The 72,089-nt window shown below is 35.6% G+C and overlaps 3 protein-coding genes and 2 long non-coding RNA genes across 7 annotated transcripts; 4 read left to right on the forward strand and 1 right to left on the reverse strand.

Moving 5' to 3' along the window:
- The first annotated feature begins 27,873 nt into the window (after window positions 1–27,873).
- LOC145092394 (MATE efflux family protein) lies at window positions 27,874–31,691 on the forward strand. Its single transcript, XM_079030337.1, has 13 exons — window positions 27,874–28,569; window positions 28,859–28,953; window positions 29,095–29,203; window positions 29,331–29,386; window positions 29,503–29,558; window positions 29,665–29,803; window positions 29,897–30,103; window positions 30,168–30,278; window positions 30,369–30,497; window positions 30,621–30,698; window positions 30,815–30,886; window positions 30,966–31,028; window positions 31,107–31,691. The coding sequence occupies exons 1-13, from the start codon at window positions 28,002–28,004 to the stop codon at window positions 31,206–31,208; spliced, it is 1,785 nt and encodes a 594-aa protein (XP_078886463.1). The 5' UTR covers window positions 27,874–28,001; the 3' UTR covers window positions 31,209–31,691.
- A 7,706-nt stretch (window positions 31,692–39,397) lies between these two features.
- Window positions 39,398–41,557, forward strand: LOC145092395 (small ribosomal subunit protein uS3z-like). The gene is made up of 6 exons (XM_079030338.1): window positions 39,398–39,535; window positions 40,170–40,238; window positions 40,338–40,485; window positions 40,590–40,761; window positions 40,854–41,040; window positions 41,152–41,557. The coding sequence occupies exons 2-6, from the start codon at window positions 40,209–40,211 to the stop codon at window positions 41,356–41,358; spliced, it is 744 nt and encodes a 247-aa protein (XP_078886464.1). The 5' UTR covers window positions 39,398–39,535; window positions 40,170–40,208; the 3' UTR covers window positions 41,359–41,557.
- A 1,234-nt stretch (window positions 41,558–42,791) lies between these two features.
- Window positions 42,792–44,166, forward strand: LOC145092396 (uncharacterized). The gene is made up of 3 exons (XR_013702507.1): window positions 42,792–43,076; window positions 43,346–43,634; window positions 43,731–44,166. It is a non-coding gene; the product is annotated as an uncharacterized LOC145092396 (long non-coding RNA).
- A 731-nt stretch (window positions 44,167–44,897) lies between these two features.
- On the reverse strand, window positions 44,898–47,057 carry LOC145092397 (small ribosomal subunit protein uS3z-like). The gene is made up of 6 exons (XM_079030339.1): window positions 46,920–47,057; window positions 46,217–46,285; window positions 45,970–46,117; window positions 45,694–45,865; window positions 45,415–45,601; window positions 44,898–45,303 (listed from the first exon to the last, which is right to left on the reverse strand). The coding sequence occupies exons 2-6, from the start codon at window positions 46,244–46,246 to the stop codon at window positions 45,097–45,099; spliced, it is 744 nt and encodes a 247-aa protein (XP_078886465.1). The 5' UTR covers window positions 46,247–46,285; window positions 46,920–47,057; the 3' UTR covers window positions 44,898–45,096.
- A 6,922-nt stretch (window positions 47,058–53,979) lies between these two features.
- On the forward strand, window positions 53,980–56,401 carry LOC145092398 (uncharacterized). Of its 3 annotated transcripts, none has more exons than XR_013702509.1 (4): window positions 53,999–54,220; window positions 54,366–55,051; window positions 55,523–55,726; window positions 56,045–56,401. It is a non-coding gene; the product is annotated as an uncharacterized LOC145092398 (long non-coding RNA). The 3 variants fall into 3 exon arrangements; XR_013702510.1 differs by having other exon boundaries at window positions 54,000–54,474; window positions 54,541–55,051; XR_013702508.1 differs by having other exon boundaries at window positions 53,980–55,051.
- The last annotated feature ends 15,688 nt before the right edge of the window (window positions 56,402–72,089 follow it).

Raw genomic sequence — 72,089 nt, forward strand, 5'->3', positions numbered from 1 at the left:
TCTAATTGACCCCCGACAGTCAACCAAGTCAACTCTGGTCCAAGTCAAAGTCCTGGTCAAATTCAACCTTCCAGGTCAACCCTACTCGTCGAGTCCACTTACTGAATCGCCGGGTTCTATGCTCAAAGTTCTTCCAATCGCGACTTGACTCGCCGAGTCAGCCCCTGACTCGCCGGGTCTACTGATTCCCAAATCCTGTCCTGTCCCACTCACTTAGTCCTGGCTCGACTCGCTGACTCGAGTCTTAACTTGAAGGGTTTGGGACCACGCGACCTGACTCGTTGAGTCTAAGACCGTAAACTGAACACCGTAAGCATGAAGCTTAGTGAGTTGTTACGTGAACTGTTCCTGAAGTCATACTTGCAACTATAGTTATTAGACTTATCCAAGTGGGAGACTGTTGGATATAGTGTCTAAGTCCATAGCTATATTTTGTATGTACTTGACCCGACCCGGCATGGTCCATTTGGGTTGCACTTCACCCGAACAATTTATGGATAATCTTTTGAGAATAGTACAAGTTATGACTTATTAATATATTATAAGTTCTAATATATTAATATAAGATCATATTATTTAATTAGTATTAATCGATAATTAATCTAGGATTAATTTAGAGATCAAGGATATTACTAATTAAATATGGGCTTCTATATTTATATGGTGTGGGCTAATGCTTATTTGGAATGGGCTAGGCTTGCATGGAAAGTCCATGGATACTCCATGGAGCTTTAACCCATAGATCTCATGGAAATGAAGAGACATGGGTATTAGGGTTTACATGGATGTAACCCTAATCCACCACACTATATAAAGGAGGCTTTGGTTCTTGAAATCAAGCTAGTGGACACTAGTTGAAGTGAGTAAAGCAAGAGGGCCGATTTCAAGATAGTAGTGACTATTCTCTCAAAGTTCCAAGTTTGTGGTGATTTGTGATTTCCATTTGAGGCATCCACACTATTGTAGCTAGGCTCTAAAAACTCCAAGCAATCAACTACAACTACAAGGTAAGTATTTCTACTAGCTTTATTTGATTCATGTTCCCCATGCCATGCTAGTTAGGATATGAACCTTGGAAAAATAATTATTTGCATGTATCTTAGACAAACATAGATCCAAGGTGTATTAGGGTTGCATGTACACTTAGGAAGTGTTAGAATGCTCAAAACCCATCGCATATAACATATGATGGTGATACGTTTTATTAGTGATAGTAAATTGATAAATTTGGATGAACCTAACAACTACAAGGAAGCCATGGCGGGTCCCGAGTCCGCAAAATGGAATGAGGCTATGGACAACGAGATTCAATCCATGTATGACAATCAAGTTTGGAACTTGGTTGACAATGTACCGGGTCGCAAGACAGTTGGGTGCAAGTGGATCTTCAAGAAGAAGACCAGCATGGATGGTAAAGTACACGCATATAAGGCACGATTGGTTGCGAAGGGGCGTAAGGGCTATACTCAAACTCCTGGAGTTGACTATGACGAGAACTTCTCACCAGTAGCGAAGATCAAATCTATAAGGGTTATGCTAGCCATAACTGCATTTCATGATAATGAAATATGGCAGATGGATGTCAAAACTGCTTTCCTTAATGGGAAGGTGGCTGAAGATGTTTACATGTAACGCCCGTAGATCCGGGCTAGTCAATTTAGAGACGTTAAGTGTAAAAATGACTTTTTGATAGAAGATTATTTAGAATGAATAATCTTAACTAAGTTGTAGTATATATTACAATGATTCCGTACGTATAAAGAACGTTGAAATTCGAGTTATAACGAAGAAGTTATGACCTGTCGAAGTTTCGCGACAAAACCGGCATGACGCTGAATGACGTAAAAAGTGAATTTACGTTAGAGTGATATTTAGCCTTAGCTATCTAAACGAAAGTCATAGAGTTCGTTAAATCACGAGCGTGCATAAAAAGAATGTCCAAATCTGACTTCGTATGAGGAAGTTATGATTTTTCTAAGTTTCGACTTAGCGGTATGCAGCCCGAATACTCGATTTGAGATCGAGCGGTTTTTAGCCAAAACAATCTAAACGAGAATCGAAGATCTTGTTGATAGTAGTGCAACGGTAAAAAGACAGACGAAAACGGACGTCGGATGAAGAAGTTATGAATTTATAACGGAGTTTTCCTGTCCCGACCTACTAAAATAATATAATAAAAAATAAAGTCAAAATTTGCCGACAGAGACTAAACGAAAGTTGCAGAACATAGTCTCACCTACGCGGGGATCTAAAGAACGTCGAAAACGGAGCTCGTATGAGGAAGATATGAATTTTTGAAGTTTATTAAATAATTAAAGTATTTAATTTAAATATAAATTCGGATATTATCCAAAGGGGGGAGTCAGCGGCCTAATCCAAATTACGCCCAGCGAAACTCTATTTACGCCCAGCGTAATTCGAAAAATCAGCCCCTATATAAAGGGTGCGAGGGCAGTCGAGTTCCTTGCTCAATCCTCTCTCCTCTCTCTCCCGTTTTACCTCGTTTTTCATGCAAGAAATATCATGAAGCCCCGGTATCATTCCCGAGACCCGAAGCAAGTCCCGAAGCCCCGAAGATCCCGATGAGTAAATTTCCCGAGCCGAAGCTCTGCCCACAAGGAGCCCGGTTTTTGTGAAGATCTTCTAGATCTACCAAAGAATACTACTTCTACAAGCCGTAGTGTTGTCCGATCATCTTCTGATCAAGTGAGTGTATAGTCACTTTAGCGGTATGCAACCCGAATACTCGATTTGAGATCGAGCGGTTTTTAGCCGAAACAATCTAACGAGAATCGAAGATCTTGTTGATTGTAGTGCAACGGTAAAAAGACAGACGAAAACGGACGTTGGATGAAGAAGTTATGAATTTATAACGGAGTTTTCCTGTCCCAACCTACTAAAATAATATAATAAAAAATAAATTCAAGATTAGCCGACGGAGTCTAAACGAAAGTTGTAGAGCGTAGTCTCACCTACGCGGGGATATAAAGAACGTCGAAAACGGAGCTCGTATGAGGAATATATGAATTTTTGAAGTTTATTAAATAATTAAAGTATTTAATTTAAATATAAATTCAGATATTATCCAAAGGGGGGGAGTCAACGGCCTTATCCAAATTACGCCCAGCGTAATTCGAAGAATCAGCCCCTATATAAAGGGTGCGAGGGCAGCCGAGTTCCTTGCTCAATTCTCTCTCCTCTCTCTCATTTTACCTCGTTTTTCGTGCAAGAAATATCCCGAAGCCCCGGTATCATTCCCGAGACCCGAAGCAAGTCCCGAAGCCCCGAAGATCCCGAGGAGTAAAATTCTCGAGTCGAAGCTCTGCCCGCAAGGAGCCCGTTTTTGTGAAGATCTTCCAAATCTACCGAAGAATACTACTTCTACAAGTCGTAGTGTCGTCCGATCATCTTCTGATCAAGTGAGTGTATAGTCACTTTCTTCTTACACATAGATATGAAGTATTTTATAAAATACGTGCTATGTGTATATATATATTGTTGTTTATATGTGTGAGTGTGTGGTTACTTTCTTCTAACACATAAATATGAAGTATTTGCTTTGAAATGCGTGTTATGTGTTTATATACTATTGTTTATTTGAGATAAGTATGGAATGGATGTTTTATATGGTTTTTAAATGAGTTAAACCGCATATGTATTTATTATATACTAATATGTTGGGTAGACCATGGGTAGATGAGATAGTTGGTATGTGATAAAATGATGAGGTAAATGACGAGGTATGTAAGATGATTAAAGAACAATATTGGTAGATGCACCAAATAGAGAATGTCATAATACTAGCAGATGCGCTTAAGAATAATATTGGTAGATGCACCAAATAGAGAATGTCATAATACTAGCAGATGCACTTAAGAATAATATTGGTAGATGCACCAAATAGAGAATGTCATAATACTAGCAGATTCGCTTATTGGATAATCCTGGCAGATGCGCTTATAGGATAATGTCGGCAGATGCGCCCAAAAGAGAATGTCATAAACCTGACAGTCGCGCCTCATGGTGTATGACGTAATCTTAGCAGAGGCGCTTAAAGGATGATGTTGGTAGATGCGCCTTATGTAGCAATAGATTTTGTGCCAATTCCTTAGGTCAATCCTTAGGAATGAATGAATGGCGGGTAGTTGAATTCTTAGGGTAAAATCCTAAGAAATAAAGAAGATAATGGGGATGGGTAATTGGGTTGATTGTTTGATGGTTGAATATAATAATTATATTATTGTGGGTTGAAAACCCTATATGCTCACCAGGCTCCCAAGCCTGACCCACTTAGTTTTCTTTGCATTACAAGTAATGGCACAAGAGTATAAGTTGGTGGACTTGACGAGAGATTTTGGATTGTAGATCAGTAGTTATAAATGACTGTCGTAAGGTCTATTTTGTTCTGTTTATGCTTTTGGTCTGTATTGAACATGACATCCCGAGATTTTGTTATATAATGAAAATATATTTCTTTAAAGAAATGCTTTGATAATTTTTATCATATTTTGTTTTGGGAACAAATTCCGCAACTGTTTTCTTTAAAAGATTGCTCTAATTTTAAAAACAAAGCATAAACAAATCGGTATTTTCAGGCCGTGAAATTAGGGATGTCACATTACATGAGTCAGCCTGTGAGAATCCCTTTCTCTATTCTTTACAATATTACTCCAAACATGTTACATGCATATTCTTAATATAATTTACAAAAGTCTGGATACAAACCAACTATTAAGATTTTTACAAAGTTTTATATACTACATAACTTCCCAGGAATTTATACACTAAGTACAAAAGTGATAATATTAACTATTCTACATCTTCCAACACTATATGACTATATTGGATGCTTATCACCTGTAATAGTTTAAACACTGAGAGGGATAAGCTGGTGACGCTTAGTGAGTTTAATAACATATATAATATAACGATATGCCATATATATCACAATATGACAGAAGCAAAGAGGGACAAAGAGCAACAAAGGCATATGTGTATCATATGTCAGGCTTTCCATATCAACAAATGATCTGATTCAAAGATTTACAATCAATGAGATACAATAATTTCAACATGATATACATCAATAAAACTTCAGCCCAAGTGGCACAGAAAATACAATTTCGGATTATCATTTTGCTAGAATATGTAGGCTTTCAGCCCTACATACCCCTATGCCAATACCAAAAGTGATACGAGTCATGCTCTACATGGTCAAAGGCACAAATCCAATACCAGAAGTGATACAATACATGCTCTACATGACCAAATGCATAAATCCGATTTCAAAATAATACGAGACATGCTCTACATGGCCAAAGGCTCAAAGCCAATACCAAAAGTGATATGAGACATGCTCTACACGATCAACGGCATAAAACCAGAATAACACAGGAAAGCACATTGAACATATAACACAAAACATATAATTGCTCCTATATTGAACTCACCGTGAAATAACCGAATGATAAAATGATAATTTGGGCAGCACTTCGTTTCTAAAAATGATTTTCTTTGACGAAACCAGGAGTTTTTGTTGAGAATCGGGATTTGTGCAGGCAGAGTTTCGACTGAAAATATTATTTTCTCGGGGTCTTCAGTGCTCTGGGGCTTGCTTCGGGTTTTGGGGTAGTTCCCTAGGCTTCAGGGGTGTTAGGGTAGCTTGAGAGAGAGTAGAGGGTAAAAAGATGTAAAATTTTCTAAACAAAATCGGGCAGTCTCGCACCCTATTTATAGTATCCGAAGCACCTAATTACGTTGGGCGTAATTTTATGGTACGCGAGGCGTACTTCTTTGAGAACCTCTACGCTGGGCGTACATCGAGTACGTTGGGCGTACGAAGGGATCATATCGAAAGTGTCAAGGGTACGAACATGTGTGCGCCATGCGAAGGAGTAGGCGACGTGGCCAATCTCGGACCGTGTACACCAAAGTACGTTGGGCGTACTTCCAGTCTCGAAGTTTATCCCTGAAACTTCAAAAATTCATATCTTTCGCATACGAGCTCCGTTTTTGACGTTATTTATATCCACGCGTAGGTGAAATTATGCTCTACGACTTTCATTTGGACTCTGTCGGCTAATTTTGACTTTATTTTTAATATTATATTTTTAACAGGCCAGGACGGGAAAAGTCCGTTAAAAATTCATAACTTATTCATCCGACTTCCATTTTCGTCTGTCTTTTTACCGTTGAACTACTATTGACGAGATCTTCAATTCTCGTTTAGGTTGTGTCGGCTAAAAATTGCTCGATCGATAATTCAAATTTCGAGTTGTACACTATTATGCCGAATCTTAGAAAAATCATAATTTCCTCATACGAATCCAGTTTTGAACGTTCTTTTTATGAAAGTTCTCGGTTTAACGAATACTATGACTTTCATTTAGATCATTAAGGATAAAAAGTAGTTTATCATAAACTCACTTTTTACGTCATATGGCGTCGTGCCGGTTTGGTCGCGAAACTTCAATAAGTCATAACTTCTTCGTTATAACTCGGATTTCAGTGAGGTTTTCGCCTAAATGTTTCTAACGAGATAATTTACAACTTTCAATAACATTAGTTTTACTTATTTCCAACTTAAATGTTATATGTTCATTAATTTCGATAATTGACTTTTTGATCAGAATCTCATAAGACTTCCCATCATTTTTCGAATCATTCTAAAGATAGTTTTACTTCAAATCTCATAAAATTATCTTGTTAGAACTCAATGCTCAAGACCATATAATATTTAATAATATTCATTTTTAAACTAACAAAACACGATAACTGAACGTGTATGTTACACAACCAGAGGGTTTCGTCAATGCAAAGTACCCTAATAGAGTGTGCAAGCTTGAGAAATCCATTTATGGATTGAAACAAGCATCTCGCAGATGGAATCTTTGTTTCAATGAGAAAGTCAAAGAGTTTGGATTTTCGAGAAGCGAGGATGAGTCTTATGTGTATTTCAAGGCTAGTGGGAGTATAGTTAGCTTTTTGGTGTTGTATGTAGATGACATACTTCTCATAGGAAACGACATTCCACCCTTGCGGGATGTTATGTCTTGGCTTGGAAAGTGTTTCGTGATGAAGGACCTCGGGGAAGCTGCTTACATTTTGGGGATAAGGATATTGAGAAATAGGAGTAAAAGACTAATAGGACTTAGTCAAAGTACCTACTTGGACAAGGTGTTGAAACGTTTCAACATGGAGAACTCCAAGAAAGGAGAATTACTGATCCAGAGCAATACTAAATTGAGTAAGAATCAAAGCCCGAGTACCGATGTCGAGATAGCAGAGATGAGCCGAGTACCATATGCTTCTGTAGTTGGCTCGATCATGTATGCTACGACATGTACTCACCCTGATGTGGCCTTTGCTTTGAGCATGGTCAGCAGATATCAAGGGAATCCTGGTAGAGCTCATTAACTGCGGTAAAGAACATTCTCAAGTACCTCCGAAGGACAAAGGACTGGGTCCTTACCCTCGGTGGGAGTAACGACTTGAGAGCGACAAGGTATAGTGACGCCGGCTTTCAGACCGACAGAGATAATTTCCACTCTCAGTCGGGCTAGGTATTTACCCTAAATGGAGGAGCAGTAACTTGGAAAAGTTCCAAACAAGAGACTGTATCTGATTCAACGTGCGAATCAGAGTACATAGCAGCAAGTGAAGCATCGAAGGAGGCGATATGGCTAAAGAACTTCATCGGAGACCTTGGATTTGTACCAACTGTAAAGGAGCCTATGGATATTTTCTGTGATAGCGAGAGTACGATCGCCTTAACCAAGGAACCAAGGGGCCATGGCAGATCCAGACACATCGACATAAAATATCACTTCATAAGACATCGGATGGAAGAATGACTCCTCGTAGTAAAGAGGGTATCGTCAGAAGAGAACCCAACAGATCCCCTTACAAAGGGACTGAGTAGGGTTAAACACTTGCAACATGCAAGGAGTATTGGGCTGAAGGAAGATATTAATTTTAGTGATTACATAGTTGTTTAGAAACTTGTAATGGATAAAATGTAATTGACATTTGATGATAGAATAAAAGGAGTTTAATTTATGAGTAACGTTACCATCTTGTGTCAATTGTTTACTATTGTTTCAATTTGCATGTTTTGACTTCCAGAATAATAAGATTATTCAAACCATCCACAGTCGAGTATACTTTGGAAGTAGACTATGAGGTTAGACTGTCATGAATTGTCTTATAGATTGTCTAAGGTGTTTAAACATAGCAAAAGTTTAGTATAACGTTCATGAGTGCTCCTGAAATAAGATTTGAGTATTGAATTAAACCTACGCTCACATGGATTACTTCATGGAATTCTATCACGAGTGATTGTGAGACGATAATATCATATAATCTTCAAACCAAGATATATGAGTTGTTGATTACGAGTTGGTTGTATATTAATAGTGTGTAAATGCATCAGTAATTTGATGTTATAAAACGTGTTGTTGTGTATAATTTAACAAGTAATTAGTACAAGCATATAAGTCGAAGTTTATCTATTCCTTTTATCCTAAGAGGAATAAAAGTGATATCTTGGTCCCCTCAATGATTTTGTTTTGACTTATGTGTCGGGCCCGATCAGGACTCAAGTGATTTGTTCAATTAAGTTCTATGTCAAACAAATCAGAAATCAGGAAGCAAACTGTTGGGCAATGAGTATGAATTCATTTCATGTCTTTGTTCATACGATATCTTGAAGAACAGAGGATTATATGATCCCTTACCTAAAGGACGTGTTATTGATCAAAGTTGACAATGACTTTTGAGAGCTATGATTGCTAGTCAGTTTTTGTAGTCGTACTTGCAGTTATAGTTATTAGGCTTATTCAAGTGGGAGACTGTTGGATTAGGTGTCTAAGACCAAAACTATAATTGGTATCTACTTAACCCGATAGTAGCATGGTCCATTTGGGTTGCATTCACCAGAGCAATTTGATAGGAAGGATATTTGAGAAAGAGGTTATTTGTGATTTATTAATATATTATAAGAATAATATATTAATTGAGAAATCATATTATTTAATTGGTATTTATCAAGAATTAATTTGGAGTTAATTTAGTGATCAAAAGAGACTGATTAAATTAACAGGGGCTGATTATGTAAATCAGTGATACATATAGTTTGGGCTAATGATCCATGATTGATTAGTGATGGACTAAGCTTATGTGAGAGTCCATGAAGTGTTAGTCTACATGAGTTATTGGATCAAAAGCCTAAGTGAATGGATTAGGGTTTACAAGTGACCATTGGAATTCTACACTATATATGTAACCCCTAAAGACCTAAAATCAACACACAAGTATTATAAGAAGAGTACAACCGATTTTGGTACCTCCTAAGCTCTCTCTCATAATCCTCCATTTCTTCTTGGTGTTTTGTGATTTATTTGAGGCATCGCATTTGAGGTGCTAAGCTCTTGTAAGACTAAGTTCTTCAAGATACAACAAAGAGGTAATCATCTTACTTGTTTTTATGTTTTAATCATCAAAGTTGTATGCTAGTTAGGATTCATGCTTTAGAAAAAGAATATTACATGTATAACTAGAGAAAACTTAAATCCAAAGCATTGGGGTTGTATGTGCACCATAAGGATGTTATAGTGCTCAAACCTATCACTTGGGGCCCAACTTGCCCCGCTTCCTAAACCGAATGACACATTTCCAAGGTAACACCTTCAGGAGAACCATATACCTGACCTGGAACTCCAGGTCCAATTGGCGTCTGTCGGCGTAGCTCTTCTACCGACTCTGAGCAGTCTGAAGCATGCTCCGGACCTGTTGGATCCTCTGTGTCATCTTGAGTACCACTTCGGTAGTTCCCATGACCCTCTGTCCAACCTCACCACAACATATTAGGGTTATACGGTTCCTCCCATATAACATCTCGAAGGGAGGACGGTGGATACTCGTGTGGTAGCTATTATTGTAGGGAAACTCTGCCAAGGGAAGGTAGGTATCCCAGATACCACCAAAGTCTAGGACGCACGCCTGCAACATATCCTCCAGATTCTGGATGGTCCGCTCGCTCTGACCATCCGTCTGCGGGTGAAAAGTCGTGCTAAAGTGCAAACGAGTACCCAAATCGTCGTGAAAATTCTTCCAGAATATGGAAGTGAACCGTACATCTCTGTCTGAAATCATGGAAACTGGCACCCCGTGTCGAGTTACTACCTCTCTGATGTACATGTTGGCCAGCTTCTCGGCCGAAATACTCTCCTGGATTGGAATGAAGTGGGAACTCCTGGTAAACTGATCCACAGTGACCCAAATCGAATCCACTCCACGTGCGGTCTTGGGAAGCTTCATGATGAAATCCATAGTAATATCCTATCACTTCCACACAGGTATATCCAATGGTTGTGTCTTGCTGTGAGGCCTGTGGTGCTCTGACTTGACCTTCCTGCAGGTCAGGCATCTCTCGACGTACCAGGCTACATCCTGCTTCATGCAGGGCCACCAGTAATCAAGGCGAAGATCTCTGTACATATTCGTCGCCCCGAGATGGATGGAAAATTTGGACTTGTGGGCCTCATCCATCATAATCTGTCGTATTCCGCCCTAGTATGGAACCCAGACCCTCCCATGCAGGGTCAGCAGCCCACGGATGTCATAGTGAAACGAGGCCATCTGGCCTATGATCCGCTCACACTTTCGGTGCTCCTCCTTCATGATATCAACATGCGCCTCTCGGATCTGCTCCAAAAATGGAGTCACTACCTTCATCCTCAAGCAAATGTCTCTGATCGGGGTTGCCTTGCGGCAAAGTGCATCAACCACAACCTTGGCATTCTCGGGTGGTAAAGGATCTCAAAGTCATAATCCCTCACCACATCTAACCACCGACGTTGCCTCATGTTCAGATTCGACTGATCCATTAAGTACCTCAAGCTCTTGTGGTTCGTGTATATGGTACAGCGAACCCCATAGAGGTAATGCCACCAAATCTTGAGGGAGAAGATGACCGCTCTAACTCCATATCATGTGTCGGGTAGTTCTCCTCGTGAGGCTTCAGCTGGCTTGAGGCATAAGCGATGGCGTGCGCCTTCTGCATCAATACCGCGCCCAAACCTGAGAAAGTCAAAGAGTTTGGCTTTTCAAGAAGTGAGGATGAGTCCTATGTATATGTCAGAGCTAGTGGGAGTATAATTAGATTTTTGGTATTGTATGTGGATGACATACTACTCATAGGAAATGACATCCCAACCCTGCAGGAAGTGAAATCCTAGCTTGGGAAATGTTTCTCTATGAGGGAACTTGGAGAAGTTGTCTATATCCGAGGGATAAGGATATTGAGAAACAAGGGTAAGAGACTAATTGGATTTAGTCAAAGTATTTACTTGTATAAAGTGTTGAAGAGGTTCAACATGCATAATTCCAAGAAATGTGACTTACCGATCCAACATAATGTCAGACTGAGCAAGGCTCAGTGTCCGAGTACAGAGGCCGAGATAGTTGAGATGATTCGATTGCCATATACTTCCGTTGTTGGCTCGATCATGTATGTTATGACTTGTACTCGCCCTGATGTGGCCTTTGCTTTGAGCATGGTCAACAGATATCAAGGGAATCCTGGCAAGGCACATTGGACTGCGGTGAAAAACATTCTCAAGTACATGCGGAGGACTAAGGACTAGGCACTCTGTGGCAACCCAAAATTTCCATTCTGTACAAACCATATCAAGTCAATAGAAGTTAGAACAGTTACAGTGAATTTTCAGACTTTTGGGTATAAGTTTGAGTATTTCAGGATTTACACTTAAGGAGAGATCAGGAGAGTGGATGCACTAGGGTTTTGTGCAACTCTGTTATTCCAAAACTCTATGATATTAGAGTTCATTTCGTGAATAAAATATTTTCTGCCAAAAATCCCAGGACTATATATAGGATTCTGAACCATGTTTATTCATTAGTTACATTTCCAACTAGAGAAAAGCCAAATTCTCTCTCAAGGATCTTCGGGTTTTCATCCCAAATCGTGAATACTTCTATCTAGTTGTATTATATAGCTTAGATTGTGCCTAATAACATCAAAATCATAACAAAACAGCAAGATTTGAGAGTTTACCGCCCAAGAACACTTGGGGAGTAAACTCTTTTATAAAGGCCAAATGGTGCCTAGTCCCTTCCTTAAGCAATGAAACTAGTTTGGACCTGTACACTAATGAGTTTAAGGCTAGAAAACAACCTCAAAACACCAAGTAAATGGTGTTCACGGCCCAAGATCTTCGTGGACCGTGAACACTAAATCTAGGGCCAAAGAGTTCCCAATGTCCCTCCAAACTTTGGAACTAAACCTAGAGACTAACCATGGCTTGTTTAGACATCAAAAACATTAAGAATCAAGGGCTAAAAGTGAGTTCACGGCCAAGGATGTTCTTGGGCCGTGAACTCCATTTTAAGTTGCCAAAATGCCCTAAATGCCTTCATTAAGCCAAGAGACTAGCATAGCACTTTACCTTGATGTGTCTAGGACCCAAAACAATCAAAATACCAACACCCATGAGTGTTTACGGCCGCAAACACATGACCAAATGGTCCATGGGCCGTAAACTCAAGTTAGGGGTGTTTTGATGCCACAAACACTTCCTAAGGCTTAGTCTTGAAGTTAGAATGCTTCCTTATGACCTTTAGGACCCTCATAAACATAAATGGCCATGAGTTTACGGTAGTAAACTCATTAGGGCCATGAACTCCTCAAAAAATCCAAGGAAGGTGGTCTTTTTCATCCTAGGTTAGAGCTAATGTCCCTAAATCCTTCCCTAGCCTTCAAACTTGCATTCCCACATGAGTAGCCATGAGTTTACGGCCGTAAACTCCCTTGGGCCGTGAACTCATGGTAGTAAACTCATGTGAGTGCCTTTATACCTTCCTATGTTGAATCACATGTGATTCCAACACTTGGTCAAGGTGTTTCCTAGTCCCGGAAGGTGTTTCCTTTTATATAGATGTTATAAACACTATATTCATGTCAATATGTGTCCTTATATGTCATTTAGGACTTATTGTGTCTCGGGACTTCATTCGTGGAACTTCTCATCCCTACACGCATACCCGTTAGAACCACTCACAACAGGTGAGTTCATACCCCTTAATCAATGTTTTTAAATGATTTTAAATGCTTTAATGGGGGGGGGGAATACAGGTAGAAAACAACATGTTATTAAATCAATCATTTGTATTTATAATTGTGTTTTCATTCAACATATTTCACATACTACAAAATGTGATGCATGAAATGGTTTTATATCTTAAAAATACCTTGATAACAAAAGTATTACATTTGAAATGTTTATTAAAATGACATCAAGTCATTGTTAATTATTTTTCAAAACTCTTAGATGTCTTACAGAACCATTTTTACCTTCTTGAACAAAACTATATCTATACACTTATGTTCTTATATATGTATTGATGTTATAGTTTTCATCCTTCATTCAGTTTCCCACACTCTTGTGTAGCAAGGGTGTATAAACCTGCTTGGACAACCAATTACCTTCCAGTTAACTATTATAGGGATAGTTAGAAGATACAAAACATTATTCTTATTTCAAGGAATTACACCAGAGTCAGTTCATTCATGAGTCTATACTATACATTATATGTTACATGAATACGCTTACATGAATACGCTTACATGAATACCTTACATGAATACCTTTACATAGATACATTTACCTGTATACACTTACATGAATACTTGTATCTCAATTCACTAGGATGATTCATTAGTACCTTCCGTGTAAATTGTCCTGCCTATCCCAGTTCAACGGGATATCTAGACGGGACTAACCATTCCGAAACCCACCTGTTAGCAACAGTGGTAGATGAATATCTACGAATGCCTATGGTTATTACTTATACTAGGGGTACCTTTACGGGACTAACCATTCCTTTAGCCTACTGTTCGCTACAGAGGTAAATGACCATCTACGGATGCCTACGGTTAATACTTATATTAGGTGTACCTTTACGGGACAAACCCTTCCTTAACCCTGCTGTAGCTACAGAGGAAAATTGAACAATCTACGGATGTTCAAAGGTTATACATGTCGCTATTCGCGATGTCGTGTTAATCCTAATACAAAAGGATAGCACTTACATAGTTATATTTTTCCTATTACCTTATTTTGTGATACATTCACATAAACGATGAGTTAGACTAAGTACTGTTAGTAATAGTCAAAAAGAAGGAAAACCATCTTTGTTTTAGCAAAACACACGAGTCTTGGTAGAAGACTACTTACAAAACACACGAGTCTTGGTAGAAGACTACTTACATAACACACGAGTCTTGGTAGAAGACTACTTACATAATATTTAAGTCTTGGTCGAAGGCTACTCGTTATACTAATAGAAATCATAGGGATTTGCTAGAGTATTCAAACATTTTCCACTGTTTTCAAACAATTCACACTTATACAGTCTTTTTTTCCAAAGGTTTCCAAGTCATTACCTTACAGTTTTTACAAATCAAAGACACATTAATACTTATGAATTCACTAGCTTTACGTTGATACTCTCTTTCAAAATAACTTGTATTCTCAGGTCACCAGTTAGACAGGTACGATGGTCAGGTTTTGAGAAGACGGAGCACAGACAAGACTCGTATTTTATTTTGATTACATATTTTGATGTCTTATTACAATGAAAGAACACACATGTATTAAAACCTTAATTTTAATGCAATGGATGATGTTGTTGCTTGTTTACTACTTTACACTGCTATGATACTTCACATGACGTCCTCCACCCCGGAACGTTTCCGCCGTTCTTGGTTTTGGGGTGTGACAGATTGGTATCAGAGTATTGTTTATAGTGAATATAGTATATCAACCCATAAAAGATATACTAACTATAAATACATTGGGATTAAAACACTCTGTTTATGAGTCTATACTTTTAAATAAAATATTTTACAAAGTATACGTGCCTGCATTCATACTAAAATCCGTGTCACAACGACAAGAACAAAAGTATTACGATTGTTAAATATCACAAGTAAGCCTGGGGATGTATGGTCAGTCTTGGGAGTAGCATAGCCTGATCAACTATGCTGTTCCGAGGAGTGATTAGCATATGCCCAAGAATGGTTGTGATATGGCAACAAGTCTAAAAACTTACCAACATTACCACAATGAGAACATTATTGTAGCACCCGTTTATTTATTGAGTTAAATAAATTAATTAATGAACGATGAGTAGCCCTAAAATAAATAATTATATATCAAAGGATGGTCTCGAAGGGCTAATTATCATAATTTTAGAAGTCTGGGGTTAAAAGTGTGAGTTCGGGACTCATTTTATAAATATTCATGAAGACAGGGGCTCCGTGGTAATTATTTGGATTTAATTTAAAAGGAAATGCGATAGAAAGGCTAAATATATAAAGATTTTAGAAGTTGGGGGCTGTTTAGTAAAATCCGGACTTATTTTGCAAAGTATTTCAAGGGGCAGGGTTTAAATGGTAAATTGTAGCCTAATCTTGAAAAGAAAACGGAGATCGAGAGAAAAACCCACCATGGCGGCTGACCATGGTGGTTGTAGCCCTAAAACCGTGTTTTGTCACCATAAGTCATCGTGAGGTGGTGGATGTGGGATTGGATCCGTAGATGAGGGTGTTTCTGAAGTCGTTTGCTCATTATTTGGCCGGAGTTTATGAGAAAAGCCACCACAGCCACCACCGTGAGGTGGTGGCTGCCGCCATGTGCCGCTGGGGTGTGTGTGTGTGTGTTTTTATTTTAGTATAGTGTGTGTGTGTGTTATTTCGTGAGTTCATTGTAATTGTAAAAAAACTGGAATAATGAACGGAAAAATCAAACCACCACCGTTAGGTGGTGGCTGCCGCCACCGGCCGCCGTGTCAGGTGGCGGTGTGCTTTGCCTCTTGTGATAGATTCGTTTGGGGTGCTAGAAACCCTAATGGGCTCAAAGGAGCTCTAATGGGCCCAATGAAGCTTAATGGACTCTAATGGACCCAATAAAACCCATATGGGCGTAATAAGATTTTAGTGGGCTTATTAGGCCCAATAAAGCCCTAATTGTCATAAAAGGCCAACAAATTGATAAATGGGCTAATATTTGGATTTGAACACCCTAATGCCAATGAAAACCTAACTTTAAGAATTAATCGTGTCACACAAGAGAATTATTTAATAACTTGAGATATTAAATAATAATCATTGGCAAAGATTAATCTAAGCAATATTGGACTTAATGGGTTAAGTCCTTAATGGATTAAGTCCTTAATGGGTTAAGTAGGAAACTTAACCCTAATCATCATTTTATGTGAAACCCTAATTTTTCTTGGGTTTATTGTTGGGCCTTTCTATTGGGCTTTGATGATTGGGTTATTAAATGGACTATCCAAGATCAAGCAAATGGTCTAGAGTAATTTAATGGGCCTAGGGTAAGGCCCATGTAAGGGGCTTGGGCCCAATTTGGAAAATTGGGCCATAGATGGGATATAGTTGGGCCTTAATGATTATATGTGTTGGGCCTTAGAATGAGACCATGTATAGGCCTAGGCCCAATTTAGAAAATTGGGCCATGTGTTGGGCTTTGATTCCTAATTGACTTTGGGCCTATGGATTGGGCCTTGGGCTTGAATAAGCCAAGCTAGGGGTAATTTAGTAATTACCCAAAGAATGTACTTATGGTGATATATTGGGACCCAATTATTAATTGGGTGTTATTTTGGTGTTGACAGTTCGGGAATCTGTCAGCCAGCAGCTAGGATCGAGCCTGCGGGACTTCAGCAAGTGTGGGATTGTGTTGTCAGGACTTCATCAGTGTGAGGTGAGTTACCTTCCAGTAGCGGTGGGTCTACGGCCACAATGCCGGCCCACCAATAGGAGTTGTATGTTAGATGATTTTCTTTGTGATATCATCTAGGTTTGCTACTACCTGATATGTTATATGCTGACATGATATGTTATATGTGATAGTAGTAGAGTTCGGTTGTTAGGACCGAAGGGTAGGTCAGACACCCCAGATATGTCTGACAGCATGTGATGATATGTTTATACGTTGGCATGATATGTTATATGTGATAGTGGTAGTAGGGGGGAATAGTCCCCAAGTTCGGTTGTTAGGACCGAAGGGTAGTTCGGACACCCCAGGTATGTCTGATAGTATGTTTGTGTTATGATATTTGTGATAGTAGCTGAGTGTGGGCAAGGCCCGTATCTCAGAGATAGTGGAGTGTGGGCGAGGCCCGTACCTCCATGAGTGTGGGCGAGGCCCGTATCTCCTAGCTGTTTAGTATATGATTGTATATACTTGTATGTTATGGTTTAGTAGCTGAGTGTGGGCGAGGCCCGTATCTCAGAGATAATGGAGTGTGGGCGAGGCCCGTATCTCCTAGCTAGCGGAGTGTGGGCGAGGCCCGTACCTCCATGAGTGTGGGCGAGGCATGTATCCCCTAGCTGTTCATTATATGATTGTATGGTATGTGGTATGATGGGGGAACTCACTAAGCTTCGTGCTTACAGTTTTCAGTTTTGGTTTCAGGTACTTCGTGTTTAAAGGAAAGGAGCCAGCTTGATCGCAGCGCATCACACTATGGTTTTCCGCACATGAGATCTTTGGGATTACACTCTGATATTGTTTTATGATAAAACGTTTGATTATTCCTACTCGGTTTTGACATGACATGGTATTACAGATGTTTTATCACACTGATGGTTTTATAATGACGTATTTAAAAATGAAATTGTTGGCCTGCATTTTTGGGATGTTACAATTATAACAGAACCAAAGTCTAAAATAGCATAGGGGTGTTTTGTGTTACCATAATTACTTACTTGAGAACTAAAAAGGGTCTTCATTACTAAGTTGATAGTTGCTAAGTGGATACACTAAGGCTATATGTAACTAGGATGTTATAGACTTAGAATCGGTGAAATTTTTGCTTTACCCCTATTCCTTGTGAATATGGAGTTAAGGTCACTTATTCAAAGGCCTATCATGTGTTGATTACATATAACTGGCATGCACTTTACAAATAGCGATGTAACTAATGAAGATTTTCAAATAATTATCTAGATAGTTTGTCTAATAATTATTTTCTTACCCCAAATTCTCGCATAGATAACATGGCTGGACTCCATCCCCACGGCAACCCGTACCTTCCGAACGAGGTCATTGCTGGATGGTTTGGAGAAGAACCGAAGAATGATCATCCTATCCTTTTGAATGATCACCATGACGAAGACCTCTCGGATGGTGCTAACTCCAAACCCAAGGTTGAGAACCTACCCCAAGCAGCTCCCTTTCCAATTCCTAACCCTCGTCCGACTTTTCATGGCCCGACTCCTGAGTGGGTGGAATGTTTGGAAACATGGAGCCAAGGACAAGATCAGCCCATGCCGTTTAATGGTGACCGAAGCTTTTATGACCTAAGCAATGGGGGCTCAGAAGATAGAATCTTGCCAATCTTGGTCTGCAGAGTGGCCCGAAATGAGATTCAAGGCAGGACAACCCTACATCAGATCACTGAAGTTGTCGCCGATGCGAGAATGCATACCCTCCGCACCATTCGTCTAGAAGATGCTCGTGAGATATCTGAGAGGAACCATGAAACCCTGCTGCAAGCACTGGCTGAATCACGAGCCGAAGTCATAGAACTTCGAGTACGCCAGAGGGTGTATGAAAGACACCTACTTGATGTGGAACGCCAACTGGCTGAACTGAGAGTTCACCAGAGGGATGACCGTCGCCAATAGTAGATGCGTTACTTTATTTTTCCTTGTTAGAAAGGAATTGTTTTCTGTCTATGCCCGATGTGGCATTTTCTATGAAACTATCTTGTACTGTAAGTACTTTATTTAGGTCTTTATGCTGTCAAGAACTATCTTCTCTGGATATGATGTAAGACCTTTTACAAGGTCATTTTCCCCAAGTTGTACGTCATGAATATCAAAGATATTGACAGTCGGCTAACTTCTGTGTCATTTTCCTTCTTCAAGTACTATTATCATACTTCCATTAGAGTTTATCTGAAACATGCTCTCGTCAAGTCATTAGACTATAGCAATTTAACTCCGGAGACATCTCCAAGTCTCTTTTAAATGGTTGGATCATGTTATTCACCAACCAACGATACCTCGGCTAGAAAGACAAACATCTTAAGACCATCGTACGAACTTACTTCCAATCTTTGCTAGGACTGCATCATAGGGATGTAGGTCAAACCTTCGTGAACATACTTCATTCTGTACTAGTACTGCATCATAGGGATGTGGGTCAAACCTTAGAGAACACACTTCTATACTTTACATGAGCGATCGAACTACGTCTAGGTTCAACCATTCTCGCTCACAAATTCATTTTTATTTCCGTGTAACAGAATCATGTCGCCGAAGAAAAACAATCAACCCCTCAACCAAACACCAACTCTTCAGATTGATGCAGCTACCTTTCAAGCTGCAGTCTCGGCTGCCGTGTCAGCTATTCTGACCCACCTTAATGCTAACAATTCAAATGTTAGCGGGATTGTTAACAACAATTCCAATCCGGGTAACAATCAAGCACCTCAACGAGTAGCAAACTACCACGACACCCCGAGTCCCGAGACCAAGGGTAACAAACGGAAGTCTTGGGCTAAATCTAAGGACAAATCGCTTCGAAGGGCGAACAGGAAACAACCACCAGTAGCAACCTTCACAGCCACGACATCGGTACCTCCTACTACCATCCCTTCGGGTATCCCAATTGTCCCTAACCCAGGCAGACAATATGCTGGAAACCTCCCAAAATGCATCAAATGCAGTTATCACCACCATGGACCTTGTCGGGAGATGCAGTGCTCGAACTGCAACAAAAAGGGGCACACCATACGTTACTCCAAAAACCTAACAAGGCCGATCAACCAAGTGCCAAACACCGGTGTGAACCAGAATTGCTACGGTTGTGGCAAGGTGGGTCACTACAAAAGGAACTGCCCAGAGGCAACAAATGTTGGCACAGACGGAAGTATGCTACCGACCACCGCCGCAAGAGAGACTACTCCGGACCCACGTTAATGTAATTTAGGCGTTTTGTTGTAACAGACTTATGAACCATCCAAAACTAGTGCAACCAGAGTCTAATCTTTTGCGAGATCCCGTCCGTTAAGGGATGCTCGTGCTGCGTATACTTGTCTTTTGTAGTATACCTTGTTCGCAACAATAGTCTTGTAGTAAATCTTAAGTATAGTAACTCTGTTAAAGGTTACACTTTTGTGTTTTGGTCTGTAACGCCTTATGTTCAAATCTAATGTCTTTAGTTTCCATATGATTCTGACTTTATCATACGACTCGAGTAAATTCGATCCTCGCAATACCAACTTCATACGTACATCTCTTTCTTCGAAGGCTACTCGTTATACTAATAGAAATCATAGGGATTTGCTAGAGTATTCAAACATTTTCCACTGTTTTCAAACAATTCACACTTATACAGTCTTTTTTTCCAAAGGTTTCCAAGTCATTACCTTACAGTTTTTACAAATCAAAGACACATTAATACTTATGAATTCACCAGCTTTACGTTGATACTCTCTTTCAAAATAACTTGTATTCTCAGGTCACCAGTTAGACAAGTATGATGGCCAGGTTTTGAGAAGACGGAGCACAGACAAGACTCGTATTTTATTTTGATTACATATTTTGATGTCTTATTGCAATGAAAGAACACACATGTATTAAAACCTTACTTTTAATGCAATGGATGATGTTGTTGCTTGTTTACTACTTTACATTGTTATGATACTTCACATGACGTCCTCCACCCCGGAACGTTTCCGCCGTTCTTGGTTTTGGGGTGTGACACACTCGGTGGGAGTGATGACTTGAGAGTGACAGGGTATAGTGACGCTAGCTTTCAAACCGACAAAGATAATTTCCGCTCTTAGTCGGGCTGGGTGTTTACCCTGAATGGAGGAGCAATTACTTGGAAAAGTTCCAAGCAGGAGACTGTATCCGCTTCAACATGCGAATCAGAGTACATAGTTGCAAGCGAAGCGACGAAGGAGACGATATGGCTAAAGAACTTCATCGGATACCTTGGAGTTGTACCAGCTATAAAGGAGCCTGTGGAGATTTTCTGTGACAGTGATAGTGTGGTTGCCTTAGCCAAGGAACCAAGGGATCATAACAGGTCTAGACACATCGACAGGAAATATCACTTCATAAGACACAAGATGTAGCACCCGATTCCTGGTACGTAAATGTTATTTGAGTATTTCCTTTCTTTTAGCCTTGGACTCGGCGAGTCATAGGTCCGAATCGCCGAGTGGATGCGGGACCCGGGACACGTTTAAGTTGGCGACTCGGCGAGTTCATATCCTGGACTCGGCGAGTCACAACTGTTGGATTAAACCCTAAGTTTCAGGGGTTTGCACCCTATTTAAAGGACTTATCCGCCTAGGCCAGCCCCCATTTTCTCCCCAGAGCTCCCAACCCACGTTCTAAGCTTGTTCCTTGAGAGTTTGAGGCTATTGTGTGTGTTCTTGAAGGTTTTGAGGAAAAAGGGGAAGTAGATCAAGAGGAAGGAAAGGAATCCAGGCATCTTTGCACTCTTTCAGCAGTTCCTTTGAGGTATAATCCATTTTTCCCCTGTTTCTATGCTTATTACTTCATGTAAGTCATTCTTGAGCCAAACCCCAAGTTTGTATGTGCAAATTATTTCGTTATAGGCTGATTGGCCCTTAGATCTAGGCAAGATTGAGCTCCAAGAGCTCAGATCTGTTAGCTTTATGGCCCCATGTTGCTTGCTCACCCTAGATCTACCCTTTTGAGACATTTTGAGCCCTAAAATCCATATTGGTGAATATCCACACGTAAAGTTGGAAACTTTACGTGTGATTCATGTCCTAGAAGTCCAGATCTGTGAGTGGCATGGACTGGAATCTAGCAAATCTGTGTATTTAGTGGGTGCATGGCAACGACTCGGCGAGTCGTTCATATGACTCGGCGAGTCTGTTCGCGAGTCTCCGAGTTTGTCCCCTTTTCGTAGTGTCGAGTGAGCAGTGAGTCACGGGGTGTGACTCAGTGAGTCGGAAGCTTAACTCATCTATGGAGGTACTCGGCGAGTCAATGCCCTGACTCGACGAGTTCAAGGCAATCTCCTTAGATCAAGAACATACTCGACGAGTTGTTCATACAACTCGGCGAGTCTTAGCATAAGTGTTCATCGGATGAAGATGAACTCGACGAGTTGTTCATACAACTCGGCGAGTAGGATGAAGGACTTGAATATTGGTTAAGAAGGTGAACCCGTCGAGTCGTCGCCTAACTCGACGGGTAGGATCGGGATTCAGGGCAGTCATTTGGATAGGGACTCGGCGAGTTGGAAAGCCAACTCGGCGAGTCGGGTCAACTGAAAGTTGACTCTGACTTTGACTTAGGGCATGGTCAGGGGTAAAATGGTCATTTTACCCAAAGGTCAGTGAGCAGTGTTTGATTGGGTATATTGTGGGAATTGTACCCGGAGGATTTCCGGAGCAGCAGCAGCAGCAGTAGGCAGTCAGTTCCCGATCAGAACAGCAGCTACTTCGAGGTGAGTTACCTTCCAGTAGCGGTGGGTCTAAGGCCACAACGCCGACCCACCAGTAGGAGACGTATGATAGATGATTGTCTTTGTGATATCATCTAGGTTTACTACTACCTGATATGTTATATGCTAGCATGATATGTTGTATGTGATAGTAGTCGAGTTCGGTTGTTAGGACCGAAGGGTAGTCAGACACCCCAGATACGTCTGACAGTATATGATGATATGTTTGCATGCTGGCTTGTTATGTTATATGCGATAGAGGTAGTATGAGGGGACCAGTCCCTGTGGTCGGTTGTTAGGACCGACGGGTAGTCAGCACCCCAGAATGGCTTGACATGGGTAGTCAGCACCCCAGAATGGCTTGACATGGGTAGTCAGCACCCCCGAATGGCTTGACACGGGTAGGACGGCACCCCAGAACGGCCGTACCGGGTAGTCAGGCACCCCAGAATAGCCTGGTAGTATGTATGTTACGTGTTTGTATGGTATGTGGTACGATGGGGGAACTCACTAAGCTTTGTGCTTACAGTTTTCAGTTTTGGTTTCAGGTACCTCCTCAGCTAGGGGAAAGGAGTCGGCGCGGTAGCAGCATGTCACACACACACACTCTCCGGTTTCCGCATTTACGAGCTTCACTGGGATTTGTACTCTGATGTTTTGATTGAATGTATGAATTGGCTTTTAGACATGGTTCACTTTGTGTTATGATTTGATCAGACAATGTTTTTAGTTATTAATATTTTCTAAAGTAATGTTTTTAAAACAAAATTTTTGGTCATGAAAATTGGGTCGTTACACAAGATAGAAGAAGGACTCCTCAGATGAGAACCCGACATATCCCCTCACGAAGGGGCTGAGTATGGTTAAGCATTTACATCATGCGAGACGCATTGGGATGAGGGATGATATTAGTTTTAATGATTAGATGGCTTTCGAAACTTGTAGTAGTTGAAATGTAATTGACATTTGATGCTTAAATAAAATGTGCTTTTTATTTACTAGTATGGTACTGCATTGTGTCAATCATTTACTATTGTTTCATTTGGCATGTTTTGACTTCCAGAATAATTATATTATTCAACCCATCCATAGTCGATCATACTTTGGAAGTAGGTATTGAAGCAAGTCTGTCATGAATTTGGTTTGTAGATTTGTCTGAATGGTATTAGACATAGCAAAGTTTGCTGCAACATTCATGAGTGCTCATAAGGTTTGAGTATTGGATTAAAACTACGCTCACTTGTATTACTTCATGGAATTCATCTCGGATGATCGTGAGACGATAATATCATAAAAATCTTCAAACCTAGATATATGAGTTGTTGATTATGGGTTGGTCGTACATTGATAGTACAAAAACGCATCGGTAACTCGATGTTATAAAACGTGTTGTTGTGTATGGTTCAGTGAATAGTTAGTACAAGCATATACTGTCAATGTCTATTTGTTCCTTTTAGTCCTTGGAAGAGTAAAAACGATATATTGGGCCCCTCGATGATTTTGTTTTGACTTATGTGTCGGGCCCGGTGATAACTAAATTGATGTGTTCGATTAAGTTCCATGTCAAACGAATCAGTAATCGGGAAACAAACTGCTGGACAATAAGATTGACTGTGTTCCATGTGTTTGTCTGGCTGATATCTTGAGAACAGAGGATTCTATGATCACTTATCTAAAACGGTACGTCTAAGTTCGACAAAGGCATTTAAGAGCCATGATTGCTAGTCGGATCTTGGAGTTATACTTACAACTATAGTTATTAGACTTATCCAAGTGGGAGACTGTTGGATAAGGTGTCTAAGTCCATAACTATATTTGGTATGTACTTGACCCGAGAGTAGCATAGTCCATTTGGGTTGCACTTCACCGGGACAATTTGAAGGATGGACTTTTGAGAAAAAGATAATTATGATTTATTAATATAGTATAAGTTCTAATATATTAATATGAAATCATATTATTTAATTAGTATTGATCAAGAATTAATATGGAATTAATTTTGTGATCAAAAGAGACTAATTAAATATAAGGGGTTGATTTGGCAAATCATTCATTCTTATAAAGTGGGCTAATGATCCATAGTTCTTTATGTTGGGCTAAACCCATTTGGTGACCCATGGATACTCCATGGAGGTTTTAACCCATGGAGTATGAGGGATATGGAAGGTTATTAGGGTTTACATGGTGTAACCCTAGTATGCCACACTATATAAGGACTCCTCTAGCTACTAAATTCGGCACTAGTGTATGTTAGAAGAGCATAACCGAATTTGTGTGCAAAGATACTCTATCTCAAGTATTCCATTTGTTGGTGGTGATTTGTGGTTCCATTTGAGGCATTCACACTATTGGTGCTAGGCTCTTAAAGCTTCAAGGTTTTCAACTACACTAAAATGTATGTCATCTAACTAGAGTTTTGTAGTATAGTTACTCCATTATATGCTAGTTAGGATGATGCTTTGGTATTTTGAAAGTTTGCATGTATGTTAGAGAAAACATAGATCGAAAGCATCTAGGGTTGCATGTACACCATAAGAGTGTTAGAATGCTCAAAACCCATCAGCATGGGACTCCTATGGCCATAAAGTTGGCACCTTTATGCCACGGAGTCCCTCAAAGGCTCTGGATCTGAAGTCTTGACCCCAAAACATGCTTGCATCCATGATTGGTTCCAAAAATGGTAAAATACAACCCTAAATGGAGATCTAATCCATAGAAAGCCAATGTATTAACTTTATACCTCAAATGAGCCGAAAATGAAGTTCTACTTCTAGATCCGAAGCTTCTTCCTTCAACCAAGCACGTCTAGCTTCCACTCCTTCAAGGAAACACCAAAGAATCACTCTTTTTCACTCACACACACTCATAAGGCTTAAGATCACGAATTAGGGTTTGCTGGATTGGGGTAGGCGATGAAGGAGGCCACAATGAAGTGTTAAGGTGCTTAAATAGGGTGCTAACACTGAAAATTAGGGTTTCACTCTAGTAGTCCTACTCGTTGAGTTGAGGCTTCTCAACTCGTCGAGTAGACTTCAAGTCCCGTGTCCAAAAGTCTCATTCCTACTCGACGAGTTTGGGGCCTCCAACTCGTCGAGTCCCTTTGCAAAATGAATATTTCTTTATTAAAATACATACCGGGAACCGGACGTTACACTCACCTTTTAAGCACTTGTATATTTGCAGATCAATGACCAAAATCACAGATGGCTCTAATCCATCTGTGATTTTTGTGGCTATTTTGTAATTTTGGGTTTTTTTGACTATTTTTTACAAAATAATTAAGGAAAATGACTAAATTTATAACTTTCTCTTTTTATATCACAATCTCTTATATATTGCAATCACCAAAAGCTATATATAATGAATTATTATGTAATTATAATTTAGAAATATATTTAAGAGTTGATATCATTCATTTTTAATTATGGTTGAACTTTATAAAGTTATAATATTAATTTTTATATAAGGGTACACTAAGCAACATCAATATCTGATACATGAGACGACGGTACCGCTAAGAGTCTTAATGCGCTAAGGAGCTGATTTATGTTTTGGCCTTAAATGTTGGTTGAGGAACTCGTGATTCCTCCAATGTCTTCAAATTTTGATTTTTTAAATTTTATATCATAAATTCTTTCTTTTCCATTTTAAAATTACACATTCCTTTCTTTTAATTCCATTCCATTTTCTATATTTCCTCTACTTTTATTTTTTCAATTTCATTCCATATTACTCTACTTTCTTTACATTTCAATTCAAAAATTGAAAATGGATGTCATTTTTATGCCAACTATATTTGCAGAATGGTTTTTTATCAAAGAAGTAACATTGACTCGAGCATACACTGACACTTTCGAAAATAGTCACGTAAGTCAACATAGATCGTCATATTTATGGCGATTAACTCTAAATTATTTTAAACGGGAGCTTAAGGTTCAGATCGTTCAACATATCAATTTGCTTCAAAATGGAAAGATATGTAGGAAAAACTGAAAGAGTTTAATGTTATTTTCACCCAAAAGAAAAATATTGACGAACCCGGTGTTACCGACAAAGAAATTTTAAACACAACACAAAATGAGTACCTCATACACCATAATATGAAAGATTTTCGTTATGAGGTGGCGTGAAATATTTTAAAAATATTCTTCTTTTTTTAGAATATAAATATTTCTTTTAGTTTTCGTATGCCGTTTGTAGTATGTTTTTTTAGTTATTTCGTTTGTCATTATAAAATTTAATTTTTGTTTATTATAGTGCGGTTTTAATTTATGTTATTGTAGTTTGTTTTTCTTTTAGTTAAATGTTACTTTTAATATTGTTTAATATTTTTTTTTTGGTTTAAAGTTAGTACAAGCTTATTTTAAAATTTAAAAAAATTATGTTTTATTTTATTTTGAGTTTTTTGAATAAATTAAATTAAAAACAATGATTTGGTAACTGAATAAGTGGGTTATATAATGTATTATCTTTATTTGTTGTAAGTTGGGAAAGATGCAAGTAATATAAAAAATAAAAAATAATATGACATCCAATTAAATAAATGAGTTTGGAGGATTCTTTTCTACCACCTTTAATAATTATCTTGGTAGTATTTATTTTTATTTGTATAATATTTGATTTTTACCTGATTTTATTTAGGTTGATAATATTCTAAAAAGTAATTTTAATTTTTTTGATATATTTAATAAATACTAAAGTATCAATATTATTAGGGTGAACAAAACCGAAAAAACCATATAAACCGAAATCGAAACAAAAACCAACGATGCGGTTTCTAGTATTGCAAAAACCTAAAGTTTTTGGTGCGGTGTGGTTTTTAGTTTTGTAAAAGCCACAAAAAAATCAAAACCTACGATTTGTATAATTTTTGTTATAAATATATTTAATATACACGTATTATATGATTCCGCATAATTTCAGCACAAATCATCTTATATATAACTAGACAAAGTCATTTTCATTTAACTTCTACGAGGAGTTCCACATCGTCTATTGCAAGAAACGACCATTAATTTCATTTTCTATATTAATGATTTCTCAACTTTTTCTTCGATAGCATCCAAGGTTTTAACTCGGAAGTGCACCAAAACCATATGGTTAAAAACCGAACCGTAAGGGGTTGAAACCAAACCGCATCAAGATGCTAAAAAGTCGTACCGTTCAGTTTTATAATTAAGAAAATCGTATTTAGGGTTTGTGGTTTGGTTTTGACAAAAAAACACTATGCTCTTCTGTAAATATTATATAATAAATAACACATGAGGTTAACACAATATATTAAAACGATAATAAAAGTATTAAAAACATGCTGTGGGATTTTTTTTGGGAAAGTTTGATCGGGAAAGAAGAAAAAACGAGTTTGAATTGGTTTTTTTGAGTCTGAACATTCTTACCGGGAGAAAACAAAAACATCAACGTGCTGAAATCACGTCCAGATATTTCACCACTACGTCCATGTCGTACAACTCCTTCACCAATTCATCTTCTTCTCAGTTCTTCATTTCGTCCAGAGCAAACCAGATCAATACCCGATTCATGGATCCCAAAACCCTAATTCGGCACAACGAATACCTCAAAACAATCCCAATAAACCCTAAATTCAACCCATTACCGACATTTTTGTCACCTACGCAATGCCGCTACAGCTCGCGCATTCAGTTGGGTCTTAGATCGTCTCATTATCCATTATTTGGAAAAACTCGGTACGCGAACCGGTTTCTTACTTATGTTAACGTTAGCCGACGCGTTTCAGATGAAGGAGAGGAGTCAGGGTATAGGAACGGCCGGAGTTTTGCCGCGGTTTCGTCTTTTGGTGATAGTGGAGAAGATGAAGAAGAAATTTCGAGTAAGACGTCGGTGATAGAGAAGGATTTGGCGGTGAATGAGAGTATTTGGGATCAATTGGTGGAGATTCTCAAGTTTTCGGGGCCAGCTGCAGGGCTGTGGTTGTGTGGACCGTTGATGAGTCTGATTGATACTGCTGTGATCGGTCAGTCGAGTTCCGTTGAACTCGCTGCTTTAGGTACATTAATTTCTTCGTTTTTCTTACGCTCTGTTCTCGAGTTTAAAAATATGGGGATTGAACTCACTGCTTGTTGGCTATCATTTTCCAAGTGTAATGGGAAATGTTATACATATCGCTGTAGATAATGTGTAATGACAGTGGCGAATCATTGTATTATTTCTAGTCTTGGTGTGAAAGTTAAAGATAGTTTAGGGACATTGTTTCATGATCTGCAAGCGAACATCTAGACTTTAAGGACATTGTGGTAGATATTTGGAGCTGATTAGTCTTAATTTGATTTCCACAGGGCCAGGTACAGTGCTCTGTGATTATATGAGTTACGGATTCATGTTTCTTTCTGTAGCCACCTCAAATATGGTGGCCACTTCACTTGCTAAACAGGTTTCTTTCATATCTTTAAATTGAACATTCATTGATATTCTCCAAACTCTATAATTCCCCCCTCATCCTTAATTTCATGTTTCTGCAACATCTACCTCTTATCTTTTTCTCTTGACTTATCTAACTAGTGAAGTTATGCAGGATAAATCAGAAGTGCAGCATCAGATATCAACTTTGCTTTTTGTTGGATTGACATGTGGTATAATGATGCTTTTCTTTACAAGGTTCCGTGGAGAATGGGCACTTAGTGGTAATAAAAACTTGTTCCCTGATTTTGTTCTATATATACTAGTACAAGCCACAACAAGGTTCTTGATCTTTGAAGCACAATGAAACCATATCAATAATTGATTAAATTCATAATGCAACATTTTCAGCTTTTTCTGGAGCCAAGAATGCACATATGTTATCAGCAGCAAACACATACGTACAGGTTCTTTAGATTCTACAAACCCTTTTGCACAACTATTATTCATCAAATTCTACAAACCAATTCAATACTTGTATTTTTGTCTAATCGGTTCATTCTATTTTATTTTATGGTAGTAGATTCGAGGCTTAGCATGGCCTGCAGTTCTTGTTGGGTGGGTTGCTCAGAGTGCAAGGTGATCATATAATCTTTATTTGTTCCACTAATTGTTGATTTTTCTGGTAGAATCTAGTGCACACCATCTCATGTTAACTAACATGTTCTCCTTTTTTCTTAATCAGTCTTGGCATGAAAGATTCATGGGGACCTTTAAAAGCTCTAGCAGTTGCAAGTGTCATCAATGGTGTTGGTGATGTAATCCTCTGCTTATACTTAGGCTATGGTATTGCTGGAGCAGCATGGGCAACAATGGTCTCACAGGTATATATATATGAAAAATATAACAACATGCATCCATTTTTATACGTTTATTTTAGTTGTGTCACACTTTACTTTACTTTACACATATTGCAGGTTGTTGCCGGATTTATGATGATTGAAGCTCTGAAAGACAAAGGGTATAATGGGTATGCCATTGCTGTCCCTTCACCTACTGAACTTCTACAAATATTCAAACTTGCTGCTCCTGTTTTTATAATGATGATGTCAAAGGTTGCATTTTATTCTCTACTTGTCTACTTTGCTACATCAATGGGAACACAAACTGTTGCTGCACATCAGGTTGGTTTGACTTTGACTTTGACTTTGACTCTGGTAAGGTCCAATTCTGACAAATTACTTTTAGGTCCTTGTCCAAGTTTACTGCATGTTTGCAGTAGGGGGTGAGCCTCTTTCACAAACTGCACAATCGTTTATGCCAGAGCTTATTTATGGCGCTAAAAGAAGTCTCTCAAAGGTTAATGATATTTTACTCATTTTAACTTGATTTGTTTGTTATGCTTTTTACAAATGGTGATGTAATATTACGATTTTGCCCTTGCCCCAGGCACGAATGCTGTTGAAGTCACTGGTGATAATTGGTGCATCATGTGGATTAATATTAGGTGCTGCTGGAACAATTATTCCCTGGTTATTCCCCCAGATTTTTTCACCTGATCCTCATGTCATAAAGGAGGTCATTTTTTCGTTTTCTTGTGTTTTATTAAAGATTTTATTAAATTACAAGATAAGTCAAATGTTGCTTTATCTGTTTTTTTTTTATTTAGTTTAATGTTTGTCTTGTTTGAAATGAATGCAGATGCACAAAGTTCTACTTCCATACTTCATTGCTTTGTCTGTGACAACAAGTACTCATAGCCTTGAAGGAACATTGTTGGTATGCTTATTTATAAGTTGAAAGTTGAACTCCTGAATTTTTTATTTTTGTTTACTGAATTTTAAAGCAACAAAAAATATGTGTTAAATTTAGTGTTGTTTATATTTGTTATGCAGGCTGGACGCGATTTGAGATTTATTAGTTTTTCAATGAGCACGATATTTTGTCTGGGTGCTCTTCTTCTCATGGTAAGGAATGTTTGGATGTTTTGAAGTTGAGTAAAAATGTTGATTATTTATTTAATTATTACTTTTTTGTTGGTATCAGTTTTTAAGCAATTCAGGATATGGTTTGCCTGGATGCTGGTGGACATTAGCATTGTTCCAATGGGTAAACTTTAACTTGCAACTACATATAATTTCATAATTGTTTAAAAATAATGTTTTGTTTATGCATTGTGATTTACAGTCTCGATTCACTATTGCTCTCCTACGACTTGTCTCCCCAAATGGCATCCTTTACTCTGAGGACATGAGTCGTTATGAACTTGGGAATGTTAGCACCACCTAGGAATAGGATATGATTGAAGCATGATTGGTATAGAAATAGTTTATGTACATGGTTTATAGTAGTATATCATCATCATCATCATCATCATCATCATCTGCTTAAATCAAAGTCAAACAATCAAGTAGTTGTCATTCTTTGAAACCCCAACCAAGTTAGGATATCATTGGGACACATTTGAAGACTTTTGTCATGTGGAAGGAAATATCTTTTGATAACATAATTTCTTGACTATGTGGGTAGGCATAGACGAGTAAGGTCTTTGTTGTTTTTGGACAGAACATGTTGTATTACTGCTGCATTTGAATCTCACTGAGATCGAACAATGTCAATGTCAATGTGACAAAAATTACAAGATGTTTTCCACTAAAAAAGGTGGATGTGAACTTGTTCTTGGTACATTGTGTAAACTGCGGGTGCAAATACTTATGTAAAAGGTATTTTGACACTTGAAATAAGGCTGCTTTGCTAGATTTGCATCACTAATTATTATATATATTAGTTTTAATTGAGGAATGAATAGTATACTTTTAGGTTTGAGACTTTGGCCACAAAAACTGTTTTTGTAATTTATAGAAATTTATAGAAAATGTCCTTATGCAGAATTTGTTTATAAAAATGAACCACGTGTTTAAGACTTTATACATTAGCATGTTTGGTTCTTATCTGGAAAATAAATTACAAAAGTTGCCTCTATAATTTAGAGAAAAATTACAAAAATTGCCTCTATAATTTAGAGAAAAGGTTGTAAGTAAACAAACTTTAAGGATTTTTCAAAATATATATATTGAAATCTTTTGAAAAGTTCCTAAAGTTTGGCCTCATTAACGGAAAAACCATCTTTGATTTTTTATTTATGATTAAGCCCAAAAAACTAGTAAACATAATTGTTAAGCTATTAAGCGGGTACCAGAGTCATTTTCCAAACGTTTACCGGCCTTTTGTGCTTAATTGTAAATAAAAAATTTGGGATGACTTTTTCATTAATATGACCAAACTTACGAGCTTTTTCTTGAACAAAAAAAAAATATATAGTTAGTGGCCTTAGTTCGGTTCTCTTGAATGTGGGTCTCCAAAATTGCAATCTATTTTGAACAAGGATTTAAACTAATGTTAAAAGACACATATACTAAGAGGTAAAGGTGATAAAAACGGGTGGGGTGGAAAACTTGGTTAATGGGTCAATGGTTGAAACAAAGGTTGTCAACATGAGTGAATAAAAGAGTTCATTGAAAAACTAGTTGAATCATTCCATTCAAGGGTAACCTAGAAATCTTTTGTGAATTTAAGGGTATACTTAATCAAGCTAAGAGACTCTAAATCACAAAAGAACACTAATCGGCGAGTACTTAAACTCTATTAAATGCACAGATAAGGTTTGCAAACACAAACCTCGAATTAACCTTTAATATCGATGGTTGTCGGTAATTAAGATCCAGTCAAGACTTGAAGTAAATAACTCAACAAAGTATTCAAGAAGATTAAATAAAGCAAAGTATGAACAAAGTATATGTAATTAAGAACAAGAAGAATTTATGAGAGATAATTGACAGAAATATGAAAGTGAAGTGAAGGATTCTATTTAATGCACAAAAGAGGTGTGATTTGGTACAAGGTTGACACTCCTTTTATAGCTAAGGGAGGCAGAAGAAGACAAATACATCGAATAGAGAGTGCTTGCAACAGTAACAAAATCCTGATAAAATAGATTTCCTCTGAATCGACGATATACTAAAAATGGAATACAACAAAAGAACGTTCTTCATGTCAGGGAAAGTTGACTAAGTTCCGAATCTAACGCATCTTGGAACTAGTCATCTCGGAGTCTTTATCTTTGAATCTTCACTTCAACTTGAAACAATATTCTATCTCGAAATGAGGAATGATCTATGACTCTTCATTTCGGTTGAGGAGTGATCTCGGAATCACTTCTTCGTCTCGGAGTCTTCACTTCTAAACACTTCATCTCGGAATCGTGACCATCTTGGAATGGCTTCACATCTCAGATTGTCTAAGGGGCACTTTCATGTATTAACAATCCCCCCTAATTGTCCTTAGCAATCTTACTTCGATTCTTTTAATTCAAGGAGATTCCTTTGCCTTTGTCTTTAGCAGGAGGATTTAGAGTGATGGTAGATGAGATGACTTGTTTTTTTTTTTTTTGGAAGAGCCAAAGCTCAGCAAACTTGTTGACCGATTGGAGTGATGAATAATTCCATGGGAGGAGATATCAAAGGCTCCACATGTAGGTTGTTTGGTTTGTGGTTGGAGGACCATCATCAACATGTGTAATTTTTGGAGTAGGAATAGGAGGAATTGGCTGAGAAGCTAGGAGTGCATCATTAGCTATCTTCACCTATAGTTCAGCCTTTTCTCTACTTCGATTGAACAAATCAACAAGGTTTGATGACCAACATAAAGAGGACCATTTTTTCGTTTTATCTTCCGAGAGGAGTTGTTCATTGATTGCTTGATGTCTAAGAATCGCATTAACCACTTGATTATTTTTATCAATTTCTTCTATACTTTCATTATCAGCATCATCATCATCATCATCAACAAACACATCTTCAGCTGCAACTTCTTTGACAAATTCAATGTCATCATTATCAGATGTTTCATCTCTGAGTATGAATTTCGAGATAGGTTTCCATAATTCTCCCCCTCTTGCATGAGAAGGCCTTGCTTCTGGTGCAAGCAATAAGTTGGTCTTACGATCCTCAAGATTTCCAAACACCCGTTGGAAGCTCATATTGATTTGCTAGATCGAATCATGCATCAGCTGTTGGAGCTTGGGATTTGAGGTTGTTAAGAGTTTCTTCCATGACCAAGAGAATTGTATCAAATTTGTGATTGAGAGTGTTTAAAAAATATTGACCAGAACGAATGAATTTGATGAGAACTTCTTGTACGATCATGTTGAAACCATCCTTCTATTTGATTTCTTTCTCTAATCTTTGAATTTTTTTTCATGACGAACATTAGTCTGCTTGCTGAGTTTGTTTGTAGCAGAAATCATGATCATGAATTTTGAGCATCGTATCGATGGTGGAGATGTGATGATCAAGATTATCTTTGTAACGTTCTTCACCTTCTTCCAAGGTACGACTCAATCGAAGAGAAATGAGATGATCTAATTGATTGGCTCGATCGATTTCCAAGGGAGCAAAAACTTTGATTTCAGAAAGAGATTTGATCACCAATCGAGCTTAGAGTCAAGCAATGCGACTTTGGAAGAGACAACATCGACTTTGGAATCGACTTTTTCAACATTGTCACAGAGTTCCAAGAGTGTGAACAGATCAACAACGTTTTCATCTGTGGAAGAGTTCTCATAATTTCTATTGACATTAACATATTCAAAATCCTGAAAAGAATCAACACCTTAAGCTTGATTGTCTTCATCACCAACCTGATCTTCAATATTCATATCTCCCAAGGAAGACGTCAATCCGAAGTCATGTAGGAATTTGGATGTGGAAGGAACCAGGGAGGGAAACGCAGTTTGAGTGCGAAGAACAACAACAAAGGCGTTGTTATCTTTAAAAGGTGATATTAGTTTCATTTGCAGGAGGAGAGTTGTTGCGATGAAGTTCTTCATCAATTGGAGTCAGTTGGTAGTTTTGTTGTGAGTTTGATACGAAGTGCTCTAGTTCTCATTTAGATAATGGTGTACTCCACTTGATCTCTTGTAAGCTCTGGATGTTTAAGTTGGGCCTTGTCAAGAACTTTATCACAACTGTTAGCAGTAAGACTCTTTATCCATCCTTTTCCTATACTGTAGATGAACTTCAGGTTATACTCAAGCGGAGTGCTTTGATGCAGATACAACCAATTCACCTGAGCAGTCATGTTGTTCACAATGATTCTATACCGATTTGATGCATATGCGGCCGATTCACATGGAGTGGTAGCGAAAGTGTCGAAGTCATTCACCACAAATGTCAATCTCTTGTCCTTCATATTATCTGAAACCTTAAATAAATCTTGAAGTGTGTCTCATATCTCTTTCACAGACTTGCACAACTTAATTTGCTCAAAGAGAGATGGTGGACCACCAAACACCATTTCAGAGAAAGAGATCTGATTTGCTTTAAGCTTGACGTTCGCAGTGAGAGGTGCATGTCGTGTTTCTTCTTGACCCATGATAACGGAAATAGCATCACTAATAACTTGTCTTACAGTAAAATGAGAACCCTTTTCACCGACCTCTATCTCTTCACCATTTTCTTTTCCAACAAAAATTTTCTCCATTCTAACTTTCCAATGATCATACTCTTCAACAACTAGCAGTGGGGCATGCGATGGGCAACCCACGCTATTTGTGATTTGCGTTAAATACACTTGCTGAGATGGATTAGAAGCAACCATTGATATTAAGATATTAGAGTTGAAGTGGTATACTGAAGAACTTTTATCCCGCACACAAAAATGATTAAGATACCAAGGTAATCTTAAATCAACTATAATTTGATCTTATGGATTCAAAGGACAACCACTTAGGTTCTGATACCAATTGTGAGTACTTAAACTCTATTAAATGTGTATACAAGGTTTGCAAACACAAACCTTGAATTAACCTTTAATATTGATGGTTGTTAGTAATTAAGATCCAATTAAGTCTGGTCAAACCAATCAAGAATTGAAGTAAATAACTCAATAAAGTATTCAAGAAGATTAAATAAAACAAAGTATGAAGAAAGTAAAGTAATTAAGAATAATAAGAATTTATGAGAGATGATTGACAGAAATATAAGAATGAAGTGAAAGATTCTATTTGATGCACAAAAGAGGTGTAATTTGGTACAAGGTTGACACTGCTTTTATAGCCAAAGGAGAATTATTGAGAGTTATGTAATCAAGATGGGATTTGTTCCACTTATGTATTGAGAGCTAGACATTTAAACTTACCTTATACTTAAATGGTATCAGAGCTAGGGCACCGAATCGATGTGTTCGACGGGGACGTTGAACCCTATAATGAAGGGTGAAGGTGGGTTGCACCTGATCCCACATAAGCTTGGAAGGAGAGTGAAACATTTCCTTATAAAGGGTGTGGATACCTTCCTTGTTACCATGTGTTTTAAAGACGTGATGACAGCAGATTCCATAAGAACTTTGCAGGGAGGGAACAAAGAGGTATATGTGATGTGAGAGATATTTGAATCAACATGCTAAATTTAAGGATATCTAAAAGGGTTCAAAAGTTGAATGAATCCGGGATTTGAGGGAACCATATCAAATTGCTGAGAAATATAAGGAGATTTGATGAGAAATATTTGAATTCAAAACGTGGTTAAAATTTAATATTATTTTGTTAATGGTTACTTGTACTATCAGCTTCATCATTGGACGTCTTAAAAAAATATTATTATTATAATCAATCTATTTTTAGAAATAGTTAGATTTCTTTTATAAGATAGTATATATATATATATATATATATATATATATATATATATATATATATATATATAACTGGTTCCGGTGGGTACCCAACGGGTAGCGGTTCCAAAAAAATGAGAACCGGAACCATAACCGCTTAAGGCGGTTCCTAAACTTTAAGAACCGGAACCGGAACCGCATAAGGCGGTTCCAGTTCCGGAACCGGCAGTTCCGAGGCGGTTCCGGTTCCAAAAACGGGTACCCGGTTATAATGCTCACCCCTAAGTATACACAGAACGTAGATGTATTGAAATGGAAACAATAATAAAGTAAATTGGAAATGACTATATGAAATGAATTGTATGCAGCCATAATAATAAAAACAAAGAAATTAAATTACTATATCTTGCATTTAACCTTTATTGTTGTTGTTGATGTCAATATTGTTATTTTTACTTTTCTTTTAGATATAAGGTTATTTTGGAATATGTTTTAATTAAAATTTGCCACATATATAATTCTAAATTCACAGATAAAGAAAATGAATTAAAAATTCATATTGAAGTAGTGTACCTAATCTTTTGTGTAATCTCGTTGATTGTACGTCGATAAAAAAAAGATATAACCTTTGGTTTTTCGGTTCAGTCCGGTCTAGGTTAAAAACTTTATTCTGGGTCCGGTCTGGTCCAAACTTGAAACTCATTTATTATGAATATTTGGTTGGGTGCAGGTCCAGTCCCGATTTTTTTTTCCTGGTTCGGTCCGATCTAACGGGTCGTATGCTCATCCCTAATTATAACACAAAAAAGTAAAAGTCTTACCATGTTTTGAGAGATTTCAAATACTTATCCATAACTTCTTTTGAAAGACTTGCGAGCTTTCCCAAAAAATAATAAAAAAATGAGGGTTCCAAAAAGAATTAAGAATTTATATTATGAATAAAGCGAAAATCACAGATGGTTGCAGATGGACAGGTTTGCAAACGTACAACTATTAATGCACGCTCATGCTTTAAGTACTTGTACATTCGTAGATGAGAAGGCAAAATCACAGATAACCCTAATCCATCTGCGATTTTTTTCATTTTAATGACTATTTTTGTAATTTTGAGTTATTTTGGCTATTTTAAAAAAAATATATTAAAAAATGGCTATATTTATCATTTTCTCTCGGGAAATTGTCAGAAAAGTCCCAATATTTACGGAAAAGTTACGTTTTAGTCCCAAGATTTTCTTTTGAATGAAAAAAGTCTTGAAAACCGGCAAAAATTTACAGTTTGACCATTTTTGACAAGTTGAAATCGGTACCAAATTAATTTGAAACTATTTCGTAAACTAACCCATAATATTGTGACTTTTCTGTAAACAAAAACATTATGACTTTTCTGTAAACAAAAAATATTATGATTTTTCTGCAAACAAAATCCTTATTATTATTATTATTATTATTATTATTATTATTATTATTATTATTGTTATTATTATTATTGTTAAAAATATAAATAAGAATACTATTTTTTGAACTTGTATTATTAATATTGTTAATAAAACATATATATGCATTTAAATGAAAAAATAATGACATTGTTTAAGGGTGGAGCAGGAGGAGATGGTAATGCTTTTAGCATTGAAATCATGAATTTCTGCTTCTATATTTTTACTTTGTATATGGTCATTTCACATTTGTTATTATTGTTTTCAGTTCAGAATATTAATACTTAACAGTTTAAAAGAAATTGCATATTTGTAAAATTGTTTATAAATAGTTTAAGGTAGAAGGATTTCTCACTTTGTATATAAAATTATTTAACATAGAAGGATTACTTTCCAAATCCAACAGATCCACTACAAACATCTACATAGATTGGTAGCCCATATCAAAATTCAAAAATATTAATTACAATATCATGTTTAATAAAATTAATAGGAATAATACAAAATTATTAATCAAAATTCAAAAGTATTAATCCAAAAAACATGTCCTATTTTTTATTAAACAATATATTGTAATTAATACTTTTGAATTTTAATATGGGATGCCTATCTATATAGATGTTTATAGTGGATCTGTTGGATTTGGAGAATAACATTCTACCTTAAACAATTTTATATACAAAGTGAGAAATCATTCTACCTTAAACTATTTATAAACAATTTTACAAATATGCAATTTCTTTTAAATTGCTAAGTATTAATATTCTGAATTGAAAACAATAATAACAAATATGATATGACCATATACAAAGTAAAAATATAGAAATAGAAATTGATGATTTCAATGATAAAAGCATAACAATCTCCTCCACCTTCACCCTTGAACAATGTCATTATTTTTTCATTTAAATGCATTTATATGTTTTATTAACAATATTAATAATACAAGTTCAAAAAATAATATTTTTAATAATAATAATAATAATAATAATAATAAGAGTTTTGTTTGCAGAAAAGATATAATATTTTTGTTTACGGAAAAGTCATAATATTTTTGTTCATAAAAGAATCATAATATTTTGGGTTAGTTTACGAAATAGTCCCAAATTAATTTGGTACCGGTTTTTAAGACTTTTTTGTTTAAAGAAAATCTTGAGACTAAAGTATAATTTTTCCGTAAATATATATATATATATATATATATATATATATATATATATATATATATATATATATATATATATATATATTTTTTTTTTTAAGATTTCCCTTTTATCTCATGATAACGATTTCGCTTTGTGCAACTTGAATTCGGGTAAACGAAAACCCGATTCGAACGTCAATCCAAAAGTTAAGGCCTTTAACTCGACCTTGGTCCAGTTCACATCACTTCGGGCTTCAAGCGTATCCGAGTGAATACATCTAAACCCTACCTGTTCTCTTACCTCCCTTTTTCTCTCCCCCGCCGAATCTTCCTTCAACATCTTCGGCTTCCATACCCTGAACTTTGAGGTGTGATTTCCATTATTTTCCTGCAACTTTTTCTGTAAATTCATCCAAGTTGGTAAATATTTAGGACTCTATGTTATCTTTTTATAGTTTTATTTCTGATGATTTTCTGGTACTAGTGATGTTGAAACGACTCGGTTTTTATGTGTTATCTGCTATATCTATGCGATGCTAGGGTAAATCCCGGTCTGGTTTTTTACCTTTTATCTGGCCTCCCTTTCATGATGATAAGCTATCTGCCTATGAGGCATAGCTGTAATCTGTTGGTAGTGATGCAGTGATGTTTCGACAATATCTTGTTATTTTAATGAGCACCAACCGTTTGTTAAAATTTCCTAATTGGCAACATGCTGGATCTATTGTTTGGTCATTTAACACGCATGCAATACATTCATAGAAAAGTTATTACATATTCATTTTGATAGACAAATATTATCTTTACTCAATTGGAAAATTACTACGTGGAAATGTGATCATAGTGTGGGGTAGTTTTGCTTATAATTTGTCAGACTTTAATGAGATAGATATACAAAGGTGTGAAAGCACCGATTACAAGTTACTGAATGCCTATTTTCTTGTTTGACCATGAAACGAATGTGAAATTTGATTCTAAAGTCCCTGTTGTCTCAAATTTCAGAGTTAGTGTTCTTCATCACCCAATACACAGCTTGCAAACATGGCAACTCAAATGAGCAAGAAACGAAAGGTTAGGCTCATAATCATTCATCAATCACTATCACAAGTTAATGTGAACCTTTTCTTCTTCTTCTTATAGCTTGTAATCTAAATTCTTTTTGGGCATCAGTTTGTAGCAGATGGTGTGTTCTTTGCTGAGCTGAATGAGGTCCTTACAAGGGAACTTGCAGAGGATGGTTACTCAGGTGTTGAAGTTAGGGTTACGCCAATGCGCACAGAGATCATCATCAGGGCCACCCGTACCCAAAATGTTCTTGGTAAAACCCTAAAATCACATTATAATTAATGTAATGACATTAGAAAAACAAATTGTTACTTCACATAATAATAATAATGTGTGATTATATGGTTATTGAATCAGGTGAGAAAGGAAGGAGAATAAGGGAGCTGACATCTCTTGTTCAGAAAAGATTCAAGTTTCCTGAAAACAGTGTTGAGCTTTATGCAGAAAGAGTCAACAACAGAGGACTCTGTGCCATTGCTCAGGCTGAATCTTTGCGTTACAAGCTTCTTGGAGGCCTTGCTGTTCGCAGGTTTTTTTTTTATTCTTTAACATATTTTTTTGTCATTCTAATTCAGCCAATTCCAATCTTTGTGTAATTGATGATAAAACTGTTTGTTATAGGGCTTGCTATGGTGTTCTAAGATTTGTAATGGAGAATGGAGCAAAAGGGTGTGAAGTGATTGTCAGTGGAAAGCTAAGGGCTCAACGTGCCAAATCCATGAAGTTCAAGGACGGGTACATGGTTTCATCCGGTCAACCGGTCAAGGAGTATATCGACTCTGCTGTGAGACACGTGCTTCTTAGACAGGTAATTAAATGATGCTTATATTTCTTTTCAAACATGTATATATTAAATGAGATGCACATGAAAAGTTTCTATAAATAATAAATTGTGTGTGTGTGTATGTGATGTGTACAGGGTGTTCTTGGGATTAAGGTAAAGATCATGCTTGACTGGGATCCTACAGGGAAGCTTGGGCCAAAAACTCCATTACCTGATAATGTTATAATTCATATGCCAAAAGATGATGTAATTGTTCATCCACCAAAAGAGGTTGAGGAATACAGGCCACCACTTGTCGTTGCTGATGAGCCATTGCCCATGCCCATCCCTGTACCTGTCTAAAACATGATTAGAATTCTATTTGATTCCAAGACTCTTAAGTTATAGAAGATAATTTTGTTTTTGTCTTTTGAGTTTTGCTTTGATGAAAGACCCTTTTTGCACTTATGCTCCCTTGATGTAAGTTTATTTCTACAAATAGTCTCGTTGAATTTTCTTGATTTGGATTGCTATATTCTAATGTAGGTTGGTTTTTGTATGATTTTGTATGACTTTTGTGCCATGTTTAATGCTTATATTTAGTTCATCTTACTACTTACAATATCTGTATAACTATTTTAAAGTTATGGATGATAAAGTTTTGATTTGGTGTCTTTTGATGAGTTTTTCCTTGTTTCATTGGTGTAAGTTTACTTATTTTTACAGCTAGTGCTATCAATTTTTGTTATTTTGTTATAATATAATGTTAAAAACCTTAAAATCTGATATATTCGACTTATTTGAAACGATGGTAATCCACCTCAATAGTCTGAGGTAATAAGAAAAACCGGGTAGAAGGTCATGAAGAGGAAATGAGAACAAAATTGAAAGTTGGATAACTTAATTAACATGATTTGAACTTGCATGGCTGAATTATAATCTTTTTGTAACTTCTTTCGTAATTTAAGTAATACGTCATATATTATATTTTGTTAAAACCATTAAACTGGTAATAATGATACTGAGACGATCATAACTAATAAACACTTTAAATAATAGAGGGTTTTTTTTGACAACACATACATACTAAAACCAACTCCAACCTCTATCTTATATCATTGTGTAAGATATACATTAATTTTTTTTTTCAACTTTAATCACATACTAAAACATTTCCACAAAATCATATTTTAATATTATAATAATAAAATCATGATAATTATTATTATATTATTAAAATATAAATAAAGATTATAACAATAATGATTTACCAATATAAAAATACGCTCTTTTAACGTTTATTTTTATGTTTTGAAGGTCGATGGTCTATCATCCACCGATTACCACCAAATCCAATATAATATTAATTAATAAAGATAAAGATTTACGATTCACTAACTGAATATAAAATACGTTCTTTAACCTTTATTTTTATGCTTTGAAGGTCGATGGTCTTATCATCCACCGAATATTATCATATCAAATATAATATTAATTAATAAAGATTTACCATTCATTAGTTGAATACAAAATACGTTCTTTAACCTTTATTTTTATGCTTTAGAGGTCGATGGTCTATTCTATCATCCACCGACTACCACCAAATCTAATCTAATCTAATCTTAACATTAATACTAATATTAATAATTAATAATAAATAAAGTATACAGAATGCGATCTGCCACCTATCATGGATAGTGACTCATGAAAGAAAAAAAAAAAGGCATCTTGATGAACGTGGCTTTTGTCAGCACCACAATTAAATTTCCTAACTTTTTAGCTTTAAATACGTCACAAAATGGAAGAACGATGTACAGAAAAAAAAAATACAAAGATGGAAAGCTCAGTTGGGGAGAAATACCCAAATCCATCACCTATTTGTGCCCTAAATTTTATTACCTTCAACTCGAAGCTTAGTGGTAGGGACAACTATGGCCTGTGGAAAATACAGATGCTAGTATGTCTCCTAGATAGTCACCATATCAATGGAAAACCAGTAACCCCTCAAACCAGTTTTACAGTCAAAAGATCAGATGCTCTTGTCAAAGTTTGGATTCTTGGTTCTCTCTCTGAACGTACAGGTAAATTTTCTTCTTTTTTATTTCATAAACTGCCAAAATTACCTACTTTTATTCACACAAAGAACATTCAAAACAACGTATATTGTAAATGCAACTCATAAAGATTATGTATTTATGTCTTAGTAACTTTTAATTTATTGTTTGTAATTGTACCGATGTACGAATTTATGTGATTATTATGCTTTACTCGATGAACCAAAAATAGCAGAGAAAAGGAGGTCTATTTCTTTTGTTTGAGAATGCTTATTTGGGTCTATGTTATCTTGCAGGGGGGCCATTAAGGGATCCGATTATTGAAGCCACTAGCCAAAATGCAAACAATGTGGCTTTCTTTCCAAATGCAATTTGGAGTGCCAATGAAGATGGTCACAACATTATTCAATATGATGTTTACAACCTACTATATCAAATTGTTGGTCAAAAGAGTACTTATAGAACAATCAAAGACTCTTTTGGAAATAACCTATTGCATTTGATTCAACAATTGCCAATTATCAACAAATTGAATCTTATATCATGGTAGCTTTACAAATACAACGTGAACTACAATGGTTTAAGGTATGAATCTTTATGAATCCAAGTTTGAATTTTATTCAACCTACATAATGTTTTCATCTGATTATGATACATGGCTAACATATCCTAATCTTGTAGGAAGTTGAAAGATTTGTGTGTTCTCTAGAGATAACACACGAAATACCTCAAATGGTATTTACAAGAGAACACAAGGACTTGGTGATTGAAGGAGAAAAATGGATGAAATACCTCAAATGGTATTTACAAGAGAACACAAAGACTTGGTAATTAAAGGAGAAAAATGGATGAAAACCACATAAAGACATACATAATTACTACTATACTAGTCAGCAACATTGTATTTGCAATATCGAGTACCAATTACTACTACACTAGTCAACAACATTGCATTTAGAGGATCATTTCCAATTACTACTATACTAGTCAACAATATTGTATTTGCATATCTAATACCAATTACTATTACACTAGTCAACAACATTGTATTTGCAATATCTATGATGGTAATGAGAGGATATAATTAATACACATGGATGTCAGTTTTTACTAGCAACGTTGCTATTTAAGCTTTTTGCCTTTTGCAATATTAGATATCATATCATTAGGTCGAGGGTTTGAATTCAGACCCTGACGCATGATTGATCTATCACATGTGTTAACTTCATCGTTGATGTGTTTGTCAATTCTCATGATACGCTTTGCTGAAAAATAATTTCCCTTTTAAGTTTCAGACAAAGTTGGTAATTGGTTTGATCTCCTTCTTCATCTTTAATGACAATCATGATACTTAGCTTTTTGAGCAACATTTAATCTTGTATTTTGAAAAATAGAATAAAAATCGAGAATAGTTTTGAAGTTGATAAATAAATGAGTCGACTTCCAAAGTACTACTCTTATTCTGGAAAAGAGGAAACTGGTTAAGTTCATGTATGGGGTAACTACTTGCGTCTTAAGCACACGATCAATCACTCTTTGTTATAGTTTTATATCCTAAAAAGACCATACTACAGATTAAAATGTCATTATTACCTTTTCCTGTACACCATATACCCTTAATATCAAAATTACAGATTGAAACATACATTTTTTTACCATTTTTTCTTGTACTCGGTGAGAAAAGGTTCCAGGTCATCTAACGTGTTCAACGAAAACAATACTAACCAATTAAGTACAATAAATCTTTCTACCCATTTTACTCCTATATTTAAAATAGTTATACAGATATTGTAAGTAGTAAGATGAACTAAATATAAGCATTAAACATGGCACAAAAGTCATACAAAATCATACAAAAACCAACCTACATTAGAATATAGCAATCCAAATCAAGAAAATTCAACGAGACTATTTGTAGAAATAAACTTACATCAAGGGAGCATAAGTGCAAAAAGGGTCTTTCATCAAAGCAAAACTCAAAAGACAAAAACAAAATTATCTTCTATAACTTAAGAGTCTTGGAATCAAATAGAATTCTAATCATGTTTTAGACAGGTACAGGGATGGGCATGGGCAATGGCTCATCAGCAACGACAAGTGGTGGCCTGTATTCCTCAACCTCTTTTGGTGGATGAACAATTACATCATCTTTTGGCATATGAATTATAACATTATCAGGTAATGGAGTTTTTGGCCCAAGCTTCCCTGTAGGATCCCAGTCAAGCATGATCTTTACCTTAATCCCAAGAACACCCTGTACACATCACATACACACACACACAATTTATTATTTATAGAAACTTTTCATGTGCATCTCATTTAATATATACATGTTTGAAAAGAAATATAAGCATCATTTAATTACCTGTCTAAGAAGCACGTGTCTCACAGCAGAGTCGATATACTCCTTGACCGGTTGACCGGATGAAACCATGTACCCGTCCTTGAACTTCATGGATTTGGCACGTTGAGCCCTTAGCTTTCCACTGACAATCACTTCACACCCTTTTGCTCCATTCTCCATTACAAATCTTAGAACACCATAGCAAGCCCTATAACAAACAGTTTTATCATCAATTACACAAAGATTGGAATTGGCTGAATTAGAATGACAAAAAAATATGTTAAAGAATAAAAAAAAAACCTGCGAACAGCAAGGCCTCCAAGAAGCTTGTAACGCAAAGATTCAGCCTGAGCAATGGCACAGAGTCCTCTGTTGTTGACTCTTTCTGCATAAAGCTCAACACTGTTTTCAGGAAACTTGAATCTTTTCTGAACAAGAGATGTCAGCTCCCTTATTCTCCTTCCTTTCTCACCTGATTCAATAACCATATAATCACACATTATTATTATTATGTGAAGTAACAATTTGTTTTTCTAATGTCATTACATTAATTATAATGTGATTTTAGGGTTTTACCAAGAACATTTTGGGTACGGGTGGCCCTGATGATGATCTCTGTGCGCATTGGCGTAACCCTAACTTCAACACCTGAGTAACCATCCTCTGCAAGTTCCCTTGTAAGGACCTCATTCAGCTCAGCAAAGAACACACCATCTGCTACAAACTGATGCCCAAAAAGAATTTAGATTACAAGCTATAAGAAGAAGAAGAAAAGGTTCACATTAACTTGTGATAGTGATTGATGAATGATTATGAGCCTAACCTTTCGTTTCTTGCTCATTTGAGTTGCCATGTTTGCAAGCTGTGTATTGGGTGATGAAGAACACTAACTCTGAAATTTGAGACAACAGGGACTTTAGAATCAAATTTCACATTCGTTTCATGGTCAAACAAGAAAATAGGCATTCAGTAACTTGTAATCGGTGCTTTCACACCTTTGTATATCTATCTCATTAAAGTCTGACAAATTATAAGCAAAACTACCCCACACTATGATCACATTTCCACGTAGTAATTTTCCAATTGAGTAAAGATAATATTTGTCTATCAAAATGAATATGTAATAACTTTTCTATGAATGTATTGCATGCGTGTTAAATGACCAAACAATAGATCCAGCATGTTGCCAATTAGGAAATTTTAACAAACGGTTGGTGCTCATTAAAATAACAAGATATTGTCGAAACATCACTGCATCACTACCAACAGATTACAGCTATGCCTCATAGGCAGATAGCTTATCATCATGAAAGGGAGGCCAGATAAAAGGTAAAAAACCAGACCGGGATTTACCCTAGCATCGCATAGATATAGCAGATAACACATAAAAACCGAGTCGTTTCAACATCACTAGTACCAGAAAATCATCAGAAATAAAACTATAAAAAGATAACATAGAGTCCTAAATATTTACCAACTTGGATGAATTTACAGAAAAAGTTGCAGGAAAATAATGGAAATCACACCTCAAAGTTCAGGGTATGGAAGCCGAAGATGTTGAAGGAAGATTCGGCGGGGGAGAGAAAAAGGGAGGTAAGAGAACAGGTAGGGTTTAGATGTATTCACTCGGATACGCTTGAAGCCCGAAGTGATGTGAACTGGACCAAGGTCGAGTTAAAGGCCTTAACTTTTGGATTGACGTTCGAATCGGGTTTTCGTTTACCCGAATTCAAGTTGCACAAAGCGAAATCGTTATCATGAGATAAAAGGGAAATCTTAAAAAAAAAAATATATATATATATATATATATATATATATATATATATATATATATATATATATATATATATATATATATTTACGGAAAAATTATACTTTAGTCTCAAGATTTTCTTTAAACAAAAAAGTCTTAAAAACCGGTACCAAATTAATTTGGGACTATTTCGTAAACTAACCCAAAATATTATGATTCTTTTATGAACAAAAATATTATGACTTTTCCGTAAACAAAAATATTATATCTTTTCTGCAAACAAAACTCTTATTATTATTATTATTATTATTATTATTATTAAAAATATTATTTTTTGAACTTGTATTATTAATATTGTTAATAAAACATATAAATGCATTTAAATGAAAAAATAATGACATTGTTCAAGGGTGAAGGTGGAGGAGATTGTTATGCTTTTATCATTGAAATCATCAATTTCTATTTCTATATTTTTACTTTGTATATGGTCATATCATATTTGTTATTATTGTTTTCAATTCAGAATATTAATACTTAGCAATTTAAAAGAAATTGCATATTTGTAAAATTGTTTATAAATAGTTTAAGGTAGAATGATTTCTCACTTTGTATATAAAATTGTTTAAGGTAGAATGTTATTCTCCAAATCCAACAGATCCACTATAAACATCTATATAGATAGGCATCCCATATTAAAATTCAAAAGTATTAATTACAATATATTGTTTAATAAAAAATAGGACATGTTTTTTGGATTAATACTTTTGAATTTTGATTAATAATTTTGTATTATTCCTATTAATTTTATTAAACATGATATTGTAATTAATATTTTTGAATTTTGATATGGGCTACCAATCTATGTAGATGTTTGTAGTGGATCTGTTGGATTTGGAAAGTAATCCTTCTATGTTAAATAATTTTATATACAAAGTGAGAAATCCTTCTACCTTAAACTATTTATAAACAATTTTACAAATATGCAATTTCTTTTAAACTGTTAAGTATTAATATTCTGAACTGAAAACAATAATAACAAATGTGAAATGACCATATACAAAGTAAAAATATAGAAGCAGAAATTCATGATTTCAATGCTAAAAGCATTACCATCTCCTCCTGCTCCACCCTTAAACAATGTCATTATTTTTTCATTTAAATGCATATATATGTTTTATTAACAATATTAATAATACAAGTTCAAAAAATAGTATTCTTATTTATATTTTTAACAATAATAATAATAACAATAATAATAATAATAATAATAATAATAATAATAATAATAATAATAAGGATTTTGTTTGCAGAAAAATCATAATATTTTTTGTTTACAGAAAAGTCATAATGTTTTTGTTTACAGAAAAGTCACAATATTATGGGTTAGTTTACGAAATAGTTTCAAATTAATTTGGTACCGATTTCAACTTGTCAAAAATGGTCAAACTGTAAATTTTTGCCGGTTTTCAAGACTTTTTTCATTCAAAAGAAAATCTTGGGACTAAAACGTAACTTTTCCGTAAATATTGGGACTTTTCTGACAATTTCCCGAGAGAAAATGATAAATATAGCCATTTTTTAATATATTTTTTTTAAAATAGCCAAAATAACTCAAAATTACAAAAATAGTCATTAAAATGAAAAAAATCGCAGATGGATTAGGGTTATCTGTGATTTTGCCTTCTCATCTACGAATGTACAAGTACTTAAAGCATGAGCGTGCATTAATAGTTGTACGTTTGCAAACCTGTCCATCTGCAACCATCTGTGATTTTCGCTTTATTCATAATATAAATTCTTAATTCTTTTTGGAACCCTCATTTTTTTATTATTTTTTGGGAAAGCTCGCAAGTCTTTCAAAAGAAGTTATGGATAAGTATTTGAAATCTCTCAAAACATGGTAAGACTTTTACTTTTTTGTGTTATAATTAGGGATGAGCATACGACCCGTTAGATCGGACCGAACCAGGAAAAAAAAATCGGGACTGGACCTGCACCCAACCAAATATTCATAATAAATGAGTTTCAAGTTTGGACCAGACCGGACCCAGAATAAAGTTTTTAACCTAGACCGGACTGAACCGAAAAACCAAAGGTTATATCTTTTTTTTATCGACGTACAATCAACGAGATTACACAAAAGATTAGGTACACTACTTCAATATGAATTTTTAATTCATTTTCTTTATCTGTGAATTTAGAATTATATATGTGGCAAATTTTAATTAAAACATATTCCAAAATAACCTTATATCTAAAAGAAAAGTAAAAATAACAATATTGACATCAACAACAACAATAAAGGTTAAATGCAAGATATAGTAATTTAATTTCTTTGTTTTTATTATTATGGCTGCATACAATTCATTTCATATAGTCATTTCCAATTTACTTTATTATTGTTTCCATTTCAATACATCTACGTTCTGTGTATACTTAGGGGTGAGCATTATAACCGGGTACCCGTTTTTGGAACCGGAACCGCCTCGGAACTGCCGGTTCCGGAACTGGAACCGCCTTATGCGGTTCCGGTTCCGGTTCTTAAAGTTTAGGAACCGCCTTAAGCGGTTATGGTTCCGGTTCTCATTTTTTTGGAACCGCTACCCGTTGGGTACCCACCGGAACCAGTTATATATATATATATATATATATATATATATATATATATATATATATATATATATACTATCTTATAAAAGAAATCTAACTATTTCTAAAAATAGATTGATTATAATAATAATATTTTTTTAAGACGTCCAATGATGAAGCTGATAGTACAAGTAACCATTAACAAAATAATATTAAATTTTAACCACGTTTTGAATTCAAATATTTCTCATCAAATCTCCTTATATTTCTCAGCAATTTGATATGGTTCCCTCAAATCCCGGATTCATTCAACTTTTGAACCCTTTTAGATATCCTTAAATTTAGCATGTTGATTCAAATATCTCTCACATCACATATACCTCTTTGTTCCCTCCCTGCTATAAAGCCCACCGTCCAGGAACAGAAAATGACTTCATCTCCCGTCTTCCACTATCCCCAACCATCGGTTCTATGACACCGCTTTCTGACGTCTTTCCTTCCAAAAATGACTTCACCACAGGAACTCTAAATTACTTTTGGAAGCTCTCCCTCTTCTCATTCTCTATCTTTTTCTCTCAACTGGCATTTAGAGTTTTGATTTGTCATATGTGACGCCGTCCACCGCGGCCATGACATTTTTTGATCGTTTTTACACCGTCGCTTCCAGTCAAACCCAACCATTCCCAAATGTCGGCCCGATCGATACACACTTTTGTCGTTTTCATGGTTATGCCTTCAACCACCCAACACCATGGTTTCCAACATATTCAGGTATATTTCTAGACTATACATTTATGTACAATCTTTATTGCAATTTTGAAATATTTTAAATAAATACTTAGTTTTTGACCGACTTCGATTTTCTAAACATCGAGGTTCAATTTTGTGGAAAGATCTATGTTTGATCTTTTTCATTTTCATGTTTATTGTATCATTTTCCGAATTGAGGATGTTATTACGAAGCTCAAAATCTAGAAGAAAAAATGAGCAATAGGTGACTGGTGAGAATACAATCTTTCATTTGACCCTAATTACCTGTCTATATTTTTCTTTTTAATCTAGATGACTCTAGGTGGAGTCCATGCTTGTCACGAATAATTTGATTTTGGAACTACCTTTTAGTTTAGTTATTTTTGGTTCATAAGTCTTCAACCATTTTCGAATTTGTTGTTGTTTTTATTTTATTTTTAGCTCTAATTTGTTTCTTTTAGTGTGATCCAGGTTCAATTTCTTTTGCAACATGTATTGGCTAGAGAGAAGCAAACACAAGAGTGTCCAATACATTAAAGAGAGAAGCAAACGCCCAATTTTCTATTGTTTTCTTTGCTTAATCTAAAGCTCTTTCCAACATCTTTAATTTTCATATTTTATGATTATATATATATTTGAGATTTTATTTTTGATTGAATTGATTAGTGTGAAGACTAACAGTTATATAAAAAAAATAGATCTAAACTTTATGAAGAAGATCGATGTTTTGAGGGGTTCATTTTTTTTTCTTACTGTGTTAATTTTGGAGGTTTCTTTTTAGGTCCAAAAATTTGGAACGTATCATCCCATGGATGATGAACGAAACAAGATTTTAACCCGTAAGTTTATTCCTATCGATTTATTTCTGATTTGTCATATACTTTTTCTCTGATATTCCAGGTTTAGATTTCCATTTTTTTTTCTATCATTTTCGTTTTTTGATTCTTGAAGTGAAGAAGAACAATCAAGATCTGTAAATATGTTGTTTGATTTTCCAGCTTTTAAATCTTCATCATGTTTGTAGATGCTTTGGATTTTGGGTTCAGGTTCATTTTGAAATGAAGACCAAGCATTGAACTTGTAAGCATGTTCTTTTCAATTTAATTTATGATTATCATCACTTTTACCCTTTAGTATCTCAGCTTTTAATTCCTTTTTTTGCCTTACCATCAATTTTTATTTTTTAAATTTCGATTTGAAGAAGAAAATCTGATTTGTAACGTTTTGTTTGATTTCCCAGGTTAGAAATCTGCAAATATTCATCGAAGAATTCTGACATGAAAAATTCTAGGAAGCAATAAGGGTTACTTGAACTCGAATGTTATCTCTCATTTTTTATGCATGTTGGACAATCGGATAAAGTTGCATAGTCATGTAACTTTATAAGTGGACATTTGGCATGGTTACCCTTCTGTAAGTTTGCATAGTCATTTTTCATGCATCTTACACATTTTTCAATAATTTAAACACCATTAACTAATGTAGTGCTCTTTGACTTGCATTTAGCATATGTATCAATTGTTTCACTAGCTTTTTAGATAAATCTCGCTGCTAATTGGGGAATTATGCAGGAAGTATGTTGTATTTGCCACTTGTATTTATATCAGCTGCTTTTGTTTTTTGATGCCACTAACAAGTCTTTGATGATCTTTGTTTTTTGGTGTTATGAAGTTTGATGTGTGTGTGTGGTGTCTGTATTAAGTATACAAGTGTGGTTGTGTCTCTTGTGTGTGTATTTGTCGATGTACATATGTGTGTGTGTTTAAAGATAAGATGGGTGAAATGCAGGAAGGACAAAGTCGAAAGAATGTATAAGCCAAGAAGAAAGTGGGAAACTTGCACCTATATTGTTGAAGGGAGCATGGACGAACCCAAGATTTCGTAGTAGGTGTTACCGGTAGCACATTTTTCCTTTTACGTAGTGGCACAAATGTAGAAAAAACGAAAAATTCAAAATTTTTTACACTGTATCCGGAAAAATAAGGGGTTGCCGGTGCCACTATGGGCACCATAGTGGAACCATCCCTGGAAGGGAGTTAGCGCTCTCTGCAGATCATGATTTAGTTTGTAGGATATTCAAATATTTTCATCATAATACTGGTACAGTTAGCAATATATGATGTTAAAACTGTTAGTGTTGTGAGATCAAGACTAGAGTGTAGATTGAAAAATTTAAATTATGAATTCTTGATTATAGGATCAAGATTGTTTAATTGAGGTTTTTAAATATGAATTTTGTATCAAAAGCATCCGGTCATTGTGAGTTGAAGTTGCAAACTACGGACCAAAAATAATTTCATATTATTAATTGTAAAAATATGGTTTGTGAATGTATAGTTATTACATAAATATAAGACATTTGATAAGCCTATAACTTAAAGGCTGTCAAAATATATTAAAAGTGGTACTTTCCATAGCATGAATATTAACATGTTGGTATGTAAAGAATAATGTATGAATTAATTTTTTTTTTTATTGTATAATTGCATCTCTAATCCACTTTAATTATGTCAAATATGGTGTAATTAATTTTGACACATTGTGATTATAGTACTACGTATGAGATTAGTTATAAAAAAATAAATATTATAATTGTTTCAAATTCAAGTGATGCAATCTTCACAATGTTTTCTTTGTCAAATAACTGTATACTTTTAAATTATAATATATAATCCAATTGTATTTATTTCCATTAGTTTACTATTTGTTAAAGTAATACCAAGTTTATATTATTATTATTATTATTATTATTATTATTATTATTATTAATATTATTATTATTACACTTCTTTTCTCCACCTAATAAAATTAACACCAACACGTAGCTAATAAATATTAATCTTAATTATAAATCATGTTTGACTATTTATTGTATATTCATTTGAGATATGATATTTTTACGAATGACCAAATAATTCACAAAAATAGATGATTCCTCGAAAGAAAATTATTCACCGTCCGCAAAAGAAATTATAACTAACTAATATTTTTTTGAAATAAAACAGACAATTTAGTTGCCGAAATGAAACTGAGAATTTACATATATATATATATATATATATATATATATATATATATATATATATATATAGCATTTAACATTGATATTATGATGTTAAACTAATGAAAAAACTAAGCTAAATATATAAGAGTTTAAGAATTTCATTTGATTTGATGACATTATACTATATATTAAAATTGTCGATCTTTTGCTAAGTGGCTAAGGGATGACAAAAATGGTCCTTTTAATTATTTCTTTTTTGCAGTTTGGGATATGTGCTAGAAGATGACAAAACTGGTCCTTTGTTTATAGTTGTGGGTTTAATTCGGTCTCTGCATCGGGTCATTTTATTTCATTGATATATTAAAAGATGGTTCCCAATTTTTCAACGGTTCTTGATTGGACCAAACCTTTTTTGATTTTTTTTTCTTTTTCATTAATTTGCTTTTAATTTAATATTTTTCCTACTTTTTACCATGCTTGGTAAATAGTCAATGTCTGGATTATTGTCACACACGTGTTACTTTCCCGTTCTCCATTGTTACGTGTTTGCATCGGCTTCTTCCAGAAAAGCACCACCGCCTCTGCCTCCGATTAAACAGCCCACCAACTTTTCCTAACCAAATTATGTACTCTACCATATGGGTTTTATCCAATTTGAATAACCTCCAGCCAGTCATCGCTTTCTTCCCCAGCATGCCACTCAATCACATCCTCTGCAAACACCGGTATTTGTAAGTTCTCTTCTTCTATCGTCTTCTTTTCTGAATCTACTCCACTTGGACCTCTCTCTTCCAATCTCCACCTCTGATTCCCCGGTCCAGCGCTAAAAAAGAACAATTTAATTTTAAAATGCCGAACTCCCATCCCATTGCGCAGCCACAAGAACATAACCCGCCACAACGAAAGCGCTGGTTATCTCCCTCGCCATCCACTGGCTATGGCCTAGGGTTTTCTAATAGCAAAAGCAGACAAAGCATCGAATCAGGTAAAACCAACTTCAATGATCATTTTTCAAAATCGGAATCCTCGAGCTCTTTTATCTTTCGTTCAGTTGCGACAAAGGAGGCCGATAATGCCAATGGATAGAACTCTACTGCAAGAAATTCAGCTGTATCCATGGATCCTTTTCCAAAATCGGAATCCTTGAAATCTTTTAGCTTTCCAGTTCAAAAGGTATCATGTTTTTATTGTTTTTTTTATTAGTTTCATCGGCTTTGTCTATAGCTGTGATTGTCTTCATTTTTAGGGATTTAATGACTCAAGTGAGAGGGTACCATTTTTTACTATATTGTTTCCAGTATCCTGCCTACAATCTGCAAACGAATTTTTGTTATTCCTGCTCTTGGTAACTTTTTTTTTTTGTTTTTTTATCTTTGTTCCTATAGGGAATATGATCGCTTGCCTCCATCATAACCGAAGAACAAGATTCAGTTACACCCCAACCACTTCATATTGCCATTTGAAAGAGAGTCTCACTACGCACCCCAACTGCTCGATTAAATGTTTGAACCAAGATGCCTAGAAAAGATCAGTTTTTTTCTTCCGGAAATATGAAAAAAAAGGTAATTGTTTATGAGTTTAAGGCATGTATTCATTATGTGTTAAACATTTTTTACTTGGTTTTAATTTTATCTGATTATAACATTTAGTAATCAGTTTTCATCATCAACATTTATATTTTGTTTTGTCATAAAATTGTTGGTTGTACACTTCTGTTTAACCATCTTTGCTACTCTGTGGGAAACAAGTGATTTCCATTTAGAAAGATTGGGCGAAATGTTCCCTCTTAACCAGACTTTTTTTTTGGTAAAATTTTTAATTTTATCTGACTATACACTTCTGTTTAACATTTATATGTTGTTTTTTTGTAATTTTTTTTTGTTAATTTCTTCTTTTTAACTTTTTTGACCAGATTATTTTTTTAGTTTTTACTTTCTCTGTATCATATTTGATGTTTATAAAGAAACATAAGTAAAGTGCTATTATTGGTATTAACTTTGCTTCCTAAACATAATATTATGACTTTTATACAGGTGTGACTTATAATTTGAGTTGGGGCAGGGTCATAGCTGAAAATTTGAAGATTAAGCTCAAACTTTTGAGTAGGAAAAGAGAATAGTGAAAATGGATTGACAGAAGTTTAAATATGCTTGAGAGGCAGGGGTATAACTGGAAAGTTGAAGGTCGGTAGATGGTTAAAGAGTTTTAGAGGTAGGGGCATAATTAGGAAGTTGAAGGTAAGCACAAAATCATTTATATTCTGAAGTAAAATTTTTATTGTTGATTCATTGGGTATAGTTTTATTAATTTGGATTTTTTTTGCTGCAATTTTTACGAATCTGTGGTCTTAAGAAATACTTTTACATTTTTAATTGTTTTGTATCAAGATTGTTTTTTGATTTTTTTAATCATCTTATTTGATTCTATTACAAGTCACAGATCGACTTTTTTTAAAATCATTGAATCATCAATGATTTTGGAGAGCAGTTACACATGTAATCTTTCATTGATAAGGATTGCTTTTGTGGTTTATTTATAAATTATAACTATGATAGGTAACGAAAGAGGAACCGACAACAAAAGACGAAGTAGACCGATTCCAGAAGCACGTGACAAGTTAGGCTGCATTAGACTTCTTCATGTGCTTGAAATCCGATATTTTTGTAATGACACATGGAGGTAATTTTGCGAAATTAATAATTGGTGCAAGAGGGTAGATGTCAAGAGAAATCGGAGGTGTCTTTTATGGAATTTCAATCTTGGACCTTACACGGGAACAAATTCATTTCTGAAATAAGTTATCTCTAGGATTTCATGTATGTAAGTTTTTAGTTATGGAAACTTAGTTATCCAATTTCCTTTAGGATTCACTATCTGTAATTTTTGATATTGGTAGGTATAGCTTTTTCAAATGGATACAAATGTCTCTAGTTTATATTAAAAATAAGTGAGACAATCATTGCCAAAAGGAAAGTGTTCACTAAAATAAATATATTTGACGTCTGCGGAAAAAAAGCTAATCATCTTGAAAAGACAATTTATCAAACAATGACAGTGAACAAGCACAAATAAGGATTCACAAAGAAAAACTTTCACTAAGAAAGATAATCTCACAAAGAGATTATCGTATGCACAAAGCGGCTATTAGGGTTTGTGAAAGATGTAATTTTCACAAACTGATATAAAAAATTATATACTACTATTCTAGACAATCCCTATAAATCAGGGATATGCCAGCTAACTAATTTACGGTAACTATGGAAACAAGATAAATACAAAATTTGTTACAATGCACTGAATGAATCTAAATACACTGAGTTGCTGAAATGCTGAGATATGCGCTGATGCTGAAAGATTTATTTCAAACATCATCATATTTCAAGGTTTGACCTTACAATCTCCCCCAATATGATGATGTTCAAAACCAATTAAATTAGAATACATCTGGACAAGAACTCTTCATACTCAGCTTCAGCTTCTATTTTTACTGGCCAGTAAGGACTATCCAGCAACTCCTGTCTTCTATTCAACAGCTCCATAGCAATAAGGATGTGAAACTCTCCGGAGAGATCTTGATGACTCATGCACATTTGCCTTAATCCAACGAGATGAGTGGTTGGAGCCCTTGGAATCTCAGCAGTTCGCTGAAAACACATTTTTCTGTTTTTGTCGAGATAGAACATCCCGTGTTCAGGAACTGAGATAAATTTATGTTGAACTGGATCAACACCGATAGGAAGAGAGTTGTTTATTCCACCAACACCAAAGTTCAGAACCAACACATCTTCACTGTCAACTTGAATCTGGTTCTTCGAATTCTAGGAACATATGAACTTTGTCCTTGATGTTGTGGTCGTTCTTTAGGAACAAGATCCAAACGCTGAACTTTCTTGATCAGCAGATGAAGAGCACATGTCAGTTCAGAGGAGTGAGTTGAGGTTTGCTTGGATGCTAATTCAAGTAATTCCATCCATTCAGAATATCCATATTTGATCAGCTCATCCCTCTTGACAACTTCAGTGTATGAATGTTGTGGACCCTGATGAGTAATCAGCAACGTAAGAATTTTCTCATTGTGTGGTTTGGAAGCTTTAACTTTGATGATTTTATCACTACACACTCGTCGTCTAAGAACATCTTCAAACCTCTTTCGATCAATCCTGTCTAGAACACTATCAGTCTTAGGCTTACTGCTGCTAGGAGGAGGCTGAGAGGATTGAGATTTGGACTGAAATTCCAAGAATTTCTGCATCTGAGCTTCAAAAGATCCTCTGGCCTGAAGTTTATGCTGAATGAGTGATTCATCAGCTTGAGCAATGTTCTTTAGAAGCTGAGCTTGATTGGCTTCATCAAGAATTTGTTTAACTTGATCAGGAGACATGTTCCATTCAGCCGCCAAGTTTGATATACTGACAATGGACTTGGGTTTCTTGCAAGACAAAAAAGTATCAGTGTGTAAAGAGGCCAAGTCAGTATCTGCTGCCTTGCGCTTGCGAGATAGTGGATGAGAATCTTCACTAGCAACGTCTGAATCTTCTCCTTGGACCGGAATAATGGAATCAACAATGGGATCAACGAATTTCATATCTGGCCTTTGAGATTCATCATCAAGATCATCTGAATCTTCTTCTTGGACTGGAATAAAGGGATCAATGAAGTTCATATCTAGTATTTGACATTCATCATCTTGTTCATCATCATACTCACTATCTTCACCAAGCTTTTCAGTAGCTGCTGGACTATTAGGCTCCGCAGAGTATTCAGTCTGAACAAAGGTGTTGTCAACATGTTCGGTGTCTCTCTCTTTTGGATCATCATCAGCATTATCATCATCATCAACATTATCATTAGTATCAGTATCTCCCCCTTTTTGAGCATCATCAGTTTTGGGGCTAGAGGAAGGAGTATGCAAGAGAACTTCCTTTAGCTGATGAACATCAGCCTCAATGCGTAGAAGACCTTGACTCATGTCCCGAGTCAGTGTCAGAAGTTCATTAAATGCTGAGGCCGGAATTTGAAGGAATGAAGTACCTGGAGCTGCTTGTGAGTGTGGTTGCATCCCCTGAGAAGGTTGGTCCCCCTTGGGTAGATTCTCCCCCTGGGAGGGATGCTCCCCCTGAGATGGGTGCTCCCCCTGAAATGGTTGCTCCCCCTGAATCAGTGGTTCCTCTTGAGCGGAGAGAACTTTCTTAGTGGCAGAGACTGTATGATGAGAAAGTTGAGGGGAGAAAATACCACCATCATGCGGTTCAGCCTCTTGACTGGCATGATCTGCATGGTTACCATCAGCTCCTTCATCAGTATCAGCGGTGAGTGAAGGAACAATGTATGGATTTGCAATCCATTCTCTCATCCTATCAGAGATGCCGATGTCAGTATCCAACGGATCATCTTGATACATTCGAATTGACATGCGAGGGCATTGGATGGGATTTCTAGGGTTTGAGAAGTAATCTGCAGCAAAGAATTTATCGAGTACAAGAGCAATCCAACGTGGAAAGGGAACGTGATCAGCACGTACATTTGCACGAAGAAGTTGAATAAGTTGATCAAAGAATAAACCCCCATAATCAAGTCTTTTATTGAGAAGAAGTGAGCAGACGACTTGTTGCTCATAAGTGCTCAGTTGATCACCACTTCGAGACTTATGACCCACACATTTGCACAGAGCACCAGTGAAGAATTTCCATCCTGGGGTCATACATTGATGCAGAATAAGAGCTGATCGAGCACCAACCTTTGAGTGATCATATCCCAGTTGATCGAATAGACGTCGACAACGTTTAATAGGAGGAAGTTCAGAGAAGGGTTCAAAGATTGGTAGCCTGAGTGCAGCACTGAGGAGTTCAGCTGTAATAAAGACAGAGTGTCTTCCACGACCAATGGTCCCGGTGATGACATTGTTTTCATCATTGACAGTTGCGGTGTAGTAGAACTCACAAACTTGTTCAGGGAAGAACTCTGATGGAATGTTACTGATGGCGTATCGGAGGCGGCAGGAGGCTAAGAAATTAACGAAATCATCGAGTCCAAGACCTCGATGAACATCTGAAATATCAGGGTTGAAAACAACGTTGGTGGCTTTGATGTATATTGGAAGAGGAGGAGAGTTTGGGGCAGGGATTACCCTTCGTGAGGTAGAGGAGAAAGTGAATAGAGATGCCGCCATGAAGGAGTTTTAGGATTCTAGGGTTTTGAATATAAGCGAAGGAACTTTAAATTGTGGAAGGAAAGTTTGAAATATGGGTGGAAAGAGGTTTAAATATGGAACTAAACGGGTTTCTAAAAGGCAATGATTATCTTCTTCAAAAATAATTGCGTATGGTAACAACCTGTCAAATTAAAAAATAGCCGTTGGGTAAAGAAAAAGAGTCGTTGGACAGAAGATGAAACGACAATCAGTGTCTGCGGAAGCGCTGATATCAGTGTCTCAAAAGTTACATGCTGAGGATGGGTCTCCGTCAATTCAAAGTACAACTTGCTTGATTAAGGCTAGCAAGTAGGTTGGTGCGTGTGATAGATACTAGTTGTATTATCTAACCATCGGCACAGAGTGTTGTGTCTTTATCAGTGAGTGGTTTATCTTACTGAATCATTAGATACTGAATGAGAAGAAGGTAAAGAGAGGATTGTTGCGTGTGATAAACCTTGGTGTTTTGGTCTAACCATCGGCAAAGATTGTTAAATTCTCATCAGTGTGTTTTTTGTCACACTGAATCACAGAATCAGTGTAAGATTGATAAGAAGAGATAGTTGCGTGTGATAGATCTTGGTGTTTTGATCTAACCATCGGCAAAGATTGTTAGATTCTCATCAGCGTGTGTTTTTTCACACTGAATCACGGAATCAGTGTAAGATTGGTAAGAAGAGATAGTTACGTGTGATAGATCTTGGTGTTTTTGATCTAACCATCGGCAAAGAGTTTCAAGTTGTTATCAGTGTATGGTTTAATACAGTGAATCATTCAACTTTAGTTTAGAAGAGTTGAAGAAGAGAGAAAGATAGGAAATCAAACCAAGTACTCAGCATGCAAATATCACCAGCATGTCATCATCAGCACAATGTACATCAGCTTATAAGACAATACCAAACATTAGCAAAAACTAATCAGCAAAATTAATTACAAAGTAATCATTCCAATTTCTCCAATAATGTAAGTAGTTGTTTGAGAATCCAGTGCCTTGGTGAATATATCAGCTAATTGTTCTGAAGTCTTGACATGTTCAAGAACAACCTTGCCCTTCTCAACATTATCTTTGATGAAGTGATGTCTGATTTCGATATGCTTCGTCTTTGAGTGCTGAACAGGGTTTTGTGTGATTTGAATGGCACTAGTGTTATCACAAAATATGGGAGTCTTTGAGAACTTGATCCCATAGTCTAAAAGCTGATTTTGAATCCATAAGAGCTGAGCACAACATCTCCCAGCTGCAACATATTCAGCTTCTGCAGTCGAGATGGCTACTGATGTTTGCTTCTTGCTAGACCAGCTGATGAGACGATTTCCAAGGAAATGACATCCACCTGACGTACTCTTTTTGTCTAAGTTGCATCCTGCATAGTCTGAATCAGTGTATCCAAAAAGTTCAAATGCTGAGTCGCGAGGATACCACAGTGCTAAGTTCTGAGTCCCTTTCAAGTATTGAAAAATACGTTTGACGGCCATGAGATGAGATTCCTTGGGATTAGCTTGGAATCGAGCACAGAGAATGGTTCCAAACATGATATCAGGACGACTTGCCGTGAGATACAAAAGAGATCCAATCATTCCTCGATACAGAGAGTGATTGACATCAGTGCCAGTTGGATCAGCGTGCATCTTATCAGTCTTGGACACTGGAGTAGAGGCTGGTTTGCAGTCACTGAGAGAATACTTAACTAGCAGGTCAGAAATATATTTACTTTGGCAGATAGAAATACCTGATCTTTGTTGTTGAACTTCAAGACCTAAGAAAAAGGTCATCTTCCCCATCATGCTCATTTCGAACCTTTGAGACATGATCTCTGCAAATTCCTTGCTCAGTGTCTCATTTGGAGAACCAGTGAGATAATTTCTTGTGCAGCATGACTCTTCTTCTTTAGGAAAACCACCCATGTAAATCGAGTGAACTCATCCACAACCACTAGAGTATACTTGTTTCCACCTAGAGAACGGACAGGAATAGGTCCGAACAAGTCCATGTGGAGTAAATGAAGAGGAACAGATATACTGGAACATGACTTGGGTTTGAAAGATGACTTGGTTTGTTTTCCTTGTTCACAAGCTGAGCACATCTTGTCTTTAACAACGCTGAATTTTGGTAGACCTCTAACTAGATCTTGATTGGATATTTTGGATAGATTCTTGAAGTTCAGATGAGAAAACCTTTTGTGCCAAATCCAGCTGAGATTGGTTTGAGACTTTGTAAAGAAGCATTGCATCAGCGCCTTGTCACAAGAGAACATATCAAGAACATATATATCATCTTTTCTACTTGCTGAAAGTACGATGTTCTTGTCAGTGTTGACAACTTTTCCTTCCTTCTTTGTAAAGTGAACTTCATAGTCAGCATCACACAATTGACTGATTGAGATTAGATTGTGTTTGAGACCCTTTACATATGAAACGTTTTGAAAAACTACGTTATTGCACTTGATATTTCCATATCCTTTAGTGAACCCCTTTCCATTGTCTCCGTATGTAACTGCAGGACCAGTTTTCTTGACATAATCTTCCAGGAGAGACTTGGATCCTATCATATGTCTTGAGCAACCACTATCTAAGTACCAAAGATGCTCCTGACCCTGCAGTGCTGAGAAACTAGTTAGAACATACTGACCCATTTGAGGATGGGTCAATCACAAAGTTATTTGATAATAAGTTATAACACTCCTTAGGAAGACAGTTTAAAGAATTTGACTTAAGAGTCCATTTTTCATTTCTAACTTTAATATTATCAGCTCTTAAAGATAATTTATCAAATGAACATTCACTGATCTTATGAGAGGTATCACCACATCTGTAACAAACTCTAGTACCAAAGTTCTTCTTGGTGAGCGATTTTTTGAACTTTACACATTTTGACTTGTAAGATTCACCAAGAGAGCTTTGTGTCCTTTTGTTTATCATTGAATCACAACCGAATTCAGTGTCAGACAAATTATGATCACTGATGGATGATGAGCTATCATCAGTGTCTGATTTGGACTTATTCACGAATGCATTGCAATCAGGAAAATTCTTAAGTTGTTCATGAACAGCGTGAAACACTCCATTAGAGATAAGGAAGGCAATAATATTCTCAGTGAGAGGATTTGGTCTTACAAGATGTGCAGGGTAAGAGGTTGGATCAATTCCGGTAATTTCAACATTGCACTTAGTAACACCATTAGAGTTAGTAACACAATATTCATCAATTAGACTCTGATTAATGAAGGAGTTACTGACAAACTTGTTTTTGAAACTGTTTTTCATCTCATTCATGGAGTAAAATTCAGATTCTTTTTCTTGTGATTTAAAAACCTTTTCAGCTTCTGCAAAATTACCCCCAAGAATTTTCTCACATGAATATGGAATTTGAGCAGAAATAATATAATTAGCATTTTTGTGAGATTTTGCCCAAGTTTGAAGCACAGTTTGTTCTTTGACCAAAAGATTTTTAACATTATCAATTTCAGCAGACAAAGATGAGTTTGACAAACTAGTGATTCTAATATTTTCTTGAGTGGAGTCAATAATGTTATTTTTTATGGATATTTCAGTTTTAAGAAGATCAAGTTGATTTTGCAAATCCCTTATTGTTTGATTCTTCTTAGTATTAATAACACCCAAATACTCAAACATTCTGATTTTTTCATTCATAGAATAGGAAACAAAGTTTTTGACCTGATACATTGAAGGAGAGTCAGAGTTGTACTTCCTGGAGTTTTCAACTGCATCAAACATATCAACATCAAATGTACTTGTGCCTTTTTCAGAAACATCAGTGTCTTCTATCTTTACCATCAGACACTTGACTTCATCATCTGATGACTCCTCATCAGTCTTCCATTTTTCTTCTTCAGCAACAAGAACTTTATGTTCCAAGTTCTCTGCTTTCAGTTTCTCAATCAGCTTGTTGTACTTCTGCTTCTAGTATTCATCCAAGCTTTGGGTTCTTTGTTTACATTCTTTTGCAAAATGATTAGTGCTTCCACAGTTAAAGCACTGAGCTTTCCCTTTCTTATCAGTACCATGCTTTTTATCAGCTTTTGATCTTTTTGAAAACTTTCCACCCATCTTCTTCTGAAACTTTGAGAAGTTTCGGCCGGATTTCTCAAAAGTCTTTACAATCAAAGCTGCACTAGCCACAACCTTTTCAAGAACATCAGTGTCAGTTTTAGAGGAATCAGTGTCTGAATGGCTTTTAGTGTCTGAATCTGACACCCGCTTTTTGTTTGAGAACAAAGCTACAGATGATTCACGCTGAGAATCCTTCATCAGCTCCTTTCTCTAAAGCTTGGATTCCTCATAGTATCGAAGGTTTCCATAGAGACTTTGTAAGTCCATAATGTTGATCTTCTCACTATTTTTTAGCACATCAACATGGTTCTCCCAACCTGCACCCAGAGAATCCAAAAACTTCTGCACTAGAACAGTTCTATGCTTCAACTGATCTAATCTCCGCAGATCATTAACAAGAGTATTGAACATGTTAAAGGTTTGAGTCAAAGTTTCACCTTTCTTTGCAAAAAAATGTTCATACCTTCTGTTAAGATCATTTATTTGAGTAGCCTTGACTTCTTCAGTGCCTTCAAAAGATACAGTCAGAGTATCCATCATCTCTTTTGCTGAGATGCAATTTTGAACCAGCCCGAAAATATTGTATGGCAAAGCGTAGCTGATTGCAGCACGAGCACGAACATCTAGACCATTTTTTCTTTTGTCATCTGCCGTCCAGTTTTCTCTAGGCGTTTTCTTCATAGCACCATCAGTAACGTTGTTTTTCAGAGGCTGATACATCGGGACGAATGGACCCTTTTCGACGATGTCCAACATGTCTTCATCTACTGACTCCAAAGCATATAGAGCCTTTATTTTCCACATGGCAAAATTTGTTTCATCAAAATGAGGAATTTTAGCGGAAGGATGATTTGATGAGTTTGACGAAGAAGAAGATGAAGCCATTTGTTTGATAAAAGAAACCTGCTCTGATACCAATTGAAAAGACCTTAGATCAATCAATTTATCAAACAATGACAGTGAACAAGAACAAATAAGGATTCACAAAGAAAAACTTTCACTAAGAAAGATAATCTCACAAAGAGATTATCGTATGCACAAAGCGGCTATTAGGGTTTGTGAAAGATGTAACTTTCACAAACTGATACAAAAATTATATACTACTATTCTAGACAATCCCTATAAATCAAGGATATGCCAGCTAACTAATTTACGCTAACTATGGAAACAAGATAAATACAAAATCTGTTACAATGCACTGAATGAATCTAAATACACTGAGCTGCTGAAATGCTGATGCTGATGCTGAGATATGCGCTGATGCTGATGCTGAGATATGCGCTGATGCTGAAAGATTTATTTCAAACATCATCATATTTCAAGGTTTGACCTTACACATCTATTGAAACTAATCGATGATAGTGAAAAAAAACTAGCCGTCATATCCAAATTTATAGTATAAAAGTCCATATCCAAATTTATAGTATAAAAGTTCAAAGTTAGTAATAAAATCATAAAGAAGACAAACTTTAAGTTTTTTTTACATAATATTGTTTTTGCTAGGGATACAAAACTACTTTTGTGAATCCTAACGAAAATTTAAAAGGTGATGAATTTTATACATCAAATGTGGTGTATAAAGAAGTGTTACACGATTAATAATATATAATTAGTCATGTGTTATTACAAATTTTCATATTTTGTGTATTCTTATAATTCTTTATTTTTGTTTGAATGGCTTAAACATTTTATATTTTATGTAGTCTTGACCAGTTTGTTTTTATCGGTTATTTGATGTATCATGTAACAAATAACACCATAGTTTGATCATTTTGTCTTCGACATGTACTTTCTTTTGTAACATAATATTTTTGTAGAGGAAACATATCACCGAAAGAATTTACATGCCCCGCTGCTTTGCGCGGACTGCTAGTGTATATATATATATATATATATATATATATATATATATATATATATATATATAGTATTGTATGTTATGTTCTACCTTTAATGTTGATTACTAATAGTCTAATAGTCATTACTGTAAGGCACTAGAAGTAATTATTTAAATTTTAATATATAAAATTAAAAACTTAGTTAATAACTTTTAATATTCTACACGACTATGTTTTGTTCACAGTTAACGATTTTTTTTTGGAATTCATTTATGTTATTTACGTTGTTTAGGTACATGACATTGGATTGAATGATACCAGTTATATACTTATAAATTAAAAACCAAACGTAATCCTTATACTAATAAAAGAGTAGTGTTTTTGCTATGTGTCATCATATTAGATCTTTTAATTAATGTGTTGCCACTTGTCAATCTATTAGTTCTCCATTTTAAATTTATTAGACCTCCTCATTAATGTGATGTTATTTGTCAATGTATTTATTATCTACTTTAAATTTTAAAATTTATATTATTGTTTTCATTAATTCACAAATAAAAAATATCTAATATATATTAAAAATCAATTTTACATATTTATTTAAATCAACGATTATAATTTCATATAACTAATAAAAATATTTTTAGATTAATAATTTATTTAAAATAACTGATTAACATTTTGAGTTTTTACTATAAAAGTTTGATTAATTTTATAACCGTGGTTCCCACGGATTATAAACTAGTTTAGGATATATACAACAAAGATATATATATATATATATATATATATATATATATATATATATATATATATATATATATATATATATATTTTACTTTTAAACATCATTTTATAATATTTATAATTTAAAAGGTAAGCCATGAAGCTATAAGTTTTTCATAATGTAATTCTTTTTTTATTTCTTAAAAATAAGACGCCGGCTACCCGGAACCGGAATCTTTTTTTATTTCTTAAAAATAAGACGCCGGCTACCCGGAACCGGAACCGGTTCCGGTGGTTCCGGGAGCAGTTCCAAATCTTTAGGAACCGATGCAACCGGTTCCGGTTCCAAAATTACAGGAACCACCGATTCCGGTTCCTAAAAAATTAGGCGGGTACCCGTCTTTGCTCACCCCTATGTATACTCCAGAAGTTTTATTCAATTACAAACAAATTTGTGTACGTATTTTCTTCGCCCACCATTGAATCTCTTGAGGTAAGAAATCATTATCTACAAGCAAAAGTTTGTAAAAAGAATTATTATAAACCTTATTTAGATGAACCCACACCTGGATCATGATCATCACACTTTGATTCATCCCCCCAACACTCCTAAAGTTCAATTCACTCCAAAACCCGAAACCCGGTTTGGTACTTGGAACCGGACCCGATACACCCTAAACCGGTCCAATTTTTAGGTTAGGTAATTCATGATTTTTGGTCTTTGGACCGGTTCGATTCGGGTCTGACCCGTTGCTCATCCCTAGTTATAATCGTCATTTATCATGTTTAGGTTATGTTTGCTTACGACTTATCCGAAAAAAGTACGAAAAAACATAAATCGAAGTGTTGCCCTTCTGATTTTTGTAGATTTATAAGTTATATTCGATATTTAGAGCATTTCATAAGTAACCTTGTGGCTTTGATGCGTAGGTAGTTTTGGTATTGTTTTTTTATTGCAGATATTTGATTGTACAAGTATGTGATTTGTAAATCGTGCATTGTGAGGTTGTATATTTGGTTTTCATACATTATATTTGTAGTACATCTTCAAGTTGTATTTTTGTCATTTTTGAGGTTGTACATCCGGATTTCATACTTTATATTTTGTAGTCAAATGATTTTTGATGCACGTGCAAGTATTATATCAATATGCTAGACAATTGTGATATAAATATGATTTATGTTATAAAATTGATTTCTGATGCATCTTCATGTCGTACCTTTGCCTTTGCATTTCTTAGTATGTTATTGCAAGTGAATTGTCATATTTATATGTTTTTTGATAGTTTTGTGAATTTTTTGTATAGTTAGAAATATCATTAATGTGTTACGGAAAATAAAAATTATACCCTTCTAATTTTTTTTTTATATTTCAGCACAAGTGTGCCGATGTTAAAGTTATGGTTAATCTGAAAGGACCGGGATGTAATATACGAGAAGTATTTGAACACTACCCGACGTGAATCATCTAGTAGGACCGTTTTTGGTTTTTTGATGGACATCCCTTCATTACAAGGGGACAACTTGTTATTCTATAAAATGTTCATTTATTAGATACGGCCAGATGCAATATCATCTTCATATAGCATAAACTGGTTGTATTTTAAAGTGGAAGATATGAAAATGGTTTATGAACGTGAAGAGTTTTTTCTTTTCACCATATTTATTTTTGGCGTGTATCGAAAACAAATAGGAAAAAAGGTGTCCGAAAAAAAAAAGAAGCAAACTTTATGTAAAAAAAATGTGGTTATTGCGGGAACGTCTTTTTCCGAACAAAACAATTAGTTTGGTGACAATATCGTATTTCAAAAGTATCATATTAAACAATAACTTATTAGTTGCTAACGACGATGATGTTGTGTGCCTGATATACATTTTGTGTCAATGGTTTTTGGCGAAAGAAACTAATGACCGTGTACACGATGACTTTTTTTTTTTTTGCTAAGAACTTGGATGATTGGAACATGTATAAATTGTGAAATTATAACTATTAATATCTTGTATAGTAAATTTTGTTCTAATTAAAAGTTTTATACTATAGGTTTCCATAAGGTAGTTACTTATGGGAGTTCACCTTCGATGATCGCCAGGAGACTTGTAGATATGGATTTACGAGATGTTTCCATATGTGAGAGGTCTTATGTGTCGTGTAACAAAGATACACCTCAGATTAAGCGTTGGAGTGCGATAAAAAAATTGAAATAGGTCGACGTGAACAAGATTTTCGATGTTACAAACGTTTGTATATTTATTTATTTAGTAAAATATATTGTTGGAGTTTATACTAACATCTACTCTAATAAATAAAGATTTTTTTTGTCACATGTCACATTATCATTCAATTTGTCAAATGTCATTTTGTGGTTATTTTGAATTAATTTCTTTTCTACATGTCATTTTATGGTTTTTCTATTTTAATAAATTTCACATAATACTTTAATGTAATAATTACAATAAATGTAGTAATAAATGAATATTTATTTCATTAATGAACTTACCTTCTTATTTCAAAATAACCAAATTAAAGCTCATTAATTTATTTTGTTTATTTGTTTAAATTTAAAATATAAGAAAAAAATCAATTTAAATAATTAATTATTTTTCTTATTTTCTTATAATTCCAAAGTTCTTAAATATTTAGACTTTTATATTTAATTTTTTTAATTAACCCATGTAATGCATGGATCTTACACCTAGTTACATATATATAATTTTTTTAGGAGAGACGTAGACCTGGACATAAGATGACACCAAGTGAAGAGGAGACAAGAAAATCATATTATTTGTCTTGTCTAGAGTATGTGTTTGGTGAACCAACTTTAGTTCCATCCTTGATGCAAAAGCATTTTAGGAGGCAAGAAGAATCATCATATAGTCTATCTTCTAGTGGATGATCTGAAGCAAGAGCAAGACAAAGTGGCAAACCAAGTATAGAAGATCTGACGAATCAGGTAATTGCACTTGACACCAACACACTGAGGTGAACCAACAACACACCGAGGTGAACGTGAAGAAGTGAATGATGATGACTTATGGTAGCATATAAATTTTGATGAACCGGTAACCTTTCAAACAAATCTTTTTTTTTAAGACGGATTAGATAAGCAAGTGTCCGTTGATAATGATGAAGAAAAGGTTAGTGATATGCTAGAATTGTTTTATTAAGATATAAATTTGTAATATCCTGTTTCCTACCATTTTTGGGTCGTGGGTCGGAAGTCGATTGTGTAGGTCTTTGGGCCTTAAAGAGGCTAAATTTAGTCCTTGTGGAAGAAGGTAACGATAGTTAAGATATTTAACCCTTGAATTGTGTTTTGGGCTGAAGGGTAAAAAGGGAAAAGTCATTAGCCAAATTCTTACATGAAATATGGTTTTTTTATTCGAGAAGTTTTTAGTCCAAGATATTTAGATAATATTGTGGGGCTCCTCAACACCTTTCCATGGATATAAAGATCGTCGAAATCGGAGTTGAAACGTAGAAGTTATGACCATTTAAAGTTACGATGGTTTTGGGTTAAGTCGCGTATACATCGGGCGTACTAGGGCATCCCTGAGTACGCTAGGCATACTAGGAGTACGTTGGGCGTACATGATCAGTGCCCAAACCATATTTTCGTGGTTTGATCCCTATTTAAGCTCCTTAACTTCCCCAAACCCATTCCATTCTTAGGCTCTATCTCTCTAACACACTCCCTTGAAAATCCTAACCCTAGTTTGAGCCTTTTGAGAAAAAGAAGGTTTGCTTGAGTGCTTTGGAGTGTTCTTGATGCATCTTGGAGAAGAAAGAACTCATTGGAGAAGTGTTGGTTGCATTGGAGCTTGTAAATCTGGATTTTGTTCACCTTGATCTATCTTCTAGAGGTATAAAGTTTGAATCTTGATGAGTTTTGGATGCTATGAACTTTTGGTCATTTTAGTGCATAAATTTTAGATCTTTAAAGTTTGTGACCTTGTTATGGATAAAGTTGAAAATTTTATCCATCTAAACATCATATTGATTCAGATCTAAAGGCTTGAGACTTGGACTTAATGGATTAAGTTCGAAAAGATGCACTTTTGGTCCCTTTGAGACTTAAAGACTAGATCTTGGTTGCTTGGACCATTCTAATGGATAAATTTGGAAACTTTATCCATTATGGAGTTATTAGGAACCATAAAAATGCAATCTTGGATCTTAGTTTCCTTCCATGCATGAGCTAGGACGTCTTAAAGAGTTAAGAAGTTAGGGTTTTTTGGTATTGAGCATTTAATGGCCATGCAAGACCATAAAGTTAGAAAATTTGTGGTTAAGGACGTTATTTTAGGGTTGGATTTGGATTATGGACAAAAGAGCTTAAAGATTAAGCTCTTAATAAGAAATGAACGAAGCCCTTGCGAACATTGGGCGTTTATGGTCAACCAGCCCGTTTCTTTTGGTCAAGCCGTGTACGCTTATTGTATAAGCTGAGTATGTTGGGCGTACTCAACACTGTTAACCAAGTTTGACTTTCTACTTTTTGGAACTTTGACTAGATTTGACCAAGTTTGACCTAAGGATATTTTAGGTATTTTGAGTTATATTTGAGATTGGTCACTATTTGATGAATAGGTGACGAGTAAAGTCGGTATTCGGAGCAGAGATTTATTCGGCTATCTTTCGAACTAAAAGGTGAGTTTTCCTCACTGTACTTGTGGGTCGAAGACACCAATGTCGTCCCGCTAGGTTATGTATCTTAGTATATAGGATGATGTTATGGTAATTATATGATAGATTAGTAGATATGTATGATTACATGTATTTGTTGGACATGTGTTTGTTTTTTTCTGTTACATATGTCGACATATTGTGTTTTGGTCAATGTTTTAAAACCCGGGTCGACCTGGCCGGTTCAACCGGTTGGACCGTGACCCGGGGTAGAAGGTAGATCAATTGAGAGCGTTTTTTTTTGTAAAAATACGGACCAGATCAAACCGGTCGGGTTTCCCCTAAACCGCTGTTCGACCGCTTATGTCGAACCGGTTAAAACCGGATTGACCCATTTTAATAAGGCTTGGATAGTTGGATACAAGTAGCGAACGCCAAAACAATGAGTCATTTGCAGTTTCTTCAATGTTTAAAATTTTTAGGCATCAAATTATTGGTTTTATATGGTTATGCATTATGCAAGAAAGTAAAATATATATAAAAATAGAAAAAGACCATTAACCGGGTTGACCCGGCGGTTCAACCGGTTGAATTGGTTGACCCGTGAACCGGTCACCACACCGGGTCAACTAAAAACCCGGGTTTTAAAACATTGGTTTTGGTTGAGGCGGTCCTGCTTTGTGCTGAAGTCCGAGACACCTATGGCAGTCCGGATAAACTGTAGACCATACAAAGCAGGCCAGTTAGGCCAAAGGCCCGTAGAGGGTCTAGATAGGCTGTAGGCCCTTTGAGGCGGTCCAGTCAGGCTGAAGGCTCATGTTTGTATGTTGTTTGTTTGTTAGGTTGTGTGATGGTACTTTGAGGGAACTCACTAAGCTTTGGCTTACTGGTTCAGTTTATTGTTCCAGGTATTTCAGAGGATCGTGGGAAAGCAAAGGCGTGATCGTGCACATCTCCCTGTTTTTATGACATTGGATCTTGTGATACTCTGATTTCGAATAATACTTTTGAAACAATGGTTTTGTAAACACTTTATCGATGAAATGGATTGTTTTTTAAAAGTTAAATTTATTGTGATTTTTGGGAGGTTACAAGTTGGTATCAAAGCCTTGGTTTGAAAGAATTTGATGAGCAATCATGTGAATCCAAAC

The sequence above is a fragment of the Lactuca serriola genome, chromosome 3 (genome assembly GCF_051521515.1).
Source record: "Lactuca serriola cultivar US96UC23 chromosome 3, Lser_US96UC23_V15, whole genome shotgun sequence".
NCBI lineage: Eukaryota > Viridiplantae > Streptophyta > Magnoliopsida > Asterales > Asteraceae > Lactuca > Lactuca serriola.

Bases quoted from the DNA above. Each gene is read 5' to 3' on its own strand.
- LOC145092395 (XM_079030338.1), top strand. From the start codon at position 40,209: ATGGCAACTCAAATGAGCAAGAAACGAAAG. The intron at 40,239-40,337 runs GTTAGGCTCATA...TTTGGGCATCAG, and splicing joins AAATGAGCAAGAAACGAAAG to TTTGTAGCAGATGGTGTGTT. The intron at 41,041-41,151 runs GTAATTAAATGA...TGATGTGTACAG, and splicing joins GACACGTGCTTCTTAGACAG to GGTGTTCTTGGGATTAAGGT.
- LOC145092394 (XM_079030337.1), top strand. From the start codon at position 28,002: ATGTCGTACAACTCCTTCACCAATTCATCTTCTTCTCAGTTCTTCATT. The intron at 29,387-29,502 runs GTTCTTTAGATT...TTATGGTAGTAG, and splicing joins CAGCAAACACATACGTACAG to ATTCGAGGCTTAGCATGGCC. The intron at 30,699-30,814 runs GTATGCTTATTT...TTTGTTATGCAG, and splicing joins GCCTTGAAGGAACATTGTTG to GCTGGACGCGATTTGAGATT.
- LOC145092397 (XM_079030339.1), bottom strand. From the start codon at position 46,246: ATGGCAACTCAAATGAGCAAGAAACGAAAG. The intron at 46,118-46,216 runs GTTAGGCTCATA...TTTGGGCATCAG, and splicing joins AAATGAGCAAGAAACGAAAG to TTTGTAGCAGATGGTGTGTT. The intron at 45,602-45,693 runs GTTTTTTTTTTA...TGTTTGTTATAG, and splicing joins GGAGGCCTTGCTGTTCGCAG to GGCTTGCTATGGTGTTCTAA.